At 40.8% G+C, this 72089-nt stretch overlaps 1 protein-coding gene across 1 annotated transcript; it reads right to left on the bottom strand.

Annotated features, from left to right (window-relative positions):
- Nucleotides 1-33672: 33672 nt before the first annotated feature.
- On the bottom strand, nt 33673-60145 carry LOC127104422 (uncharacterized). The gene is made up of 6 exons (XM_051041605.1): nt 59566-60145; nt 59108-59304; nt 35117-35313; nt 34822-35026; nt 34296-34468; nt 33673-33727 (listed from the first exon to the last, which is right to left on the bottom strand). The coding sequence occupies exons 1-6, from the start codon at nt 60143-60145 to the stop codon at nt 33673-33675; spliced, it is 1407 nt and encodes a 468-aa protein (XP_050897562.1).
- Nucleotides 60146-72089: the final 11944 nt, after the last annotated feature.

The raw sequence follows: 72089 nt of genomic DNA, 5'->3' as shown, positions 1-72089 counted from the left end.
TCACAGCTCATCCCGTTTGTCTGATAAGCTGTTCGCTTTCATCCTACTCGGGTTAGCTGATGATTGAATAGGGGCAGCTGTAACACCCCAAAATTTGCCCTCCTCATTCATGCATTCATTTAGCATTTCATATTGCATTTCATCATGTCAATCAGAATTAGATCCGAAAAAAAAAAAACGAAAAAAAAAAAATTTACAAAAAAAATAAAAAAAATAATAATAATAATATTTTTTTACAAAAAAAATAAATAAATAAAAATAATAATAAAAAATAAATAAAATATAATAAAATTTTTTGGACTTGGACCTTTCTCAAAAGCCCACTAAGCTACCAATATTAGCCTATAAATACTAGAGTTTCATTGAAACAAAAGGCCACACAGAAGAGGAGAAGAAGGAAGAGAAGCAAAATACTCTGAGGTTTCCTTGGAACAAAACCATGAGGAAAAAGATAGTGAGAGAAGACCTAACGGAGTTCAGAGCAGCCTCCAAACCCCGAAGGGAACTCAACTACACAGAATCACCTCTGCCTCACATAAACCCTGAAGATTGTTTTGTAAACCTCACGGGTGCAACTCAATTTCAATCAAGCTCTCCAATCAGGTTTGCCTTTATTCCCATTACCTTTTGCTTTGAAGTTGAATACTCTGAATGTATGAGGTATGATGGATGAATTTCATTAGGTTTTTCGCCCATGGGTTTAATATGTATATGAATGTATAAACAATGCCTTGAATGTTTAACCGTTTAATTTTTGAGTGTATGCCACAGGGTTTGAGGTTTCTGAAACCATGTTGTTATTCATGAAAAAAATGCTTATGGTGTTTCACTAACCCTTTTGTTGAGTTTTTGTGAGGGCTCACATGACTTTTGCAGGGATAACTTGCGTGGTTTCCCACTTTATTTGTAGGATAACCCCTGGAGGTTCATTCCGATTACCTATACTGACTCACCTTTCTTTGATGGCATTAGCTTGGGAGATCCCTGGGTTTCTTACTCCTTTAATTGTTGTTACTTCGGATCTTTATCCGTGTGGTACTTTTTACCTTTTCCCGCATTTTACTGCTTTCCTAGCTGGAAGACCTCAATAGGAGGCAATATTTTGTGTTTACCTCAAGATACATGTTTTGTGTTTTGTGTTCGTATCCCTGCAGGTAGCGCGGTTCCTTCATCAAGGACTGCCTTTTTGCCATCGAGCATCCCAAACCCTAAAACCCAAAGCAACACGTTAACTCCTTCTACTACAGGCGAGTAAGTCTCCAAAGGTCGAGCATCTGGTAGATTGCGTAGTGACGTCGTTCGCCCAAAACCCAATCCATAACCCCGTAGTTAGCCGAACTACGTTTTGCTCTGATTCTCAGGCCAGATGAGATACGTAGGCATAAGACGCGATGTCTTAGCGAGCACACATCCCCCAACCCATAGGTCAGCCGAGCTACGAAGACTCTGATTCTCATATTCAGATGAGATACGTATGCAGTGGATGCGACATCCGCGCGAGTCATTTTCATTTAACCCTTTTTTTTTGTAAACAGCACAAGATAAACCCACACCCTTTAGACAAGAACTACAAAAGTGGATCCCGTAGAGTACTACGGATGCGTAGGGGTGCTAATACCTTCCCTTCGCATAACCGAATCCCGAACCCAAGATTTGGTTGCGAGACCCCGTCTTGTCCTTTCCTTTTTCAGGTTTACTTCGAGCGTTTCCTTTCCCTCCTTTGGGATGAATAACGCACGGTGGCGACTCTTCTGTCTTTTTCTTTCGCCGGTTGTTTTTTTTTGCACTGTATTTTTCAGGTTGCGACAGTACCATTGTGTGTTGTTTGCCTCTGCTATACAAGTGGTTTATTTCGCACTAGCCGCAGACTGTCGCCTTCAAGGAGAACAAAGGATGTCTACGGTGGTCCACGAGACTTATGTCTCTCACTAATGATGATATCTTTTGGTACAACCGTGTATATGATGGTGTGCAGATTATCGACTCTTGTGGTGAATTCTCCAGTGTACCTCTTCTTGGTACATGTGGTAGGATTAACTACAACCCTATTTTGGCACGTCGTCAGCTTGGGTTCCCCCTAAAGGATAAACCTAATAACATTCTGTTAGAGGGTGTATTCTTTCAGGAGGGTAAAGATCCCCAAGACTTGAAGGGCAGGATGGTCCGTGCTTGGCGCAAGATCCATAGGAAGCGAAGGAGAGAGCTTGGTCTGAAGAACTGTATTGCTTTGGAACCCTACACCGTGTGGGTAAGGAGGAGAGCTTTCGAGTACCTTATGCATTATGAGTATCCGAGACCTACACCTTTGGTTGTGGCTGGGCCTTTAACCCTCCCTGACCAAGGAATAGAGGAGTTGAGAGACGAAGACCATTCGTGTGCTTGGATCCATGAACGAGAAGAGCTACTTCAGTAGCTTAGAGATAAGGATGCATTGATAGAGTTTCTTGAGCATCAGGTTATCGACGAGCCTGATGATGTGGTGACTTCTCTTCTTCCTGAGTCTTCCAAGTTTTGGAAGAGGAATTATGATCGACTCGCCAAAGAGAAGGCAGATATGGAGGCAGCCTATGAGAGGGAGGTGAAGAGGCTTCGTGCAACTTATCTTCCAGTCTCCAGAGCTTTAGATGATTGCTTCTAGGGTTCCATAGAATGTTCATTTTCCTTCTCTCTTGTATTGTATTTGGTTACCAAGAGTGTACTTCTTTGGTGTAAAAAAATATTTTCCAAATATTATTGATGCGATATTTCCATATATGTGTAAATGATTAATATTTTCAGATATTTGCAAACAGGACTCTAAAGTTCCTCTGATTAAAAATAAATCATATGCACAAGCATTGCATGCATCATGTGCATAAGCAGGTTTTGCTCCAGGCTTCTTGTTCAATGGTCTAACTTTGTGTTCTTCATTTATTTTGAAGACAAGCTGACTCACCGGTACTACACTCGAGCCAACACTTCAAGACTAATGGATCACTTAGAGCAAGAGAGCCGAGAACTCAAGGAGGAAGTGGCCAGATTGACTGCCCTGATGGAGTCTTTCATGACTTAGTTCCAAATGTTAAAATCCCTGTAAAGTTCAAAGTACCTGACTTTGAAAAGTACAAGGGAAATACTTGCCCCTCTTAGCCACCTGGTTATGTATGCAAGGAAGATCTCGACTCAGACCGACAACGATCAGCTCCTCATTTATTATTTCCAGGATAGTCTGTCCCGTGCTGCCTTGGGATGGTATATGGGCTTGGACAGCGCGAACATCCGATCCTTCAATGACCTTGGCGAAGCTTTCGTCAAGCAATACAAATATAATGTGGATATGGCTCCCGATAGGGATCAATTGAGAGCCATGTCCCAGAAGGACAAGGAAACTTTCAAAGAGTACGCCCAGAGGTGGCGAGAACTAGCAGCACAGATTGTGCCTCCGCTAGAAGAGAAAGAAATGACCAAGATCTTCTTGAAGACCTTGAGCTCATTCTATTATGAGCGGATGATTGCCAGCGCTCCTTCTGATTTCACCGAGATGGTGAATATGGAATTGCGTTTGGAGGAAGGAGTCAGGGAAGGGCGCCTGACTAGAGAAGAAGGCTCTTCTGCCAAACGATATGGGGAGTTTGGAAAGAAGAAAGATGGTGAGGCACATTCTGTGACCTCCCATGTTAAACCCAGAAGACCCTCGGTAAGGAGGAAGACCGTGCGTTCTGCCGGTAATCAGCATCAGGTGGCTCACATAGCACCTGTTTTCTGAGAAAATCAGCATTATCAGCACAATAATAACCAGCAACAGCAACATCAACAATATCAATAACAACAGCACCGTCCTCAACAGCAGGCCTACCCGCCTCGAAACAACAATCAGACTAGTACCAGCTATGAGAGGAAGAGGGTCACCTTTGATCATATTTCAATGACCTATGCAGAGCTATATCCCTCTTTGATAGAGAATAAACTGATTACTCCACGCGACCCACAGGTTATACCTACCAACCCTCAGTGATGGTATAAGCCTGAGCTACATTGTGTTTATCATTCCGGTGCTCCCGGACATGACGTGGAAAACTGTTACCCGCTGAAGACCAAGGTTCAAGACCTTGTGAGAAGTGGTATCTTGAGGTAGATATAATACTCACATATATCCTTGAGTCAGATTTCTTGAGTCGGAGTATACCTTTTTAGGTCTTCCTCAGATGTTTTTGGATGTTTGATATCTCTCACCCTTATACCGGTCTTAGATATTCATTCTCCCCGAGCGTGTTATTCTCTCACACTCATACCGGTGTTTCGATCACATGTCCCCTTGAGCTTATTACCCAGTAACCGATAATACCTCATTCTGTTGTTTCCTCATATAAGTCCTCCTTGGACATTCCCCAATGAAGTCCCTTAGTGGATTTTCCCCATCTGAGTCCGGATTTTCATCCGAAGTATCCTTTATGGATAGTTTTTGTTGTATTGGCATATTCCCCAATACATGCACCTTTGCGTCAGCTCGAGTCTTTCCATTGATTTATTTTCATGGAATTCCCCTCGTGTCTCTCAGCAAGTTTTAAGTCGTGACCTGCTCACGCATTTTATTCCCTTTATTCCCCATTAGAGTCCCCAGGGTCTCTGCCCCATTTATGAGTGTATTACTCATATGGATTTTCAGTTTCGTTTGATTTCTTTTCTTCTTTGTGGACACATATCTCCACAGAGTATTACCTTTTGCATACATACATTTGCATCATGAGGTCTCTTAGGGACCAAAATTCGTCTCTTTGTTATTATTTAAGCCCATTCTACCTCGTCGAGACGGAGATTTTAAACTTCACTTCTCTGGCTAGAATGACCTTAAATAGGGGCATCTGTAAGACCCTAATTTTGACCCTAAGATCCCTCATGGTATCATACCATTGCATTTGCATATTGCCTCAAGGATCATAGCATCTTAGCTCCTTAACCCTAGGGTGGGAACTTTTGTGAGTTGGTTTGAGATCACCAAGCATGCTTGATTTGTATATTATTGATTTTCTTATTTTGTTTACTAACCAAAAGCACAAAAATATGTCACTAACCTCATTTGTTTTGTAGCTTGAGCAGTCACAAGATCCAAAGCTTCTAGGACATTCTATGCTCATTGATATGGCTAGGTGAAGATGAAAGAAAGCATGACAATGGTTCCCAAAGCTCTCATTCATCATATAGGCCTCCCAAGTATCTCAATTCATCATTTTGATCAAAGCAAACCAAAGGGCTTGAGGCTTGATTCCCAAGGAAACCCTAATTCATCTGTTCCTCAACTATGCCTTGCTCATGAAGCAACCTCAACCCATGGTCAAATACAATCAAGGTAAGTTCTTTAATTCATCATTTCATGCATACTTGAGCTTATTTGAGTGTCCTCAATCATCAATCTATCAAGATTTAAGGCATGGACTTGAGAAGTTGATCAGTCAATTCATCTAACTATTTTGAAGTACACTGAGACCTAACTTTTGATGTGTTTGTCAAATGAAGATGACCCCAAGATCAAAAATGTTCTTAAGAACCATATGAACAACTTTCATGTTCATACAAAATTTATTTGAAGCTTGGAAGGTCATCATCCATTTCAAAACATTATAGGTCATTTTGACTGAAACCCTATTTTTGGGTCAACTTCCCAAGAACATAACTCATTATTTTTTCATGATTTTGAGGTGGGATCAAATGAATTGGAAATTTTAAGATGTCTACTTCATTTGTTGTGTTGGACAAATTTTCATAATTCTAAAATAAATACATGTGATAATGCAAAACATTATAGGTCACTTTGGACCAAAGGCATTGAAATGTGAAAAAAGTCCAACTTCAAGTGCCCATAAATTATTCATAAAAAGTCCAAATGAGGCAAAATTTAAGTCGAAAACCATTGTCTTGAAAATATCTACAACTTTGATGTTTAAGGTTTTGTCATTTGGAGCTTTCATCATTGAAACAGAAGGGATTGAAGTTTTGCCATTTTTGAAATTTTCACATGTACATGTTTTGCACCTCGCACTTCATGATCAATTTTCACCAATTTCCCATTTCCAAATGAAGTTTTGGTCAATATAACAATTGATCCTCATGCCAAAATCTTTCCAACCATTACCCATAAGGCTATGTTTCACTTTTGGAAATACCATTTTCGAAGGGATGAACAATTTGGTGCTTTTTTGGAAACCAAGTGAAATTGCATTGCATGAGCTCAGTACACATAATATGGACGTCCATTTTGATTCTATTTGGTATCAGCTTGCAAATCCAAGTGGAATTGGACCCTCCATGCGCCTGTACAGGCCCATGCATGGAGGCCCTTTCCATCCATGCACATGTTTTGATCATGCATACCAGCCACCATTTGCTATAAATAAGTGCTCAATACTTCACATTTACACAACCTAAGGGCATCTGTTATGCTGCACGAATCATTCCATCACCACACTCAAAGGAACTCACACTTTCTTTCAAAATTTTCAGATCTGAATTTCAATTTCCTTGATTGATTTCTAGATCTATAATTCCTAAGCCTTGCTCATCTTGTGATCCACAGGATGTGCCAGCTCAATTAATCAGCTCAATCCAACGCTTCTCGTTTTTTTGCATTTTTTAATTTCTGATTCCATTTTATTTTATTTCTTTTATTCTATTTCATTTCAAAAAATCATATCTCCTTCATTGTTGGTCCAAAAAATGTGAGACCAATTGCATTTTTCTTCTTTTAATTTCTAGTTTCTAAAAATGATTTTTAATATTTTTTATTTTATCATTTGATATATTTTGTGAATTTTCTCTTTTCTGGTTATTTTTAATTCATTTTAAATAGTTTTTGATATTCAAAAAATACAAAAATATTTTTCCAACCTCTTTGAATAATGATGGATATATGAAAAATATTCTCATTAATTTATTAAATGATTTGAGATTTATTTGAGATTTTAATTCAATTAGGTTATTTTTATGCATTTTTAATTGATTAAAAATAGTTTCTGACTTCTAAAAATGCTGAAATTTTTTGTCAAACTTTGTTTGACCTTGTTGAACTTAGGATAATTCACTTGGACTTTTCAAGGTTGATTTGAAGTGAATTTGAAGTTTGACCTTTCTTTATTATTTTAATTCAAGTATTATTTTAATTTTGAAAAATACCAAAAATATTTTATTTGTTTCTTGACTCCTAATCTTCATTTGGCTTCTGTTTACTATTGTTTGACCTTGATCATTAACCATTAACCATTAACCATTAACCATTAACCATTAACCATTAACCATTAACATTTAATACTAACCATTAACCATTAACTATTAACCATTAACATTTAATTCTTACACTTTACATTTATGCAATTTACTATTCTTGTACATATTATTCATTTGCTTTTGCCCTTTGCTCATTTGAGCACATGTTTATGTTAATGCAATTTGCCTTTTGCTCACTTGAGCACATAATTGTGTATATACTATTGTGCTTGTGCTTTGTTTTGATTGTTGTGAACCAAATGCAAAAAATGGACAAAAAGGACTTAGATTCTAGGATATTCCCTATGCAAAATGGAGTAAAAATGCCTTAATGTTGAAGATGGATTAGAAGGATCAAATCTCTAAACTCACTCTTGTCCATTCTTGATTTGCTTCATGGAACTATTTGATGTGTGTACTTTTGTGCTAGGGATTCCTATTTGAGCCAAGTTGAAGAACCATTATCATCTAAAGTGAGAGATACAAGAGCCATTGGAAGATTCCTAAGAGCTTTGCTTGCTTGATTGATTGCTTGAGTATACACTTATTTGCTTGCTTATTCCAAAGGATGAGAGCTACTTTGATCATCAATATGATCTCAAGAAAGGAACTCCATTTGTGGTCTTATTTCTTCTCCTTCATCTCTTGTATGTTTAGGACTTATCCATTCTTCTTATTCCCTCCACTCTAACCCAAGCCAAAACATTTATGCAAACATTAACACTTGTTTTCAGACATTAGAAACCTAAGCATTATGCTTTTGATTTTCAAACTTTCTTTTCATAACACTTATTTTGAATTGAATCTTTAAGTCAACTTTGATCATATTTTGTAAATACTTTTCATTGGTAAATATAACTCATTCAAATGTTTTTGTGGTTTCAATGGCCACTTCTTATCAAAAACTTTTCATAACCTTTAGCTATTAGGTTTGAGTTATCCTTGAGGTAGATATAATACTCACATATATCCTTGAGGTAGATATAACCCTCACTAGCATGTTGAAGCTATCCTCACATGGTGGATTTGTTGTTTTAGGTTGAGTTTTCTCCCTTGGATAACAAAAGACCTTAAGGCTTTTGGACCAATCAATTCACCAACTTGTTTTGAGATTTTTACCCCGAACTACGAGGTTTTGATCCTAATCTTTTTTAAGATGGTACGTAGGCAATGGGTTTATCCATCCAAACAAAATTGTAAATAACTTGTACATTCTTCTCTCATCTCCCCAATCATGTTTGCACAAACAAATTTTCACAAAATACCAACCTTACAACAATTGTGAAAAGGGCTCCCTAGGAGTACCTAGGATGTTTTGGGTGCTTAAAACCTTCACATTGCATAACCAACCCCCTTACCCTGATCTCTAACATTTTTATTAGTTTTTGATTCGATAAAACTTCTCGGTTTTTGTTCGCTTTCTAACCTTTCCTTTGGACAAATAAAAGTGTAGTGGCGACTCGACTTTCATGGTTTTCTTTTGATTTAGTCAATAAATCTAAAGGTAACGAATACCCCGCTACAGGATGGTCCGCGCCTGGCGCAAAGTTCATAGGAAGGGAAGGAAGGAGCTTGGCCCGAAGAATTGTATTGCCTTGGAACCATACACCGCTTGGGTGAGGAAGAGAGCTCTTGAATACCGCATGCCATATGATTATCCGAGACCTACCCCTATGGTTATGGTTGGGCCTTCAACCCTCCCTAATCAAGGAGTAGAGGAGTTGAGAGATAAAGACCGGTCACATGCTTGGGTTCGTGAGCGAGAGGAACTACTTCAGCAGCTCAAAGATAAGGATGCAGTGATAGAGTTTCTATATCATCAGATTATTGATGAGCCTGATGATGTGGCTACTTCTCTTCTTCCTCACTCATCTAGCTTTTGGAAGAGGAAATACGATCGACTCGCCAAGGAGAAGGCCGACATGGAAGCAGCTTATGAGAGAGAGGTGAAGAGGCTTCGTGCAGCTTATCTTCCGATCTCGAGAGCTTTGGACGATTGTTTCTAGGGCTCCATAGGATGTTTATTCTCCTTTTCTCTTGTATTGTATTTGGTTACCGAAACTGTACTACTTCATTGGTGTAAAAAAATTCCAAATATTATTGCTATGAATATTCCATATATTTTTTAAAAGATTAATATTTTCAAGTATTTGCAAATAGATATCTAAAAAGTTCCTCAAATAAAAAACAAATCATATGCACAAACATTGCATGCATCATATGCATAAGCAGGTTTTGTTCTGAGCTCTTGATCAGTGGTCTAACTCTTTGTTCTTCATTTATTTTGAAGACAAGCTGACACACCGGTATAACACCATAGCTAATCATCCAAGGATAATGGAGCACTTAGAGCAAGAGAACCGGGAGTTGAAGGAAGAGATTGTTAGGCTGACTGCCATGATGGAGTTAGTTCTGGCCATCCAGAGCCAAGCTTCGCCAACTCCTGCAACTCCTCCCGCGAGGACTGTCATCTCAGAGATAGCAACTTCTACAGTGCCTGCTGCAACTGCCCACTTTGCTCCGTCTATGCCAGTCGGGTTCCCTTGTGGAATGCCTGCTAATTTTGTGCCCGAGGGTTTTGCTCCTACTCTCGCTTCTCTGTCGGCATCTAGCCCGGTCCTATCTATGCCACCTCCCATTGTGCACACCTTACCCCGTGTTGAAGACACCATCTATCATTCCGAGCCATCTGAGGGCCCGAACGTTTATGAGAAGATGGACGAAATGAAACACCAGTTCCTTGAACTGCGCAAGGAATTGAAGACTTTGAGGGGTAAGGACCTCTTTGGTAAAAGTGCTGCTGAGTTGTGCCTGGTGCCCAACGTGAAGATCCCTATTAAATTCAAAGTGCCTGACTTTGAGAAATATAAGGGAAACATATGCCCGCTCAGCCATCTTGTGATGTATGCTCGCAAGATGTCAACACAAACAGATAACGACCAACTGCTTATCCACTACTTTCAGGACAGCTTGTCAAGTGCTATGCTCCGGTGGTATATGGGGCTGGAGAGTGCGAACATCCGTTCTTTCAACGATCTTGGCGAGGCCTTCGTCAAGCAATACAAATATAATATGGATATGGCTCCGGATAGGGACCAGTTGAGGGCGATGTCGCAGAAGGACAAAGAGACCTTCAAGGAGTACGCCCAGAGATGGCGAGAGTTGGCAGCTCAGATAGTGCCACCCCTAGAAGAGAATGAGATGACAAAGATCTTTTTGAAGACTTTGAGCTCTTTCTATTATGAAAGTATGATTGCCAGTGCTCCCTCAGACTTCACCAAAATGGTGAATATGGGGATGAGATTGGAGGAAGGGGCCCGTGAAGGACGACTATCCAGAGAAGACAGTTCTTCAGCAAAGAGGTATGGGGGCTTTGCTAAGAAGAAGGAGGGAGAGACACATGTTGTGTCCTCTCATATTAAAAGAAGGCCCTCTGTGAGGAGGAAGGATGTGCGTCCTGCCATCAATCAACACCAGGTGGCTCATATAGCACATGCCTTTAGGGAAGTCCATCATCATCAACAACAACAACAACAACATCGTCCATAACAACAGGCCTACCAGCCTCGAAACAATAACAACACCAGCACCAGCAACTACGAGAGGAAGAGGGTAACTTTTGACCCGATTCCAATGACTTATGCTGAGCTCTATCCTTCTTTGATTGATAGAAAGTTGATAACTCAGTGTGATCCTCCTGCTGTACCAACCAATCCTCAATGGTGGTATAAGCCTAAGCTTCACTATGTATATCATTCTAGTGCTCCCGGACATGACGTGGAGAATTGTTACCCGTTGAAGACCAAGGTGCAAGACCTTGTGAGAAGTGGTATATTGTTTTTCGAGGACGTAGGTCCTAATGTGAAGAAGAACCCATTGCCCAAGCATGGGAAAGCAGTTGTTAATATGGTCCAGGGATGCCCTGGCAAATATAAATTCTTGTATGTTAATGACATAAGGCAATCTTTGGTCGAGATGCATAAGTTGTTGTGTGAACATAGTCATTACGAGCATGACCATGATAGGTGCCAGGTGTGCACTATCAACGAGAGAGGATGCCGACAAGTTAGAAAGGACATCCAAGAGATGATTGATCAATGGATGATTGAAATACTTCAGAATCGTAATGAGGACGAAGTCGATGTTATCTCCCCTGTATTCAAAATTCCTGAGCTTGTTGTCGTCAAATATGATGGCAGCAAGAAGAAGGTATCTCCAACTATTGTAATCAAGTCAGTGGGCCCTGTCCCGTATGTATCAGACAAACCTGTTCCTTACATGTATAATGATGTTATGCTAGAAGATGGGAAGGAGGTGTCGTTGCCCTCAACCTCTGTTATAAGCATTTCAGACTTCAGTGGTGTGACCCGTAGTGGTCGTGTTTTCTCGGCTCAGCCGAAATCCCATGAGGACGTTGTGAAGAGAACTGTGGTTAATCCTGGTGGTCCCGTGGGGACTTCTTCTTCTAATAATCCTGCTCCTCCTGTGAAGGGTGTTGACCCTAATGTTGTTAATAACACTCCTATCCTGGTTGGCCAGTCTGGCATTTTGAAAGAGGATAGTGATGAGATGCTGAGGCTCATCAAAAGGAGTGAATACAACGTTGTTGATCATCTGCTACAAACTCCATCAAAGATATCTGTCTTATCTTTGTTGATGAATTCTAAGCCACACCGCGAAGCTTTGCAGAGGGTGTTGGACGTGGCATACGTGGACCACGATGTCAAATTGAACAGTTTGATAGCATTGTTGCAAATATAACTGCTTGCAACAACTTGAGCTTCTGTGATGTTGATCTTCCCGAGGAGGGAAAAGACCACAATTTGGCTCTACACATATCAATGAACTGTAAGGATGATGCCTTGTCCAATGTGTTGGTGGACACAGGATCATCGCTTAATGTGTTGCCAAAATCCACTCTGGCCAAACTTTCTTACCAGGGGCCTCCCATGAGGCAGAGTGAAGTGGTTGTGAAGGCGTTTGATGGATTTCGCAAAACCGTGACCGGCGAATTGGAACTCCCGGTCAAGATTAGACCTAGTTATTTTCATATCACTTTCTAGGTCATGGACATCCACCGTCTTACAGCTGTTTGCTTGGCAGACCATGGATTCACGAGGCAGGCGCCGTGACATCCACCCTACACCAAAAGTTGAAGTTCGTGAAGAACAAAAAGTTGGTGGTGATAGGGGGAGAGAAGGCTATCTTGGTCAGTCATTTATCTATATTCTCCTACCTTGATGATGAGGATGAGGTTGGGACTCCGTTCCAAGCCTTGTCTATTGCTGAGCCTTCTAGGAAAGGACTTTCTTCATTTCTCTCCTACAACGATGCGAAGTTGGCCATTAAGCATGGTGCAACTACTGGTTTGGGGAAATGATCAAGTTGGAAGATAACAAATCCCGAGCTGGCATAGGGTACTCTTTCGGTGTTTCCAATGAGCGTGGGTTGTTCCAGAGGGGAGGTTTCATCCACACTGTTGAAGATCAGGAAGCTGCTGCCATTGTGGAAGATGATGAAGAGGAAGATCTTGGCAACTTTGTCATACCGGGCGGAATCTGCAATAATTGGGTCGTTGTTGATGTTCCAACACTTATCCATAAGTCAACGTAATGTGTTCATTTTGTTTGAAAACCCTTCTCCCATGCCAAAAGGAGAAGTGATGACATTGTTGGCATAATTTGATTAATACAATGATATTCATTCAATAATCACATGTTAAATGTTTGTTTTTCCAAATTATTTTTCCTTTTTTGCTTTTTGCATGAAATTGGTGATCACCATAAAACCCTAAAAAGAGAATAAAATCAATCTTTTCATCTACATAATGATTTGCCTTGTTTGAAATCTGAAATCTCTTATACTCAAAATCATTATGCAGGTTGATAAAACCCATTGAACATAATGATCCAACACCATCTCCCAACTCTGAGTCCCCTATATTTGAGGCAGAAGAAGAGGATGTTGAAGAGATTCCTTATGAGATTACTCGTCTGCTTAAGCACGAGGAGAAGATCATTAAGCCGCATCTTGAGAATCTGGAAACAATCAACTTGGGGTCTGAAGACTCCGTCCGTGAAGTGAAGATTGGGGCACTCTTTGAAGAATTTGTTAAGGGGTTGATTGAGTTGCTACGAGAATATATCGACGTCTTTGTCTGGTCGTATGAAGACATGCCTGGTCTAGATACTGATATTGTGCAACATTTCTTGTCGTTGAAGCCTGAGTGTGTGCCTGTAAAGCAGAAGCTCAGAAGAACTTATCCTGATATGGCAGTGAAGATTAAAGAAGAAGTTCAGAAGAAAATTGATGTGGGGTTTTTAGTGACTTCTACATATCCTCAATGGGTGGCAAATATTGTGCCTGTGCCTAAGAAAGATGGAAAAGTCCGAATGTTTTGGACTATCGAGACTTAAAATAAGCTAGTCTGAAAGATGATTTTCCTCTACCACACATTGATATGTTGGTAGATAATACAGCTAAATTCAATGTCTTCTCATTTATGGACAGATTTTCTGGTTATAATCAGATTAAAATGGCACCCGAGGATATGGAGAAGACGACATTCATCACACCTTGGGGAACATTCTGTTATCGGGTGATGCCCTTCGGTTTGAAGAACGCTGGAGCCACGTATCAACGTGCTATAACTACCCTGTTTCATGACTTGATGAACAAGGAGATCGAGGTATATGTCGATGATATGATTGCAAAGTCGAAAATGGAAATTGAACATGTAGAACACTTGTTGAAGCTTTTCCAGTGTTTGAGGAAGTACAAACTCCGCTTGAATCCAAACAAGTGTACATTTGGAGTACATTCCGGCAAGTTATTGGGCTTTATTATCAACGAGAGAGGTATTGAAGTTGATCCTGCCAAAGTCAAAGCAATACAAGAGATGCATGCGCACAAAACTGAGAAGCAAGTCTGAGGTTTTCTTGGCCGCTTGAATTACATTTCGAGATTTATATCCCACATGACTGCCATCTGTGCGCCTATATTCAAGCTCCTCCGGAAAGATCAGCGTCATGATTGGACCAAGGATTGACAAAGGGCCTTTGATAGTATAAAAGAGTATTTGTCTGAGCCTCTGATTCTGCCTCCGCCTGTTGAAGGGAGATCCTTGATTATGTACTTGATCGTGCTTGATGATTCCATGGGTTGTGTATTAGGTCAGCAATATGAATCAGGGAAGAAAGAGTATGCAATATACTACTTGAGTAAGAAGTTCACCGATTGCGAGTCTCGATACTCAACGCTTGAGAAGACATATTGTGCTTTGGCTTGGGCCGCTAAGCGCTTACGCAAGTATATGTTAAATCATACAACTTGGTTGATATCCAAAATGGATCCAATCAAGTATATCTTTGAGAAGCCAACTTTAACTGGGAGAATTGCCCATTGGCAGATGTTGTTATCTGAGTATGATATTGAGTATCGAGCTCAAAAAGCTATTAAAGGTACTATCTTGGCTAACCATTTGGCACATCAACCAATTGAAGATTATCAATCTGTGCAGTACGACTTCCCTGGTGAGGAGATTTTGTATTTGAAGATGAAAGATTGTGATGAGCCTATGCTCGATGAAGGGCCATAGCCTGGTTCCCGATGGGGTATGGTGTTCGATGGCGCTGTTAATCAGTATGGAAATGGTATTGGGGCAGTGATTATTACTCCTCAAGGCACACATTTTCCTTTTACAGCAAGGCTAACTTTCAAATGCACGAATAATATGGCGGAGTATGAGGCTTGTATTATGGGTTTGGAAGAATGTATTGATCTTAGGATCAAATATTTGGATGTTTATGGTGATTTGGCCCTTGTTGTTAATCAGATTAAGGGTGAATGGGAGACGAATCAGCCTGGCCTCATCCCATATAGAGATTATGCGAGGAGGATTTCAACTTTCTTTACTAAGGTTGATTTCCATCATATTCCTCGAGATGAGAATCGGATGGCGGATGCTCTTGCTATGCTTGCTTCAACGATTATGGTGAAGTACTGGAATGAAGTCCCCAATATCACCATAATGCGCTTGGATAGACAAGCTCATGTATTTGCAGTTGAAGAAGTGAGAGATGATAAGCCATGGTACTATGATATCAAGTGTTTTCTCCAAAGTCAGATTTACCCGCCTGGGGCATCTGTTAAAGATAAGAAGACTTTGAGGAGATTGTCCGGCAGTTTCTATCTTAATGATGATGTGCTTTATAAGAGGAGTTTTGACATGGTCTTGCTTAGATGCATGGATAGACACGAAGCAGACCTGTTGATGACTGAAGTCCATGAGGGTTCATTTGGTACTCATTCCAATGGACATGCTATGGCTAAGAAAATGTTGAGAGCAGGCTATTATTGGCTGACAATGGAGTCTGACTGCTGCAAATATGTGAAGAAATACCACAAGTGTCAGATTTATGCGGACAAGATTCATATTCCCCCGACACTTCTGAATGTTATTTCCTCACCATGGCCTTTCTCCATGTGGGGAATTGACATGATTGGCATGATAGAACCAAAGGCATTGAACGGTCACCGTTTTATTCTCGTAGCTATTGATTACTTCACCAAGTGGGTTGAAGCGGAATCATATGTAAATGTGACCAGACGGGTGGTTGTGAAGTTTATCAAGAACCAACTCATATGCCGATATGGTGTGCTAGACAAGATCATTACTTATAATGGATCTAACTCAAACAACAAGATGATGAAAGAGTTGTGTAGCGAGTTCAAGATTGCACATCATAATTCTTCTCCCTATAGACCCAAGATGGATGGGGCTGTTGAAGCTGCTAACAAGAACATCAAGAAGATTATTCATAAGATGGTTGTTACATACAAAGATTGGCATGAGATGCTGCCATTTGCTTTGCATGGCTATCGTACATCTGTCTGCACTTCAACAAGGGCAACCCCTTTCTCCCTTGTATATGGAAGGGAGGTTGTACTCCCCGTGGAGGTTGAGATCCCATCAATGAGAGACTTGATGGAAGCCAAGTTGACTGAGGCTGAATGGGTTCAGAGTCGTTATGACCAACTGAATTTGATTGAAGAGAAAAGATTAACTGCCATGTGCCATGGTCAGTTATATCAGTAAAGGATGAAGAAAGCCTTTGATAAGAAGGTCAAGCCTCGTGTGTTCAGAGAAGGTGATCTCGTGCTCAAGAAAGTCTTGTCTTTCGCGCCCGATTCCAGGGGCAAGTGGACTCCGAACTATGAAGGTCCATATGTTGTCAAGAGAGCCTTTTTAGGCGGTGCTTTGTTGCTTACAAATATGGATGGGGAGGATTTCACTCGTCCTGTGTATTCAGATGCAGTCAAGAAATACTTCGCCTAAAATAAAAACAGAATAGCTCGCTAAGTTGAAAACCCGAAAGGGCGACTTAGGCAAAAATGAGCGTCTCGATGGATTGAAAACCCGAAAGGGAGGTCCAGGCAAAAGTTAGAGACATAAAAAAATGAATATATATATATATATATATATCCCGCTAGATTGAGTACCTCACCCTGGGGAAATCTAGGAAAAAATTAGGGATTTGGCAAGTAACTGCATCTTGACAAGACTTTGTTCTACAACTGTCGTCTGTCAAAGATTCTCGCTCAGTCATCGTCAACTGAAGCTTCAAATACATCAGATTCAGAGTTGGTGTAGAAATGGTCATTATGTTCAATGTAGCCCTTTTTCCAATATATATCACCAATTTCAAATTTGTAAAGATCCATGGAGTCTCGCCATTTGCGGACTACCATTCTATCAAATAAATTTGAGCCTTTATCCAATTCTTGGCACTCTTATTTGTTTTTTTATAACAAATGTGTGCATGTTTAATTGATAAATATCATTGTTTTAAACGAATAAAGTTTTTATAAACTGTTTTAAACAAAGTAAACGTTCACAATAACTAAAAGGATAGTTGGAACGATTTCAGTGCTCTCCCAAGGATAGTACGATTTCCAAAAGGTAAGACGTTTGTTCATTATTCTGGCATGTTTATATCCTCTTCATCAGCTTTCAAGTTGTCTCCCCAGCGAGCACAGAAGAGTGATACATCATCAGCTTCCCAAAGAGTCTGACACCAGCATTTGTGTTTCATCAATTATATGGTTGTCATCCCTGGTGTGGACTGACCTAAAATCCCTTATAGATTGATAAAAGTTGATATGCTATCTATTCACGAGGAAGTTTATCTTTCCCCAGTATGAGTAGATGTCCTCAGCGGAGTAAGCATGTGTTCCCTACATAGCTGCCTTTCTAGATAAATTGTCTCTTCAAGCAGGAAGTTGTCTAGAGCAGTTGGTGAAGGGTTTGAGTCCCTTTTCATCCCCAGTATTGGCACACGTTGATGAAGGAGTCGTTTCTGTTTCCCTTAGCTAGGATATTTCCTCCAAGAGTGCTAGCAATTTATCCCCAGTAGGGTTGCTTACAGTCCATCCCCAGTAGAGTTGCCTAATCCGAGCTTGGTAATTGGTACCTCCTCCGAGTCTGAAGATCTCTTCCAGTATTGGACAGTACTGAGGAAGATGTGTTGTTTCCATCCCCGGCAGAGCAAATTGTTCTTTCTCCCTCTAGCAGAGATGTTTCTCCAGCAGGGAATGTTTTGATTGATGGGTACCTGTTTGGGGGTTATTCCCCACAGAGTTTCACATCATCCCTTGATAAGATCCCCAGTAGAGTTTCTTCTACGACAGATCTTATCGATTTTCAGCCGCCTCTTCCCGAGAACTGATGGAAGATCCCCGACAGTTGGTAGCTGTGACCTTTGCCTATCCCCGGAGGTGGTCTATGTCTCCTGATATTAGATCCTCCCCACCAGAACTGACTTCCCCTGTGGGCCTAGCCTTTCTCTTTTGAGATGTTATACCGGATGTCCGTTCATGGTTCTTGAGCTTGTTTGTGTTAGATATGTTTGTCTGTCAGCATTAATCATACATAAACCATGCATATACATGCATAATCGTAGCATTCAGATATTCATGTTGCATACTTTGCCATATATCTTTGCTTGTTATCTCCTGCTATTGGTGAAATTTTCTTCCCCAAGCAGATGTTTGTGTCTGATCTCTCCTTATAGAGTCAGCCCCATAGGAAGAAAGTGTCTATCTTTCCTTCTATATTCCCCACTGAGTTATGTTCTCGTGGATGATTTTTGTTTTTGTTTCCTCCCCAGTTGTGTATCGGGATGGGATCACTCCCCTGAGTTATATCCTCATTGGGTTGAGTCTTGTTTAAATGTGTCTTTCTAGTTTGTTCCTGGATTGACTTTCTTTCTTGTTTTCCCCTACAGTTCCCTGTGGTTTAGTTGTTCAATTGCTCAGTAACCAGTAATTGCTCATCTTTTCCCCAGTGGACTTTGTGGCCTTCTACCCAGTAACCGGTAGTTGTAAGTCCTATTTCTGTGGTTTTCTACCCAGTAACCGGTAGATATAATACCCTTTTTGTTGGTTATCTTTATCCAATATACTGGTATTGGTACTCCTTCGTTTTGAGTATACCACCCAGTAACCAATGATATATCTCTTGGATAATTTCTCTTATCAAGCAGTTCATCCCCGCCGAGTCATCTTTCATTTACCCTAGTTTGGTAATGATGGTTTCTCCTTCTGATTGGTCATTATTTTATACTCAATATCCGGTATCCCGATGTCCTTTCTTTTCGGTCGATTTAGCCTTCATTAACCCAGTAACCGGTTGTGGATAATCTTCCATGCAAGTATGTTATCTACGTTCTGACGGTAATAAATGACATATCTCATGCACTTTTCAGTCGAAGTCTTTTTCTTCCCCAGTCGAGTAAGATTCGTATTTCCTTATGGAATCGAATATACATCCTGTAAGTCGAGTTTTCTTTTTCAGCCCTCCTTTCGGATGATGAGTGTCTTGGATTTGTCCCCAATTCACACCTGGTTGGTCACCTATTATATGCCCAGTAACTGGTATCTCTGGTGTTCCTTCCTTCTGCTCCCTATTATGACTTTTTTGTCCCCTATGGAGTCAGATCTCCTGAGTTGAGATGTGCCTTTTAGGTCCTCCTCAGATGTTTTGGATGATTGATATCTCTCACCCTTATACCGGTCTTAGATATTCTTTCTCCCTAAGCATGTCATTTTCTCACCCAGTAACCGGTGTTTCGATAACATGTCTCTCTTTGAGTTTATTACCCAGTAACCGGTAATATCTCGTTGCTTCTTCCTCCGTTGAGTCCGTTGTGGACATCCCCGTCTGAGTCCGGATTTTTATCCGATGTATCCTTTGTGGATAGTTTCGCTGCATTGGCATATTCCCCAATACATGCATCTTTGCGTCAGCTCGAGTCTTTCCATCGATTTATTTTCATGGAATCCCTTCGTGTCTCCCAACAAGTTTTCCAGTCGTGACCTGCTCACGCATTTTTACCCTATTTTCCCCAGAGTCTCCGTCTCCCTAGTGAGTGCGTTACTCCTATGAATTTTTTCAGTTTCTCCCGATTTCTTTTCCTTCGTGGCAATTATTCACCACGAAGATTTTATTTTTGCATACATACATTTGCATCGTGAGGTCTCTTAGGGACCAAAATTCGTCTCTTTGTTATTATTTAAGCCAATTCTACCTCGTCGAGACGAAGATTTTAACCTTCATATCTCCGGCTAGAATGACCTTAAATAGGGATATCTGTAACACCCTAATTTTGACCCTAAGATCCCTCATGGCATCATATCATTTCTCAATGCATTGCCTCAAGGATCATAGCATGTTTGGCTCCTTAACCCTAGGGTTGGGACTTGTGTGAGTGTTTTGAGACCACCAAGCATGCTTGAATTGTATATTATTGCTTTTATTATTTTGTTTACTAACCAAAAGCATAAAAATATGTCACTAACTCTTTTTGTTTTGAAGCTCAAGTGATCATGTGCTCACAATGCTCCTAGGAGGCTCCTAAGCTCAATGAAGTGGCTATATGAAGATGAAAGCAAGCATGACAATGGTACACAAAGTTCCTAATCATCATATATGTCTCCCAAGTATCTCAATTTTCCAATTTGAGCAAGATAACCCAAGGGGCTTGAGGATTGTTTCCCAAGGAAACCCTAATTCAATTGTGCTTTGACTGTGCCTTTCCCATGAAGCAACCTCAACCTATGATCAAATTTAATCAAGGGAAGTTATTTCATTCATTATTTTATGAATATATTAGCCTATTTGAGGTTCCTCAATCATTCATTCATCAAGATTTGAAGTTTGGCCTTGAGAAGTTGACCAGTCAAGTCATTTGACTAAATTGAAGATCACTGAGACACAACTTGTGATGTGTTTGTCAAATCAAGATGACCCAAAGATAAATAATGTTCTTAAGAACCATATTAACAACTTTCATGTTCATCAAAAATCCATTTGAAACTTGGAAGATCATCATTCATTTCAAAACATTATAGGTCATTTTGACTGAAACCCTAATTTTAGGTCAACTTCCCATGGACCTAACTTCTTTATTTTTTATTATTTTGATGTGAGACCAATTGAATTGTAAAGCTTAAGATGTATACTTCAAATGTTATGTTGGACAAAATTTCATAATCTTAAAAGAAACACATGTGATAATACAAAACATTATAGGTCACTTTGGACCTAAGTCATTGAATTTGAAAAATGTCAAACTTCAAGTGCCCATAACTGTCTCATGAAAAATCCAAACGATGCAAAATTTAAGTCTAAATTGATCATCTTGAAAATATCTACAACTTTTTTGTTGTAGGGTTTTCTATTTGAGGCTTACATCATTGAAACAAAAGGGCTTGAAGTTTGCTTACTTTTGGCAAAAAACTTCAAAGGGAACCTAAACATGTTTTGTACCCAAAACTTCACATCCAGTTTTCATAAATTTCAAAACTCCAAATGAATTTTTTCCCAACATGACTTTTGTTCCTTATTTCAAGGGCTTTCCAACCATTACTCACATTAATTTTTTTGACTTTCCATAAGTGAGTTTCGAAGAGCTTAATGTTTATGTTCAATTTTGCATTCCACATTATAACTTCATGTGCAAGCAAATGCAGCTCCAATTACACGTCCAATTCACTTCCATATGAGTTCAGCATGGATTTCCCTTCACTTTTGAGCCTCGCATGCGCCTGTGCAGGCCCATGCATGGAGGATCCAAAATTCATGCACACGAGGGAAAGAATTGCTTTGCATCCATTCCAGCTATAAATAGAAGCTCATACTCATTCAAATGATAACCCATAAGGAGATCTGAAACGCTGTTGGATTGAAAACCAAACTCTCACCTAAAGGAATTTCAGTTTTTCTATTTTATTTTCAAGCTTGAATTTCAACATCATTAGTTGAATTTCAAAGCATAATTCCTTAACCTTGCATCACCATCACACTTCCAGATCAAAATTGGATAAAGAGCTTGGATAATTCGTGTTGTTTGAAGCTCCATTTCAGAGGTATATCACCAAACTTTTTTGATTCAGATCTTGAAATATAATGTGAATTCCTTTGGTTTGTGCTGTTTTCTGAAGTCCTCATGCATGAGGCAGGCCAGTGGAGGTCTCAATTTTGCAAATCGTTCCATTTCAGATCAAGCACCATGATCTTCAAGCTCATGTTTCTCTTTAAATAGGAACCTTGAGAATGATACATGGTTACGGGGGTGATGTACATCACCTCAGCTTCATTTTGATACCATGCTTTTTCATTTTTAGAAAAAGTCTAATTCCCTACGCGTGGTGGCCGGAATTGGTTGTCTGGCCGGAGAAGATGGTGGTTTCCACCACCATCCCCATGTGGGAGCCTCAGAACCCTTGGATCTATTTGAAACGTTTTAATCGTGGCCTTGCATTTTGTTGACTTATTTTAATTCCATGTGTTGCGCGCTTGACCAAAGAGTATCATGTGACCGCGCCTCTGAGCCTTAGGATCATTGCCACGTCAATTAATGAAATGATCCAGTGGCTACGCATTTTTGATATTTTCTGATTTTTGTTTTAATTTCGTTTAATTCCTTTTATTTTCAAAAATTCATAAATATTTTATTTGAAGTCACAAAAATATGAGACCAATGCCAAAAAAAATCTTGAAAAATCTAGTTTCATATTTTGATTTTTTATTATTTTTGTGACTTCATTTAATATTTTTTTGTGAATTATTTGGTTTTTAATATTTTTTATTCATTTTAAAATACTTTTTGATATTTGAAAAATCCAAAAATATTTTCCTAACACATATGGATCATGATAAGTCAATGAAAATAGTCTCATCAATTTCTTAATTGATTTGAGATTTTAATTCATATTGTGTTATTTTTATTGTTTTTAATTGTTTTAAAATAGTTTTTGATTCCAAAATTATTGAGAAAATTTGTCAAAGCTTGTTTGGCCATGTTAGACCTATGATAATTTAATTGGACTTGTTGAAGTTGATTTGAATTGAATTTGAGATTTGACCATATTTTGTCCATTTTATTTTTGCATTTATTTTTAATTCAAAAATACCAAAAAAATATGTTTGACTTGTTGACTTGTAACCTTCAATTCTCTTCTGTTCAGCATTGATTGATGATGATTTGGTTCACTTTTGACCAATTGTGTTTGACACTTGAATTCTTTCTCCATTCATTTCATCTTCATGTCATTTCTTTTTATTTTGGCCAATGAGTTAATGTCTTATGGTTGGTCTTGACATATGAGAGGTTTTGAGCTTCTTTGATCCAAATCAAACTCAACTTGATCCAAGATCAAGTGAGTTGCTTTGAGTCCAAGATAGGTTGCTTCTTGGTCAAGCAAAAAACCTAAAGTCCATACAAGGCCTTTCTTTTTTTCTTTTGGCATGGCAAGTTTTTGGAGCTTGGCTTACTAGTCGTGATCTCTAACTTGTGTTTATTTGCCTATAGTTTTATTGACCGGCCTCAGATAGGTGTGACTACTACATTAGTCCACTTACGATTGCTTAACATAGCGCTAAATTGTCTTATGACAAACTAACATAACCATACTAACTACTAACTTTAATTTGAGCATTTAATTTCTGGCAATTTACTTTAATGCAATTCACTTTCTTGCTCATTTATTCATATTGCTTTTCCCTTTGCTCACTTGAGCATATATTTTATGTATATGTCATTTTCCTTTTGCTCATTTGAGCTCATTATTGTATATAAATATATTGTTGCTTTGTGGTTGTTTTGTCTTTGTCTGTGTGAACCCAATGCATAAAGGAGAAAGGACTTAGAATTAGGATTTACCTATGCTTAAAAGGAGTTCAAGAGAAACTAGGCCTCATGCCTTTAGAATGCTAAATCTGTTGAAGAGCAACTAGGCCTCATGCCTTTAGAATGCTAAATCCTAAAGTTGACTTCAAAGGACTTCCTTTCCAAAACTACTTCTTTGTCCATTCCCCTTATTGTGTTGTGAACTTTTTGATGTTTGCTCTTGTGTGATAGGGATTCCATCTTGAGATAGTAAGGAGGATCATTGTCATGAGTAGCCAAGTTAAGAGAGACAAGCCAAATGGAGATCCTAGGAGCTTGAATATATTTGTTTGATTGCTTGAGTGCTTGCTAAGTCCAAAGGAAAGGAGCATCTTTAATCATCTCTATGATTTCAAGAAAAGGAACTCCAAGGGTTTTATCTTCTCTCATATCTTTGATTGCTTTAGGACTAGCCTTTCTCTTCTTCTCCCCACTCTAACCCAAGCCAAATTCTTTTTGTGCAAACTTTGACTTTGTTTCAAATTAGAAACCTAGGCCTTATGCCTTTGACTTTTCAAAATCTTTTCATCAATACTCATTGTGAATGAATCTTAATCCAACTTTGACTTCATTTTGTAAATAAGTCTAATTTGTAAATACAACTCACTTCAAGTTGATTTTGTGGTTCCAATGGCCACCTTTGTTAAAACTTTTCATAAACATTAGTCATAGGTTTGAGTTATCATAGTGGTTGATGTAAATCTCACCTCATCCTTAGTGATTGGATTATAATCCTTCCATACTTATTATAGGGTTAACCCCTCACTAGTATGTTCAAGCCTTCCTCACATGGTGGATTGTTGGTTTAGGTTGAGTTTTCTCCCTTTGATAACAAAAGACCTTAAGGCTTTTGATCAAATCAAGTCACCAATATTTTGAGATTTTTTACCCCGAACTACGAGGTTTTGATCCTACCTTTATGATGGTACGTAGGCAATGGGTTCATCCATTCAAACAACAAATTGTAAATATAATCTATTCTCTTATCATCCCTCCAATCTTTTGCACATATTTTCACAAATACCAACCTACAACACACATTTGCAAAAAGAGGTTCCCTTAGAGTACTAAGGATGTTTTGGGTGCGTAAAACCTTCCCATTTCATAACCAACCCCTTACCTAGATCTTTGACATTTTTATTAATTTTTTATTTGATAAAACTTCTTACTTGGCTTTTGTTCGCTTTTTAGCCTTTCCTTTGGACAAATAAAAGTGCGGTGGCGACTCGAATTGTATGTTTACTTTTGGTTTAGTCAATAAACCTAAAGGTAACGAATACCCCGCTACACACATGTGCGCCTATATTCAAGCTTCTTCAAAAAGATCAGTCTTGTGATTGGATCGAAGACTGCCAGAAAGCTTTTGACAGAATCAAAGAATATTTGCTTGAACCTCCGAATTTGTCTCCACTTGTTGAAGGAAGATCGTTGATCATGTATTTAACTGTGCTAGAAGATAGTATGGGTTGTGTTCTTGGTCAGCAAGATGAGACTGGGAAGAAAGAATTTGCAATCTACTACCTCAGTAAGAAGTTCACCGACTGTGAGTCTCGGTATTCTATGCTTGAGAAAACTTGTTGCGCATTGGCTTGGGCTACTAAGCGTCTGCGTCAGTATATGTTGAATCATACAACTTTGTTGATATCCAAAATGGATCCAATCAAGTATATATTTGAGAAGCCTGCTTTAACTGGGAGAATTGACCCTTGGCAGATGTTGTTATCAGAGTATGATATCGAATACCGATCTCAGAAAGCAATCAAAGGTAGTATCTTGGCTAACCATTTGGCTCACCAACCAATTGAAGATTAACAGTCAATGCAGTATGACTTCCCTGATGAAGAGATTTTGTACTTGAAAATGAAAGATTGTGATGAAACATTGCTTGAAGAAGGGCCAGAACCTGGTTCCCGTTGGGGCATGGTATTTGATGGAGCTGTTAATCAATATGGAAATGGCATTGGGGCAGTGATTATTACTCCTCAAGGCACACATCTACCATTTACATCTAGATTGACTTTCAAGTGTACAAACAACATGGAAAAATATGAAGCTTGCATTATGGGGCTTGAAAAGGCCATGAATCTCAGAATCAAGTATTTGGATGTCTTTGGTGATTCGGCTTTGGTGGTGAATCAGATCAAAGGTGAATGGGAGACAAATCAACCCGGTTTAGTACCATATAGATATTATGCAAGGAGGATTTCAACCTTCTTTACAAAGGTTGAGTTTCATCATATTCCTCGAGATGAGAACCGGATGGTAGATGCTCTTGCAACATTGGCATCAATGATTGTAGTGAAATATTGGAATGAAGTTCCCAATCTATTTGTGATGCGTCTTGATAGGCCAGCTCATGTGTTTGTTGTTGAAGAGATTGAAGACGAGAAGTCGTGGTATTAAACCATCAAAAGTTTCCTCCAAAGTTAGATTTACCCGTCTGGGGCATCTTTGAAAGATAAGAAGACTTTGAGAAGATTAGCCGGTAACTTCTACTTGAATGGTGATATACTATACAAGAGAAACTTCGACATGGTTTTGCTCAGATGCGTGGATAGACACGAAGCAAACTTGTTGATGACCGAAGTGCACGAAGGTACCTTTGGTACTCATTCCAATGGACATGCAATGGCGAAGAAAATGTTGCGAGCAGGTTACTATTGGATGACAATGGAGTCTGACTGTTGTAAGTTTGTGAAGAAATGCCACAAGTGTCAAATTTATGCCGATAAGATTCATGTTCCTCCGACACTATTGAATATTATTTCTTCCCCATGGCCCTTCTCCATGTGCGGAATTGATATGATTGGGATGATTGAGCCCAAAGCTTCGAATGGACGTCGTTTCATTTTAGTGGCAATTGGCTACTTCATAAAATGGGTTGAAGCGGCATCATATGCAAATGTAACCAAGCAAGTTATTGTAAGGTTTACCAAAAATCAGATCATATGTCGTTATGGTGTGCCAAGTAAGATTATTACTGACAATGGATCGAACTTGAACAATAATATGGTGGAAGCTCTTTGCAAAGACTTCAAGATTGCACATCATAATTCTTCTCCCTACAGACCCAAGTTGAGTGGGGCTGTTGAAGCTGCGAATAAGAACATCAAGAAGATTATCTATAAGATGGTTGTCACATATAAGGATTGGCATGAGATGCTCTCATTTGCTTTGCATGGGTATCGTACATTCGTCCGCACTTCAACAGAGGCAACCCCTTTCTCTCTTGTATATGGTATGGAAGCAGTGCTCCCCGTAGAGGTTGAGATTCCTTCATTACGTGTGCTCATGGAAGCCAAGTTGATTGAAGCTAATTGGTGTCAGACTAGGTTTGACCAGTTGAATTTAATTGAAGAGAAGAGATTAATTGCTATGTGTCATGGTCAGTTATATCAGCAGAGAATGAAGAAAGCTTTTGATAAGAAGGTCAAACCTAGAGCGTTCAGAGAAGGTGACCTAGTGCTCAAGAAGATTTTATCGTTCAAGCCAGATTCCAGAGGAAAATGGACTCCTAATTATGAAGGCCCATATGTTGTTAAGAGAGACTTTTCAGGTGGTGCATTGATTCTTACAACTATGGATGGTGAAGAGTTCACTCGTCCTGTGAATGCAGATGCAGTCAAGAAATACTTTGCCTAAAAATAATAAAAGAACAGCTCGCTAAGTTGAAAACCCGAAAGAGAGGCTTAGGCAAAAAATGAGCGTCTCGGTGGATTGAAAACCCGAAAGGGCGATCCAGGACAAAATTAGAGACATAAAATAGAAAGAAATTTCCCGATAAGTTGAGTACCCCACCTTGGGGCAAATTATGCAAAAATTAGGGATTATGGCAAGTAACTCCATTCTGGTAATCTTCAGTGAATTTGAAGACTTGTTTGAGCACAAGGGTTGACATCAGTTCATCATCCCAGCAGTGGTCCAGAGTACAGTGGATATCAAGATTTGGTAGAGGGATTAAGGATCATTTGTATTAAATGTAACCCTTTTCCATGTAAATTACCATTTTCAACTTTGTAAAATCTATGGAGTCTTGTCATTTACAGACCACCATTCTATTAAATAAAGTTGAACTTTTATCCAATTGATTCTACTCTTATTTACTTCAGCCAATAGTTTTAAATTTTATTATGATCATTTTGAAATTAAATTTTTAAATCAAAATCAAGTTTTCTTTAAAATATAAAAGCAAGAATTTTTCCAAAGCAAGTAAAAAGGAATATCAACAACATTTTAGTAAATAGCAAGTCCTTGAGTGTGAAGCATTAGAGGTTCCCCAAACAGTTAACCCTTTTGATATCCCTAGACGTCAATCTTGATTCAGTTCCTCAATGGAGTGTTTGATTCTCAGTGGAATTCCTTTCCTCGTCCCCGGCTGAGGTGGTTGATTCAGATACCATGTGGTGTGTCCTTGTCCCCAACAGGGTTTCGGCCTTCCCCAGCGGAGTTCGTATTTCCTCAGCAGGTGGATCTTCATCAGAGTTGGTCGATCTTCCCCAGTAGATTGTTTTGGGTGTCCCCACCAATCGCCATTTATCTTTGCTCCCCAGTCAGAGTTTCCTCCTGGTTCCTGAGCAGCTTTTGTTGATTATTTCTCTGTAGGGTTGTCTCCCATTTTTATGGTGTTGACCTAAAATTCCCCACAAATTTGGATGTTATGTCCTCAGCAGATCTCCTCCGTCCTCAGCTAGGATTGAGCCTTTGGGATGTTGATCTCTCTGTTCTCTGGCAGTTGTATCCATATTTTGTGGATTGACCGAGGATTGTACCGGTGGTTCAATTTCTTTGTGACACCTCTGTATCCTTTATGATCGTTTTGTCAGCATAATCATCATATACACATATACATATACATTCATAAAATTTCATAATTTGCATATCTCGCATCTTCATATTTGATTTATTTGAGATTCTCATTCTCTTCTATGGCGGTACTTTATCCCCATACCAAATTTGATGTTTGTCCTCCTTCAATTGTAGAGTGTCAGCCCCTTAAGCAGAAAGATTTTAACCTTTCTCCGTTTCCCCATTGAGTTTGTTTTCTCGTGGATGACTATTATTTCAGTTTTCTCTCCAGCAAATTTTCTGGATGGAATTACTCCCCTTGAGTTATGTCCTCATTGGGTTGAGTGTTGATTGATTGTTTCTTTCTAGCTTTTACCTAGATAGATATGTTGGTCCCGTAAGAGTCTATTACCCAATAACTGGTAATATTCTTCTTAGTTTGCAGTTTGTTACTTCTTGCCCAATACCCGGCAAAAGTACCCTTTTTCTCCTAAGTGGAGTCCCCGAGAAATATATCCTTGATATGTTCATCCTAATCGATGACGGATATCTTTCTTTCCCCCGCAGGAGTCTATCCTTGATATGTTCATTTTAACCAGTGACAGATATTCTCACTTTTTGTATTCTGCCCAGTAAAAAGGTAGTTGTAATCCCTATTTTGTTCCTCGGAGAGTTAATCCTTGATATGTTCATCTTAGCCGATGATGGGTTTCCTTCTCTTGGTGGTCTTCTACCCAGTAACCGGTAGTTGTAAACCCTGTTTTGTCCCCTCGTAGAGATAATCCTTGATATGTTCATTGATCGGTAAAATAGCAAGTGTACTATTTGCACCAATGTAGTAATAAAATGGGAGTTATCCCGAGTATCGATCTCAAGGACTGCGTAGTAAGAACGAATATTTATAATAATTCAATTGAACAAAAGATCATATGGGGTTTGATGAGTGTTTTCAAAAATAATAACAACGGGAAATAAAAATATTGAGCGTATAAAAACTGTTGAACCGGTAGGAGAAAGCATGCTAGGGCCAGATGTATGAATTACTTTGTAATACACTTCTTCCATATCATATAACATCTATGTTGTAATGATTCAAAACCGTTTCTCAAGAGTTGTTTTCTCTAATTCCTTAGCCGAAAACCATTAACAGTCAATTTCAATCCTAATTCCTTAGTTATTCAAATTGTTGTTATGAAATAATGTAATTGATCAAGAATTAACGGTGACTACGGTTTGATTCTCATTCCTAAGTGATTAAACCTGGGTTTTATTATACAACAAGCGATAAGGTGGTTTGTCAGATCTAAACCTTAACCATAGATCAGAATTTCATTTGTCCGATAAAATAAAGCATTAAGAACGTTGTATAATACTTTGAATTAAGAAAACATCAATGATTATAAAAACATAGAGAAAGTGTTCATACAGTAGCAGTTCAGGGACACCCCCCTAGCATTGGGGGGTTTAGCTTCTCATAATATTCAAAGACATTAAATTACAAATTAGAGACATTACAATTTGTTGTTGATGAAGGTTGATCTTCAATCTCTTCCGATCTTGAAGATCTCTTTTCCTCTAAACACTTTGCAAGCTCGCTTCTTCTTTCTGTCTCTTTTCTTCCACGATCCAAAAGTCCTTTTCTCTCTGCCAAAATTCAGACTAAATAGCTTCCAAACAACTTAAAACATTGCGAAATACCCAAACTCACCTGACACGGCCCGTGTTGACCTTACTACAAGTCCAACTTTCAACCCTTGCTAACACGGGCCGTGTCAGCTGACACGGGCACCCGTGTCAGCCCCCCGTTTTCTGGGTTCTCTCAACTTGGTTCAGCACATGCTGACACGGGCCGTGTTAGTTGACACGGGCACCCGTGTCAGCCCCCTATTTTCGTCTATTTTTCGCTTTGCATTATGTCTTTGACCTTCATTCTTCCGGTACGCATCTTTCGTACTTGTTATTTGATATGGAAACCAAATAGTACTACACAGAAACGCATAAAATGCGACAAAAAGCGAAGAGCTACTAATGCAACATAAAACAAGCGGAAATTCATAAAATGCAATAAACAAAAGAAATCACTAAAATAAAGAGCAAAATGTTACCGATTCTTGAAGATTGATGAATGATGAAAACTAAGTGTAAATGGTGACCGATCACAACCCCAAACTTATCTCATTGCTTGTCCTCAAGTGATGTAAGAGACAACGCAGAGGTCAACCATGGATTCTATTCACTCCACAACACAATTGATGTTATTCGCAACTTATCTTTTTCCTTCCCGATAAAGCTTCTGGTTTACCCATTCGAACTTCTCCACTACCTTATCATTTCAGAGTGTTCTTTTACCTGCAAACTTCTTCACACTACTCACCAAATCTCTTGGGGTTAAGGTGTTTAGCACTCAAGATATCAAAGCATGCAATATCAACTCTTACTTTTTGAATAGATTCTACGTCAACTACACAAACACAATTCACACACTTTAAGAGGTCTTCTGGGTTGTAATGGGGCTTAGGTACGGTGGGAGAGTAGACAAGAAAATGGATGACAAAAGGTTTTAGAACTCGGCATTCAGTTGTTGTTTTCTTTGTGCAAGAATTATTTTATGGTGTGTCGTCCAATCCTGACTCTTTTTTCACTCAAATTTTTCTTTAGAGTATCACATTAATGCATGAGTCTATTGCCTAGGCAAGTGTTTATACTTCATTTCTCTATTTTTTTTCATTTCTTTTTCTCTTTTTTTTCGGTAGAAGCGGATGTTTCTACACAGTTTTGCTTTTTCTTTTTCTTGCACTTGCCCTTTTTCCAACATTTCTTCTAAGGATTACCACCCCAAACTTATCTTTTTGCACAACTTTTACACTACAACAGTCATGTCGAGCGAGGGTAGGAAGTGTTTGGCTTATGGTTAACATGACGGTTCACACAAACAAGGGGGTACAGGCTCAACGGGGTTAGCAACGGATGAATACAACATTATGGATGACTAGAAAGGCTAAAAGGGTGAAAACAAACAACGTGCCTCATTGTGCGTTTTTGTATTGTGCTGTATCAGTAGAACTTACGCAAAATTAGAGAGATAAAGTCATACCTGAATGCGCTCTTTTGTGTTTGGTTAAGCTGAAATCTCACCATGTTGGATAAGCTTGCAGGCTCCAAACCACTCTTTATGACAGACAGCTTCTTTTTTAGCTTGGGCTTACCTTCTCCTCTTTCGGTCTAGAGTTTCCAAGTTGCATCCAACATTTTGTTTCTCAACTGTATCACCTTCTAGGTTGCCTCGGGAGCAAATTCGGGGTTGCGTCTTTCCCTCACTGTTCACTAGTCTATCATTTCTCCAGCATAATCCACTTTCATTTGTAACTTAAAAAGATAAAACAACCAAACAACGACAAACAAAGTAACACAACAGACACAACTAAAAATAAAATATAAAGCAATTAAAACCCCCCCACACTTGAACCAAACATTCTCCGTAATGTTTAATGTCAAGATAAGAGGGGTACTTACAGTGTTTACTGTGGAGGTGGTGGAGGGTACAGATAATGCAACATCATGCGTTCAATCATCGCTTTCATCTCATCCAAAAACGTCCCTTGACGGTGTTGTTCGACTCCAAACCTGGTGAGCTCCTCACCTTGCCTAGATTGATTTGTGCGAAGGTGACCGATCTCATCCTGAATCCAACCCCATTGGTCTTACGGCATGGAATAGGACCCTGAAGCTTGAGTCGGTTCCTGCAATTGCTGGTAAAAAGGCTCCTCGGTGCTCGGTGCACCTTCCATAGGTTCATCTGCAGGAAAAGAGTCAAAAAAATCTTCGTCCTCCTCATCCAGGTCGGGACAGTCATAGAGCCAGTTGGCTCTGTTAGTAATATTGATGAAATCGTAAGCAGGTAAAGCAAGGACATGAACTTTTTGGCAAATAAGAGAATAATAATCTTGTTTTACCGCAATCATGCCTTGTTGGATCAAGGCGACCATGTCCAGCTTGTTTTTACTTGGCACCTATGGAGAGTCAGCCAGTGCAGCACCAGATCCAAAATGATCGGCAATCTGTGTAATCGTGCCGCCAACAGAAATGTCGCCTGAAGTAGCGTGACCAACTCTTCCTAAGTAGTCAGCTGCAAATGCTGCTACATTGATTGGAGTCTGGGATGCCATACTGTACAGAAAGAACAGCTCCCTTTGGGTGGCTACACCGGTGCTATCTCTGCGACCAAACATGGTGTATGCCAATGCCTTCTGTGCGTACCTGAAACACGGGTTATGGATACCCGATGCCTTTTCCCCTTTGGAAAAGTATTTAGTGTTACCTGTTATGGCGGTCCAAAATTCCGCCAGGACAAACGTATCGGGCACCGCTCCAAGGCCTACGATTGGGAGTTTTAAGATACTCCCTAACTCGTCCATAGACAATTCCATATCAGTATTAAATAATCGAAATTGCAACGTACCGTAGTATTCTTTTTCCGTTCCGTTCCACCTATTTTTCAGCTTAAATTCAACGTGTGCGAAAGTAGGCGCTTCCAGCTGCATGGATTCTAGCATCCCTAAGGTGTGGAACATACGTTGGACCTCAGTTTGCAATCCCAATTCCTGCAGAGTGCCATTACACATATACCTCGTGGGGGTTAATTTTATTTTAAGATGAACCGCATACCTCTTCTAATGTTCCAAGTTCTCGAACACAATGTCGTGCTCATTCGGGGTTCTTCTCGCCCTTTATCGTGGACGGGATGATTCCGCCACATTTTTGCTTTTTTCTACTCAGTGAGACATATTCGTACCTGCACACAACAAAAAGAAACAAGAAATTGAAAAGAGAGATTAGGCGAAAATATTATCGTAGGAAGGTCGAGGATGGAGAATGGTAGAACTTTTGTGAAGATGGATGGAGAATTGATGGAGATATGACGTGAAAGTAGAAAGCTTTAAGTGAGAAAAATGGAGGTTTTAGGTATTTTTGAGAGAAAGAAAGATGGAGGTGAAAGAATATGAAGGAGATGAGGTTAATGAGGAGAGAATGGGTGATAAAGTGAATTTATTTGGTGAAATTCGGAGGTGGGCCCATGCTCCAACGGTCAGAATTTAAATAAAAAAATTCACCACTACGCTAGCTGACACGGTCGTGTCAGCTGACACAGGCGACCGTGTCAGCGCACACACCACAAGGACATGGGTTGTGTCCGTTCAATAAGCGCTTTTTTCAACTTATTCCACCCAGGGGCTGACACGGGCCGTGTCACCTGACACGGGCACCCGTGTCAGGCCCCTGGCAACCCAATTCTGTGACTCCTCCTTGGCACATCCTGGCACGGGCCGTGTCAGCTGACACGGGCGCCCGTGTCAGGCCCCTGATTTTTCATTTTCCTTCTTTTCCTTTCTTGAGTTGTGTCTGGCTTCTGCTTCCGAATTTTTCAGAGACTTTTTGCAACCGCTATCTTTAACTCCTCTAGCAAACACTGTTCACACCTGCAAGTAAATAACACACAACCAAACAAAGAGAATAATTAGATACAAAAGCGTGGGTTGCCTCCCACGTAGCGCTTCGTTTAACGTTGCTTGGCTCGACGATTGCGCATCTTATCAGACAAGATAAACAACACCAATTTGGCCCACTTCTTGCTCCACATTGTAAGGCTTCAATCTTTGGCCATTCACTTTAAAAATGTCCCCATTGGATGGATTTTTTATTTCGAATGCTCCATGGGGATATACCTTGTGTACCATAAACGGACCCGACCATTTCGATCTCAGTTTTCCAGAGAACAACTTCATCCTTGAATTAAACAATAGTACCATTTGTCCTTCCCAGAATTCCTTCCTTTGGATTCTTCTATCATGCCATTTCTTAGTTTGATCTTTTTAGATTTTTGCATTTTCATATGCTTGGTTCCTAAATTCTTCTAACTCATGGAGTTGAAGGATTCGGGATTCTCCCGCTTTCACAAGATCCAAGTTAAGGAATTTTGAATCCCACAAAGCTTTGTGTTCAAGTTCCAAGGGTAGGTGACATGCCTTACCATATACCAATTGATACGGGGACATACCAATCAGTGTTTTGAAATCCGTTCGATATGCCCAAAGCGCATCATCAAGCTTACTCGCCCAATCCTTGCGAGAAGCATTAACCGTCTTCTCTAGGATTTGTTTCGGCTGCCTATTTGACACTTCAACTTGATCACTTGTTTGCGGGTGGTACTGAGTGGCTATCTGATGTTTTACATTATACTTCAAGAGTAGCTTCTCCATTAGGTGATTTAAGAAATGAGTTCCTTCATCACTTATTAGAGCTCTTGGCACTCCGAACCTGAAAAATATGTTTTCTTTCTGAAACTTGACCACCACTTTTGCATCATTTGTTGGTAGAGAAACTGCTTCTACCCACTTGGATACATAATCCACGGCTACCAGAATATAATTCTTTCCAAATGAAGGTGGAAACGGTCCCATAAAGTTAATACCCCAAACATCAAAGAGTTCAACTTCCAGCATGGGTTTTGCGGCATCTGATTTCTTTTCGAGATGTTTCCCATCCTTTGGCACTTATCGCACTCTTTGATTACTTGTTGAGCATCTTTGAAAAGTGTCGGCCAGTATAAGCCTGACTGGAGGACTTTGGCAGCGGTTCTATCACCACTAAAGTGTCCACCATAGTCAGAATCATGACAAGCTTTCAGAACATCCCTCTGTTCTTCTTCGGGAACACATCTTCTGACCAACCCGTCTACTCCTTTCTTGTACAAGAATGGGTCATCCCATAAGTAAAACCTGCAATCATGCACAAACTTTTTATTACGGTTAGAGTCAAATTCGCTAGGGATCACCCCGCCTACTAGATAGTTTGCGTAGTCTGCGAACCAAGGCATTCCAATAACAACAAGGATGTGTTCGTCAGCAAACTCATCCTTTATTGGACGCTTTTCCTCATTCTCCTCTATGGGGGACATCCGGGAGAGGTGATCTGCCACAGTATTTTCGCATCCTCTTTTGTCACGAATTTCCAAATCAAACTCTTTGAGGAGTAGGATCCATCGCAACAGTCTTGGCTTAGAGTCCTGCTTAGCAAACAAATATTTCAAAGCAGCATGGTCAGTATAAACAATGACTCTCGAACCCAACAGATATTGCCTGAATTTATCAAAGGCATAGACCACAACTAGCAACTCCTTTTCGGTAGTCGCGTAGTTCATCTGTGCAGGGTTCAAAACATGACTAGCATGATATATAACATGCAACAGTTTATCTCTATGTTGCCTAAGAACTGCTCATACTGCAATGTCACTCGTATCACACATGATCTCAAAAGGTAGAGACCAATCTGGGGCAATGACAATAGGTGTCGTCACCAATTTACTTTTTATAGTTTCAAAAGCAACGGCACACTCTTTATCAAAAATGAAAGCCTTGTCTTTAACCAACAGGGTAGTTAAGGGTTTAGCTATTTTGGAAAAATCTCTTATGAACCTGCGGTAGAAACCCGCATGTCCTAAGAAACTTCTTATACCTTTTTCGTTCATAGGAGGGGGTAGCTTATCTATTACCTCAATCTTGGCTTGGTCCACTTCTACCCCTTTGTGAGAGATTTTGTGACCCAAGACTATTCCTTCTCGCACCATGAAGTGACACTTCTCCCAGTTGAGAATCAGATTGGTCTATTAGCATCTTTCTAACACAAGGGAAAGGTTAGTTAAACAATTATCAAAAGAAAAACCAAATACCGAGAAGTCATCCATGAAGACCTTCATATGCTTTTCGAGCATGTCCATAAGAATGGAGGTCATGCATCTTTGAAATGTGGTCAGTGCATTACATAACCCGAATGGCATTCTTCTGTAGGCAAAAATACCATAAGGGCACGTAAAAGATGTCCTCTCTTGATCTTTCGGTGCAACCGCTATCTGATTGTATCCATAGTATCCATCAAGGAAACAATAGTACTCATGACCTTCCAACCTTTCCAACATCTGATCAATGAATGGTAACGGAAAATGATCCTTCCTGGTCGCCAAATTCAACCTCCTGTAGTCGATGCACACATGCCACCCCGTGACCGTCCTTGTAGGGAGTAACTCATTTTTCTCATTCCTTATAATTGTAGTCCCTCCTTTCTTCGGGACCACATGAACAGGACTCACCCAAGAGCTATCGGATATGGGATAAATTAACCTGGCATCTAATAGTTTAACAACCTCTTTCCTAACCACTTCCTTCATTACGGGATTTAGTCTTCTTTGTGGTTGCACCACTGGTTTGTGACCATCCTCCATGAGAATTTTATGCATACACACCGTAGGGCTAACTCCCTTCAAGTCATCTATCGCCCATCCCATTGCACTTTTGTGCTTCTTCAAAACCTTGACAAGCTTGTCTTTTTGAGAAACCTCTAGATTAGAGCTTATAATAGTCGGGAATTTCTTTTTGGGATCTAGAAAAACATACTTGAGATTTTCAGGCAATTGTTTCAGCTCAGCCACTTTCTTGGTCTCATCTTTCTTTTCCTCAACTTGGGGTTCCCTTAAGTTTTCCCATCGGAGTGATCGGGATCCCTTAAAGGGCGGTTGTGTTGTCATCATAGTTAACACTTCCATCTCCTTTTCATCAACTTCTTAGGTGTCTTCAGAGATTGATGTCGCGTCACGCGAAAAACCGGCGGGAAAAGAAGAAACAACAGAGCCGCCACCGTGCGTTATTTATCCCAAAAGAGGGAAAGGAAACGCTCAGAGTAAACCTGGAAAAGACGTGGTCTCGCGACCAAAGAGAATGGGATCGGGAGTCGGTTATGCGAAGGGAAGGTATTAGCACCCCTACGCATCCGTCGTACTCGACGGGATCCACGCACAAAAGGAAGGAAAATGGTTGCTAAAACACTGCTCACAAACATCTATACAGGCTGAAAGAGACACAAGAAAACAGACAAGACTAAAACTGACTCGGCAGGATACCGCCTCCTGGGCCTACTTAGTCTATCAGGCATAGACATCAGAGTCGAAGTAGTTCGGACTGGGGAAACGACACATGCTCGCTAGGATATTGCATCCTATGCATACGTATCTTCTTGGACGAAGAAGAATCAGAGCATTCGTAGCTCGGCTGACACGCACACAAACAAACACACAAAGGCAAACGTGGAGCCTGAATGCCAATCACTGGACTTACATCAGCATCCGAACCAAACACACACAAAGAGGCAAACGTGGAGCCTGAACGCCAATCACTGGACTTACATCAGCATCCGAACCAAACAAAACCACACTGGAACCCAAATGCCACTCGATGGACTTACATCAGCTTCCAAGCACACAACAAGACAAAACAAAGACACAGGCGCCCGGAGAGATCAGCTCATCTCCTGCCTACGTACCTCATCTGGTATGAGGATCAGGGCGACGTAGTTCCCCTACAGAGGGAAAAAGGACTAGCCTAACCAGATAACAGAGGGAGACACAACACTAGGGAGACTACGACTCGAGCCTAGATGTTATCATGCAAATCATCCCTAAGTTAAGGTTTCTAGCTAACTTGCACAGGAAGCAAGCCTATCCTAATCATGACTTGCACAGGAAGCAAGCCACACACACACTTAACTTGCACAGGAAGCAAGTCAAGCACAACCTATCTTGCATAGGAAGCAAGTCTAAACTATCCCTAACTTGCACAGGAAGCAAGTCAAACAAACATACAAGCACAGGTAGCACACACTATACACAAGCAAGGGGCTCAAACAAGGGTTAGGTTTTAGTCGAGGGGTCATATCAACCTCAACAAACAAACCTCTGGAACTGGGTAGTGTTAGCTCTTAACCTTGCCATTGAGGGGCTAAGGTGAAGCAGATGATAGGTGAGTGAAGATAAGACTTCACAGCTCTTATCCCTGGCCTGGGAGAGCTTAAGACAAGAATGTGTGGGTTCAGAAAGTGGGAACCCTTCTACACATTTGATACTGACTCAACTGTACAATTGTACAAGATCTTGGGTTTGTATATGCAATGCATCAACACAGTGGTGTGAGCAAAGCAGATGACACACAGAATAGCAGGGGATAGGTTGCTTATCCCTTGGGTTCTGCCAATTGCCTCTTCACTTAGGAGGACTTTGGATATGTACAGGGACAAGATTTAAACATACACAAACATTGCCTCTTAAGGAGGACTTCAGACAGTTGCCTGGCCAAGTAACAGGCCAGGTCTTCCAGACTACATGAAGATTAGAAATATACCTCAATGCAAATTGCTTATATAAGCAAAGCAAAGCAAAAGTCACAAGGAACTGAGCAACTAAAAGCACCTGGAATAGTCAAGCAGACATTAGTATACAACTTCAAACAAAGCAAAAAAAGAAACAGACATCAAAAGTTAATTAGAGGCAAATGGATGTGCAAGGCACAAGGCTTAGGGCATGTGAGCCAAGCCACCTACAAAACAAACAAGTTAAACAATGATATTCAAGCAAGCTCAATCAAAAAGAATTGGTCTCATTGGTCATTTGTTGGTCAACCTGAAAACATGAGCTCAAAGGTGAGTAACAGGACCACTAGGACAAGCCTAGGGTCAAAAGAGAATGAGAAAGTCAAAACAGCAAATGACAAGTGTCCAAAATTATGTTCAAACAATCAAGAAACAAACCCAATTGGTTTCACATTCATATCAATCATCATCATCATTTCATGAACAAAAGAAGTCAAAGCATGGCAAATGAGAGCTCATAGAAGTCAACAGAAAGACTTGCATCAAAAGTCAACTCAAACACTTCCAAAAATCACCAAATAAATCATGATCAATCCTGACACATAGCATGGTAAGCATGTCAAATTTCATCTCATTTGGACAAGTGGAAGGCAATCAATGAAAATCAGAAAGTCAAAGCAATTTTGGACATGCTCAAAGAAGTCAACCAAACATGCATCAACTTGAAAAATTCATAAATCAGAGATGGTGTATGATAAATGAATGGGACTAAAACCATGGCAAAGCTTAGGATGTCTAGTTATCTCATGTAAAATTTCATGTCCATCTAATAAAGTATGAGGATTTCACAAATGAAATGGCAACATGCATCACATAAGGTCAACATTTTGGTCAAACAGGGGAGAAAATCTCAAACAAATGGAAAATGGCACAAATAATTCCAAGAAAAATCATGTGCAAACTAGACATACAAGAGTAGGTTCATGCAAAAAATCAATCCATTTGGAGGTCAATAGGCATGGTATCAAAAATCAGCAATTTGCACATCCATGGTGTGACACAAGTTGTCACACCCTACTTCAAAAATTCACAACTCTCAAACCACATAAGATAAATTCATGATCTTTACATCAAAGTAAACATGAGTGAGTCTAGTTTATGCTCAAAGAAATTCAAGTCCATTGGATAAGTCATGACCATTTCACAAATGTTTTGGCAAAGTGTACAAAATATGCATACATGTCATAAACCCTAGCATCATTTAAAATTCGATCATCCAAAAAAATCAACAAAAATCATGATAAAAAAGTAGAGATTCAGATGAACACAATGCAAAAATTCCCATGAAATTTGGATTTAAAATGATGATGTTATGAATTTTGCAAGTTTGATGATCAAATGAAATAAAAATAAGAAAAATAAATGGATTAAATTGATTTTAAATGGACCGGATGGCAAAGCTATAATTATGGACTTCATTTAGCAAAACGCAGCGTTTTGCTCACGGCCAGGGAAATGTTCTCATTGGTCATGGGGCGATGATACAGTAACATCATGCACAGAAACAAAACAGCAACAGCCAAACGCGAAAATTCTGGGCAAAGCTAGGGTTCGTTCATGCTACAGTGATGCATTCATCCATTGAAGAACAATTTTCCCAGAATTGGGAAGTGAGCATGGCAATCGATTCGTTTAACTACACACAAACCAAAACCAACCCTAATTTCTATTGAATCGAGCTAACCAACAAGAAATGACCAAGAACATATTTGAACATGAAACTTAAGAATCAAATTTCTCACTCAATACAAGGCCATTTCACACGATTCAAAGATCAACAGAATCAGCATACAAGGATCTATAATAAGCATGGCATGGTTTTGGAAAATGAGAGATTCGAAAGTTTACCAAGGTTGAAGAACAGTTGTGATGCAATGGTTGTTTGGTCGTTTTGAAGTGAAACAGATGCTCTATCAGCTTCCTAAAGTTGAATAGTGAAAGAAGCTTGGCTCAAGGATGTTCGAGATGGCTTAAATCAAGGACTGCCATGGATGAGTGCTTGGAGAAAACAGTAGTGAAATGGTTGTTACAGCTGCGCCTCCATGCTTGCAATGGCTTCCAACATGATTGTGAATGATGGCACAAGCAAGTGTGGCTCGAGCTCTTTGAGGTTTTCTCAAGAAAAATGCCAAAATGCAAAAAAATGGATTTTAGAGAATATGAGTTTTTTCTGTTTAGACCAAGTGGCTGCTAGGGTTTCCAAGTGACAGAAAATGATGAATATATCTGCTGTTTAAGGGTACAAATCAAAGTTCATGAAAAGGTGGGATGGAGTTGGTGAAAAGTGTACTTTTGGCCAATTTTTAAGCAAGTTAGGAATGGCTATATGTACTGCACGAAAATGGGCTTGGTTCATGTCACAAATGCATTTTCAGAACATGTTTGATTGGTAGAATTGGTTAGAAATGATTATCTCACAAATTCACTTTTGTACCACACTTGAAATTAATTCATGCAAGTCCAAAAATGCCATTTTGATCCATAAAGTTTTGGTACATGAAAATTACATTTTTGGAAAGAGGAGGTTAAATGTGACTTGTTGGAAAAAACCTCACCAAATTTGGCCAAATGGTTTGAGAGATATGGCCTTTTGAAGTTCAAGAATTTTTGAAAATGAATTGATCATAACTTGCCAACCATACATGGGAATTGAGTGTTCTTGGACTTTTTGGAAATGGGAGAACAAGATCTTCAACTTTCATGTTGGGCAAAAATTCATTTGAAGCTTGTATCATGATGTAAGTTTGAGGATCAAGACTTTCCATTTTTGGTAAATTTCAGTTACAGGTCAAGTTTCCCTTTTTGGAAATTTCTGATCTGGCTTCAAATTCTTCAATGATGTTGTTTGACATGATACATGAGGCCTATTTGGACATGAATAAGCTCTCTCAAACCAAATCCATCCATCAAAACCATAAAATCAAACACAGTTGACCAAGTTTGACTTTTTAGGGTTTCTGACTGATTGTGCATTGACTGATGACTTCTGAACATCCAATCCTTGACCTAAACACTTCAAATGGATCCCCAAGTCATGTGAACATGTTGGACCAACCTTAAGGCCTTGTCTCCTTGGAAAACACATTTGCTTGCTTGACTGACTGATCTCCTGACCAGTTTGACCTAATTCTTCTGATGACTTGCACTTGGGGCAAAGGGACAATGCAATGCTATGCAATGGACCATATTATGTTATGACCTAATATGAGAATGTATGTACAATGATAGGTGCAAATTTGAGGTGCTACAGCTGCCCCTATTCAATCAGCTGGGAACCCGAATGGATGAGAGCAACGGCTGTCAGACTTTCAGGGTAAACAGGGATTGAATACCAAGAACCGTAGAAATTTGCACTCTGCCGGATATGATACAAGAAGAACCACGTCATTTACTGATGACGCCTGCAATTGACAACTTCAGAAAGGCGAAACCGTTTACCGATGGTTAGAAACTGGTAACTTGATATTTACCGATATCAACTTCGGCAAGACCATTTACCGATGGCTGCTGGGAAACAACTTCTGATGTAAAAGGAAGCAAAACCATTTACCAATGGTGGCTTCAAAGAAACTTGACATTTACCGATATCAACTTCAACTCGACCATTTACCGATGGCTACTGCAACTGGAGATCCGATATTTACCGATATCGAAGAAAGCGGGGCCATTTACCGATGGCGGATAAAACTGGGCATTCAATATTTACCGATATCGAAGCATACGGGGCCATTTACCGATGGCGTCTCCACTTGGGGAAGAACAAAATCTTTGTGGTGTAATCAGACAAAACATTTACTGACGACTTCTGGGATCTTGATTTTATCAACAAGGAAACAAAGCATGACCAGACATTTACCGATGACTGGGATGAGACTCGACGTTTACCGACATCGAAAGATGATGTTTACCGACATCCAGAAACGACCAGGCATTTACCGATGACTGGGGATGAGAAATTTATTGGGAAGAGAAAAACAAATATTCGCAGCCGGAAACCAGACAGGACATTTACCGATGACTCTACTAGGGATCTAGCTGGGGAATTATCAGACATCTTATCGATGTCTGCAGAAAAGACTCGATGTTTACCGACATCGAAAGATGATGTTTACCGACATCAAAAAATGACCAGACATTTACTGATGACTGGGGAGAAAACCCGATGTTTACAGACACCGAAACAATGGTGTTTACCGACACCAAAAATAATGACCAGACATTTACCGATGACTGGGGAGAATACCCGATGTTTACAGACACCGAAACAATGGTGTTTACCGACACCAAACAAAGAAACACACGTGGGTGCTGGCATGACACTTACCGGTATCACAAGAACGTCATCTTAGATATGTCAAGGCAAGGTTGACCACTTGCTGGGGGGTCTCATTGGGGAGAAACAAACTTTCTGTCACCAACGGGTGAGGTAATAAACTTCTGTGGGGATATCAATCCTGAATGCTGTCAAGAGCAACTGTAGCAGACTTGCTGTGCTGATGTTGAATGAAATGATCCGCCTCTGCCGGGGATACGGTCTGGTGAGGTTAACACATGAATGCATATGTTTGAATTTTTCTATGGCGTAATGCTCCATATTGAATGGGAATGCTACGCAGTTTGAGGATGCAATGATCACTAAAAATGCAAAAAATGCAAAAATGATGAAAAACTCCGGCTGGGGAGCCAAAACTGATTGGGTACTCCAACTCCGCGGGGAGACTCTGCAGGGAGAGCAACGACTTCTCACTCATGTTGGAGAATAGCACTGCTGCTGGGGGAAGGTAAACTCCGCTGGGGATATCCTTCAGTCCACAGATAGGATAAATGCTGGAGATAAATTTCAATGAATCTGCCTCACTCGGGAGGAAATCGGCAAATACAGGCCTGCTGGGGATAGGCAATCCTTGGATCTGTTGGGGAATAGAAGGCACTATCCACAGACGTCTCCGCAGGGGAACATAGCTCTGATAGCTTCCATACTTGCTTGGGGAAAATATCTGTTGAGGAAACGTCCTCACAGATGCCAACCTGAAAAACAGCACAACAAAATGCCCCCAGGGGATACATGGACAAGATACGCTCAAGTGTCCTCAACATTCAAAATGATTTTCAAATGTTTCATCATCCTGCAAACTATTGTTTAGCCTTCATGTTCTTATATGCAATGCTTATCAAAAATTCGGACATTTTTGCAAACAAAACAGTAAAAATAAAAACCAAAGAGCTATTTATCTGAATAACGACTTTTATTGATTGAAAATGTGCCTGAAGAGGCAAATACATTGGGGAGCAATTCCTAGAAAGAGGTAATTGCGCACAAAAGGAAAAATCTATCCTAATGGCAACGTGAACACGACATCCACTATTTCCCAATTCTGTTATAACTCACAGATCATCAGTTTTCCTCCCAACTCCTTGCTTTCTGAGAAGAATGACTGGACGGATCACATCTTTCGAGATGGCAGACGACAAAGCTTGATGAAGTACAGACAACTCAGACTGTAATCTTCGCTTTAATCCCTCTTTTGGCTGGATCGCCCTTTCGGGTTTTCAATCCACCGGGATACCCATTTTTGCCTAAGTCGCCCTTGCGGGTTTTCGACTTACCGGGTGTACAAATTCTTTTCATTTTATCCCTAATTTTTGCCCGAACCTTTTCTTTCTGTTTTTTGGTTCGCCGGAATGCCCTTTTTTTGCCTGGACTCTTTTTCTTTTTGTCCAGCGGGTCAATTTACGCGAAGTATTTTTTGACTACATCTGAGTTAACAGGAGACGGAAAGTCTTCACCATCCATAGTTGTAAGCATCAAGGCTCCACCGGAGAATACCTTTTTCACAACATACGGACCTTCATAATTAGGAGTCCACTTGCCCCTGTTATCTGTACCGGGAGGGAGGATCCTCTTCAAAACTAGATCACCGATCTGATAGCTTCGAGGACGCACTTTCTGATCAAAGGCTCGCTTCATCCTTCGCTGATACAACTGTCCATGGCATACAGCTGCTAGCCGTCTCTCCTCGATAAGGCTCAACTCGTTAAACCTCGTTCGAATCCACTCGGCTTCGTCCAGCTTGACATCCAATAAAACTCTCAGAGAAGGAATCTCCACTTCAACAGGTAGGACAGCTTCCATACCATACACAAGGGAGTAAGGGGTTGCCCCGGTCGACGTACGTACTGAGGTACGGTACCCATGCAAAGCGAAAGGCAGCATCTCATGCCAATCCTTGTACGTAACGACCATCTTCTGCACAATCTTCTTGATATTCTTGTTCGCCGCTTCTACAGCACCATTCATCTTCGGTCTGTAAGGAGAAGAATTGTGATGTTCAATCTTGAAATCTTTACAAAGCTCTTTCATCATCTTGTTATTGAGATTCGAACCATTGTCAGTGATGATTCTCTCCGGAACTCCATAACGACAGATGATTTCCTTCTTGATGAATCGGGTAACCACTTGTTTGGTAACGTTAGCATAGGAAGCTGCTTCCACCCACTTGGTGAAATAGTCAATCGCTACTAAAATGAAGCGATGTCCATTCGAAGCAGTAGGCTCAATCTTCCCAATCATATCAATGCCCCACATGGCAAACGGCCAAGGCGAATTCATGACATTCAGAGGGCTTGGTGGTACATGCACCTTATCAGCATAAATTTGACACTTATGGCACTTCCGAGCATACTTGAAACAATCGGATTCCATAGTCATCCAGTAATAACCCGCTCTCAACAATTTCTTAGCCATTGCATGTCCGCCGGCATGAGTACCGAAGGAACCTTCATGAACTTCTTGCATTAACATGTCTGCCTCGGGTCTGTCCACGCATCTGAGCAAGACCATGTCAAAGTTTCTCTTATACAACATATCATCCTGATTCAAATAGAAGCTTCCAGCTAGCCTTCTCAGGGTTTTCTTGTCATTCTTCGACGCACCTTCAGGATACTCCTGAGTCTTGAGGAAGTTCTTGATGTCATAATACCACGGCTTCTCATCAATCACAACAGACTCGGCTGCAAACACATACGCAGGCCTCTCAAGTCGATTCACCGCAACATGTGGCACATGATTCCACCAATGAACTTTGATCATTGACGACAAAGTAGCCAAGGCATCAGCCATTTGATTCTCATCCCGGGGGACATGATACAACTTCACCTTCTTGAAGAACGTCAGTATTCTTCTGGTGTAATCTCTATACGGAATCAAATGCGGCTGATTCGTATTCCAATCTCCATTGACTTGATTGACCACTAGAGCGGAATCTCCATAAATGTCAAGAGTTTTGATCCTCAGATCAATGGCTTCTTCTATCCCCATGATACAAGCCTCATACTCAGCTTCGTTGTTGGTGACGTCAAACGTCAATCTGGCAGAAAAAGGTATATGAGCACCTTTAGGATTGATCAATACTGCACCCACACCGTTACCATTCATATTCACAGCCCCATCAAACATCAGTGTCCATTTGTCATCCGGATCCGGTCCTTCCTCGACAAGAGGCTCTTCGCAATCTTTCATCTTAAGATACATGATGTCTTCATCAGGGAATTCAAACATCATAGGCTGATAATCTTCAATCGGTTGCTCGGCGAGGTAGTCTGACAGAATACTACCTTTGATGGCCTTTTGTGACGTGTACTGAATATCATATTCTGTTAGAATCATCTGCCAACGAGCAACGCGTCCGGTGAGAGCCGGTTTCTCAAAGATGTACTTCACTGGATCCATCTTAGAAATCAATAAGGTAGTATGGTTCAACATATACTGCCTCAGTCGGCGAGCAGCCCAGGCCAAAGCACAACAAGTTTTCTCGAGCAGTGAATATCTTGTTTCACAGTCGGTAAACTTTTTGCTAAGGTAGTATATGGCATGCTCTTTTCGACCAGACTCGTCATGCTGTCCCAATACACACCCCATCGAGTTCTCAGTCACTGACAGGTACATTATCAGAGGTCTCCCTGGAACTGGAGGTATAAGGATTGGAGGTTTCTGTAAATACTCCTTAATCTTGTCAAAAGCCTTCTGACAATCATCATTCCACTTGATCGCCTGATTCTTTCTGAGCAGTTTGAAAATTGGTTCACATGTGGCAGTTAGGTGAGATATGAACCTTGCAATGTAGTTCAACCTCCCTAAAAACCCACGGACTTGCTTCTCCGTTTTCGGTTCAGGCATCTCTTGAATAGCTTTGACTTTCGCTGGATCAACCTCAATCCCTTTCTCACTGACAATGAAGCCTAAAAGCTTCCCTGATCTCACCCCAAACGTACACTTGTTCGGATTCAACCTCAGCTTGAACTTTCTCAACCGATCAAACAGCTTCTGCAAATTAACCAAGTGCTCCTCTTCTGTCTGCGACTTCGCGATCATATCATCTACGTACACTTCAATTTCTTTGTGCATCATGTCATGAAAAAGAGTCGTCATTGCCCTCTGATAGGTAGCACCAGCATTCTTTAGCCCAAATGGCATCACCTTATAGCAGAACGTGCCCCAAGGTGTAATGAATGTCGTCTTTTCCATGTCCTCTGGCGCCATCTTGATCTGATTATATCCAGAGAAACCATCCATGAAAGAGAATACCGAGGATTGAGCCGTATTATCAACCAATACATCAATGTGAGGTAATGGGAAATCATCTTTCGGACTCGCTCTATTCAAATCCCGGTAATCGACACACATTCTGACTTTACCATCCTTCTTCGGCACAGGAACGATGTTGGCCACCCATGGGGGATAACTCGTAACAGCCAAAAAACCCGCATCCCACTGCTTCTGAACCTCTTCCTTGATCTTAGTTTCCATGTCAGGACTCGTTCTACGAAGCTTCTGCTTGACCGAAGGACATCCTTCTCTAAGAGGTAATCGATGCACCACAATGTCTGTATCCAAACCAGGCATATCTTGATATGACCAGGCGAATATCTCCACATATTCTCTCAGCATCTCAATCAGCCTCCTCTTGACAGAGTCCTCTAAAGCAGCCCCAATCTTGATTTCTCTTTTGGCGTCCTCAGTACCCAAATTAACAACCTCCAACTCCTCCTGATGAGGTTGGATGACCCTTTCCTCCTGCTTCAGCAATCTGACCAATTCTGCAGGAAGTTCACAGTCTTCCTCACTCTCCTCTTCAGCTTGGTAGATGGGATTGTCGAAATCATACTGAGCCATAACAGAACTGTTCATAGTGAATGCCATAAGATCGCTTCTGCATGTTTAATGCTTTGTTTTAGAAAAAGAGTTCAATAAAGTCACAAAAAACAAAAACATTGCCATTTTTATTGTTTTTGAAAAAAGATGAAAACAAAAAATAGAAAGACAGGGATCACAAAGTTTGATTGCAAAAAATGTCCTTCATTAATGATAATCATTAAAACATGATGAGGCCCTACAATGAATCACTACGCCTTGGGCAGATCGTAGGATTTTCATGCAAAATGAAAAAACAACAGAAAATTACTCTGTCAGAAGAGTAACTTGAACCACTTCTTCAGCCGTCCAGTTGTTGATAGACCCCCCTGGTGCACACGGGCGAACCCAGTTGTCCAAATCACAATCACTGTCACAGTCTTCACTACCGGTTGCAGAGACGTCGCCATGATTCATCAGCCCAGCGCTGGTAAAGGTACTCGGACCCGCTTGACCATTCTGCTCTGCTTGGAGAGGCTCATAACCAACGCCAAATTTGTCTTCTTTGACAGGCAAATCCACCATCTTGCCCCAGCCTTCAGCTTTGCCAGAATCAACAACCTCCTTAGCCTGCTTGTAAGAAGTAATTGAAGCACCTGGCTTCCTCTGCTCAGCGTACGCCACTTTCTCAAGAGCCACAGTCTCAAACGCCTGGCATAAGGTTTCGTGGATCTCGCCATCCACCTCAACATATTTGAACGAGGATAGATGACTCACCAGAATCTCTTCTTCACCGCACACAGTCACAATCTGACCGTTCCAGACATACTTGAGTTTTTGATGGAGAGTCGACGAGACTGCCCCTGCTGCATGAATCCATGGACGCCCCAATAAACAACTATAGGCGGGCTGGATGTCCATAACATAGAAGATGATATCGAATACCTCAGGACCTATCTTCACAGGCAAGGTAACTTCCCCACACACAGAACGTTTGGATCCGTCGAAAGCACGAACGATCAGGTCACTGGGAGTAAGCACAAACCCTTCCACATCAATCTTCTTCAGAATCTGCTTAGGCAGCACATTCAGCGACGACCCGGTGTCTACCAATACGTGAGACAACACTGCCCCCTTGCACTCCATGGTGATGTGCAAGGCTTTGTTATGGTTTCGCCCTTCAGGCGGTAAGTCCAGGTTGGTGAATCCTACACCATGCCTGGTGCTCACATTGGCCATCACGCCCTCCAGTTGATTGACAGAAATCTCCTGAGGCACGTAAGCCAGATTCAACATCTTCAGCAAGGCATTACGGTGTGCCTCAGAGCACAACAACAGTGAAAGTATAGAAATCTTGGACGGAGTTTGATTCAACTGATCTACAATCTTGTAGTCACTCTTCTTGATTATCTTCATAAACTCCTCCACGTCCTTCTCAAATGTCCCCTCGGGCGCTTCCTTCTGGACAGGTTCTTCCTCAACCACAGCTTGCTTACCCTTTGCTTTGGCGAGAGCCTCAGCATTATTGTCCCTCAAAGGCTGCGGTGCGAACAGACGACCGCTTCTGGTAAAACCTCCTGGACCCCCTACATTATCCACAGCCGGACCAACAGTTGCAGGAACTCTATTCGGTAAACCAATTGTCACTGGAGTTTGATTCACTGGTCTCGTCTGACTTTCAGCCCTTCTGTTACTGCGGTGAGCATTATCATACTTCCACGGCACGGCTCTACTATTCTCAACAGCCCTTCTTCCAGACGCGGCGATAGTAGTTGGAGCACTGATGGTTACAGGCACGGAAATGGTAACTGGGGTACCATTTGTTGCAGGTGCACTAACGACCCTTTGTCCACGTCCTTCAGACGGTTTAAAGTAAATGGTGATAGTTGACACTGTTCCACGATCTTTTACAGCCCTACTGAATTGCAAACAACCCTCATCCATCATACCCTGGATACCGGCCCTTAACTGGTCGCAACCATTCTCAGATTCTGCACAGCCCAAACAATCCTCATCACAGCCCGAGTAGACACCCCCATTCAGCAGACGGCCCTTCACAACTAGCAGAGAAGTCTGAACATCATCAACATTAACAACCAGATCTTCAGCTTCTTTCCCCTCAATATTGTTCACTCTATGCCCACCATGCTGAGGCATAGGGTTGTTTACGACGTTAGGCACTGGAGCGAAGTTGATCGCCTTGGCATCGATCAAATCTTGGACCTTGTGCTGGAGAGCCCGACACTTCTCAGTATGATGCCCTGGTGCCCCAGAGTGAAAGTCACAACGGACGTTGGCGTCGTACCCAGGAGGCAATACTGTAGGCGGAGCCATTGTACGCAACTCAACCATCCCCAACCTGAGTAGTTCGGGCAGCAGTTCGGCGTACGACATGGGTAGCGAATCAAAACGTCGATCAGGCATCCTTTGTCTGGGCTGATACGGACGTTGTTGTTGTTGTTGTTGCGGTTGTTGAACTCTTTGTTGTTGTTGTTGACGAGGTTGAGGTGCCGGAATGGTCACTGCAGCAACCTGACAGCGTTGACTTCTGTTCTGATCTCTGCGGTATTGAACAGCATTAGTTTCACCCTCTCTTCGACGAGGTGCCCCAGCAAACGGCTTCTTAGAAGAAGAGGAACCAGCATCTTGGATCTTCCCAGTTTTAATCAAGCTCTCAGTCCTCTCTCCACAAATGACAACATCAGAAAAACTACCGAATGGGCAGCTCCCCATCCGGTCCATAAACACACCCTGAAGAGTGCCGATAAACATATCTGTCAACTCCCTCTCCAGCATAGGGGGTTGAACTCTAGCAGCCAGTTCACGCCACCTCTGGGCGTACTCCTTGAAGCTCTCTCCGGATTTCTGACATAGACTCTGCAGCTGAGTCCGGCTAGGCGCCATGTCCATGTTATGTTTATATTGCCTCAAGAAGGCCTCACCCAGATCCCTCCAGCATCGGATCGAATCTCTCTTTAATTCCATGTACCAGTCCAAAGAAGCCCCAGATAGACTATCTTGGAAAAAATACATCCACATCTTTTCATCATCGGTATACGCAGAGATTTTTCGATAATAAGCCTGCACATGGGTGCGAGGGCAAGAAGTACCGTTGTATTTATCGAAGGACGGTGCTTTGAACTTGTAAGGGATTCTCAAACCTTCCACCAACCCCATATTGGTAACATCAAAACCGAGAGAATTCTGACATTCCATAGCTCTAATTTTCTCAGCAAGGGCATCAACTTTACGATCCCTCTCATCAACCCTTCCCAGAACGTCTTCGTCTTCACTGAGCAGAGTGAACATATCCTCTTGTCTGTCAACAATCGGAACAGGATTACGGGCCGGGGCACGGACTGCTCTGGCATTAGCGGCATCTGGAGCAATAGGTTGACCGTTGATTCGAATACCCCCCAACTCATCACCTACAGCATAGTTGTTGATGGGTACAGCAGCAGCAACATTGTTATCATTGACCGGGCCTCCCTCTGGCGGAGCATGGTTGACCGGTGGAATTGCAGCCTCTTGTCTCTGAACCATGGCTCGAAGTTCTTCTTGACCTTGTGCAACCCCTTGCATCATATTCATAAACTGGGCCATGTTAGCCTTCATCTCAGCCAACTCAGCTTGAACTTGATCCATACCTCTCTGTTGATTCAGTCTTGTTGAGTAGCGGTGCGGACGTTGATCAGCTATCCTGCCTGAACAGGAACCAAGAGTGAGAAGTCACGACCAAGAACACCTGTTATGCAAAATGATATGAGTATGGTGCTAATGATGCGTATGATGCACATGATATGTTCATTCCTCAGGCATTCAAAGAGCCTGAGTCATCCTCAAAAGATGGCAACCTGCAGCAAGAACAACATAGAAGCACAGAAACAACATACACAAGAGTGATGAGTACAAGGTGAAACCAACAACCTCATCTATATGAGTAACAGGATCATACAACAAAGTCGACAAAGAAAATCCAAACAATCGGAGTACAACAATGAATCCCATCCAACAAGCCTGGAGGTGATTCTCAACATACATATCAAAGATACAAGCTAAGACAAACGGCCTCCCGGAATGAGAGTCTTCAAGTACTGACACTGGTCTATCAACAGGTCACATTCTGAACATTCTGGCAAAAGAGTGATCTTCTCCTTCAGTTGTCGTCTAAGCTCTACCACTTCTCCTCCAAGGTGGTTCTCTGATGCCTGTCTCAAGTCTACTTCCTTCTTCAACTGGATGTCTTTATCTCTGAGTTGCTTCTCCAAGTCTCTGATCTTCTTCTGATAGCTGGCCTCAACCCTCTGCAACCTCAAGCACTCCCGGTGTTCTGCATCTAACATGCTCTCCACCTCCTCGTAGGATCTCTTCTTGCTTCTCAGTCTGCTAGCATCTTCTTCTCGCACTCCTCTGAGTTGATGAGCCAAATTCAACCTATCAGCTTTGGCCTTGTACAGCTCCATCTGGGTATCTTGCTCCTTCTCTCTCAAACGGCGATTCTCCATCAGGGCTTGCTTGTAGTGCTCCGCAGGCACACTCTCAGCAAGGATCAAAGGTGGTTGCTCCTGCAACGGCTCCATCCTATCGTAGGGTAACAACAAAGTTTCTACTCTCTTCTTGACCCAATCAGTGTAATCAGGCATAGCAACGGCAAACTTCTTCCCTAAGACAGACCCATCCTTCATGCCAATAGACTTCCAAGCTCTTCCTATCTGCTCCAATCTGGCCGGGTCATTCTGCTTCTCAAAATACACACTTTCTGCTACCTCAGCCTCAAGTGGTCTTCCCTTCATCACAAACCCCAACTGGCGAAGAGAAAGAACCGGGTTGTAATTGATGCAACCCCTAGTCCCTATGAGTGGCACATTACGGAATCCTCCACAACTCATAATGACGTTACGCACATCCATCTGGTAAGATTGCCATCTGATATCATAGGAAGTAAGAGACATAACCCTCTGAGTCCATTTATGCGTGCTCTGAGCATCCACAAAAGGTCCACTGACTGGCAGGAGAGACAAGAACCATCTGAGCAAAAGCGGGAGACAACACCTGATAGCCCCACCCTTACCATGCCTACTGTGAATAGCATAGTAAGTGTCAGCCAACAGAGTAGGAACTGGATTTCCTCCAATGAAAATACTGACTGCAGCATAGTCAACAAAATTGGGCATACTCGGAAACAAGACGATCCCATAGATCATGACGACCAACTGAGCATGAAAGGCTTCCCAACTTCCCTTCTCTGCTTCTTCTCTAGCTACCCTCAACAGAAACTTCAAAGGCAAACCTACAACATCCCCACTGGACTTCCAACTATCACTGACTTCCTTGATACCCAAATGGAGAGCTCTGGCAACAACTCTGAAATCAACCTCCTTGGGCACATCCAAGAAAGGAACCTGATACCGGACCGGGACACTCAGCAGAATGGAGTACTCCTCAAGAGTAGGTGCCAACTGATAATCTTGAAAGGTGAAACAATGAAGCTCTGGGTCGTAGAACTGTAGAAGAGTCTGCAACGGCACCGGATCGACTACCATCTTCAACAGTGTCAGAATATCTCCATACTGGTCAACAAACCCCTTCTGGTTACCACTGGTCATAAGGTTGCTCAACTCAATCAGAGACGTCAAAGGTTCACGGTGAAAGCTGTAGGAACAAGTCTTCCGCTTCAACTCTGGGACTGTTGCCATCTCTATCAGTGAACAAGCTCTGGAATGTACCTGAGAAATGATATGCATGCAGGGATTAGTTTTTTTTTGTTTTTTTTTTCTTTTCTTTTCTTTTTTTTTTGTATCCTTTTTTATTGCGTTTCTTTTGAAAAATAAATATGCTATGATGCAAATGATGCAGACTGGACTGGTTGGCTGTGTCTCTCGGAACACAGGATCAAAGCTTCGGCTTGAACTCGGAACCACAAATTCATCTGAAACCCAAAGTCATCTGAGACCCCAAAATTCTGAACCAATAGTCACCAACAGGATCACAAGTCACCAACAAGTCACCAACAAGTCACCAACTGTACCTGTAATAATGATCATTCCCTCCCCACTCACGGGTGTCGTCTAGGCCAGGGTAAGGTCGAGAGAAACGCAGCATAAATAACCTTTCGCAGAACATCATCATATACACACCCGAAGTATGTAACGATAATGTCCCACCAGGGTCTGAACTGCTCGTGATATCAATGTTCCGCTAAGTGGCGCAATACCACCCGCTTCCCATGAATCACTCTATTCCTAAGTATCCTAGATTTCACTCATAGCCTGGGTATTGGGCCTTTTACCTCATGTAACTCCCATCCCAACAGAGAGAAACAGACAACCAGCCAGGTGAACAGATGAATAAATGCAAACATTAATGCAAACAATAAATGCAAACGATAAATGCACATATATACAAATGAATGCAATAAATAACAGCAAAAGCAACCAAACCCTATCCTAGAGAGCGCTAGGAGAGACTTGCTTAGGGAAGATGGACCAGCACAGGTCAACTTCTCTATTATCCCCAGCAGAGTCGCCAGCTGTCGCGTCACGCGAAAAACCGGCGGGAAAAGAAGAAACAACAGAGCCGCCACCGTGCGTTATTTATCCCAAAAGAGGGAAAGGAAACGCTCAGAGTAAACCTGGAAAAGACGTGGTCTCGTGACCAAAGAGAATGGGATCGGGAGTCGGTTATGCGAAGGGAAGGTATTAGCACCCCTACGCATCCGTCGTACTCGACGGGATCCACGCACAAAAGGAAGGAAAATGGTTGCTAAAACACTGCTCACAAACATCTATACAGGCTGAAAGAGACACAAGAAAACAGACAAGACTAAAACTGACTCGGCAGGATACCGCCTCCTGGGCCTACTTAGTCTATCAGGCATAGACATCAGAGTCGAAGTAGTTCGGACTGGGGAAACGACACATGCTCGCTAGGATATTGCATCCTATGCATACGTATCTTCTTGGACGAAGAAGAATCAGAGCATTCGTAGCTCGGCTGACACGCACACAAACAAACACACAAAGGCAAACGTGGAGCCTGAATGCCAATCACTGGACTTACATCAGCATCCGAACCAAACACACACAAAGAGGCAAACGTGGAGCCTGAACGCCAATCACTGGACTTACATCAGCATCTGAACCAAACAAAACCACACTGGAACCCAAATGCCACTCGATGGACTTACATCAGCTTCCAAGCACACAACAAGACAAAACAAAGACACAGGCGCCCGGAGAGATCAGCTCATCTCCTGCCTACGTACCTCATCTGGTATGAGGATCAGGGCGACGTAGTTCCCCTACAGAGGGAAAAAGGACTAGCCTAACCAGATAACAGAGGGAGACACAACACTAGGGAGACTACGACTCGAGCCTAGATGTTATCATGCAAATCATCCCTAAGTTAAGGTTTCTAGCTAACTTGCACAGGAAGCAAGCCTATCCTAATCATGACTTGCACAGGAAGCAAGCCACACACACACTTAACTTGCACAGGAAGCAAGTCAAGCACAACCTATCTTGCACAGGAAGCAAGTCTAAACTATCCCTAACTTGCACAGGAAGCAAGTCAAACAAACATACAAGCACAAGTAGCACACACTATACACAAGCAAGGGGCTCAAACAAGGGTTAGGTTTTAGTCGAGGGGTCATATCAAACTCAACAAACAAACCTCTGGAACTGGGTAGTGTTAGCTCTTAACCTTGCCATTGAGGGGCTAAGGTGAAGCAGATGATAGGTGAGTGAAGATAAGACTTCACAGCTCTTATCCCTGGCCTGGGAGAGCTTAAGACAAGAATGTGTGGGTTCAGAAAGTGGGAACCCTTCTACACATTTGATACTGACTCAACTGTACAATTGTACAAGATCTTGGGTTTGTATATGCAATGCATCAACACAGTGGTGTGAGCAAAGCAGATGACACACAGAATAGCAGGGGATAGGTTGCTTATCCCTTGGGTTCTGCCAATTGCCTCTTCACTTAGGAGGACTTTGGATATGTACAGGGACAAGATTTAAACATACACAAACATTGCCTCTTAAGGAGGACTTCAGACAGTTGCCTGGCCAAGTAACAGGCCAGGTCTTCCAGACTACATGAAGATTAGAAATATACCTCAATGCAAATTGCTTATATAAGCAAAGCAAAGCAAAAGTTCACAAGGAACTGAGCAACTAAAAGCACCTGGAATAGTCAAGCAGACATTAGTATACAACTTCAAACAAAGCAAAAAAAGAAACAGACATCAACAGTTAATTAGAGGCAAATGGATGTGCAAGGCACAAGGCTTAGGGCATGTGAGCCAAGCCACCTACAAAACAAACAAGTTAAACAATGATATTCAAGCAAGCTCAATCAAAAAGAATTGGTCTCATTGGTCATTTGTTGGTCAACCTGAAAACATGAGCTCAAAGGTGAGTAACAGGACCACTAGGACAAGCCTAGGGTCAAAAGAGAATGAGAAAGTCAAAACAGCAAATGACAAGTGTCCAAAATCATGTTCAAACAATCAAGAAACAAACCCAATTGGTTTCACATTCATATCAATCATCATCATCATTTCATGAACAAAAGAAGTCAAAGCATGGCAAATGAGAGCTCATAGAAGTCAACAGAAAGACTTGCATCAAAAGTCAACTCAAACACTTCCAAAAATCACCAAATAAATCATGATCAATCCTGACACATATCATGGTAAGCATGTCAAATTTCATCTCATTTGGACAAGTGGAAGGCAATCAATGAAAATCAGAAAGTCAAAGCAATTTTGGACATGCTCAAAGAAGTCAACCAAACATGCATCAACTTGCAAAATTCATAAATCAGAGATGGTGTATGATAAATGAATGGGACTAAAACCATGGCAAAGCTTAGGATGTCTAGTTATCTCATGTAAAATTTCATGTCCATCTAATAAAGTATGAGGATTTCACAAATGAAATGGCAACATGCATCACATAAGGTCAACATTTTGGTCAAACAGGGGAGAAAATCTCAAACAAATGGAAAATGGCACAAATAATTCCAAGAAAAATCATGTGCAAACTAGACATACAAGAGTAGGTTCATGCAAAAAATCAATCCATTTGGAGGTCAATAGGCATGGTATCAAAAATCAGCAATTTGCACATCCATGGTGTGACACAAGTTGTCACACCCTACTTCAAAAATTCACAACTCTCAAACCACATAAGATAAATTCATGATCTTTATATCAAAGTAAACATGAGTGAGTCTAGTTTATGCTCAAAAATATTCAAGTCCATTGGATAAGTCATGACCATTTCACAAATGTTTTGGCAAAGTGTACAAAATATGCATACATGTCATAAACCCTAGCATCATTTAAAATTCGATCATCCAAAAAAATCAACAAAAATCATGATAAAAAAGTAGAGATTCAGATGAACACAATGCAAAAATTCCCATGAAATTTGGATTTAAAATGATGATGTTATGAATTTTGCAAGTTTGATGATCAAATGAAATAAAAATAAGAAAAATAAATGGATTAAATTGATTTTAAATGGACCGGATGGCAAAGCTGTAATTATGGACTTCATTTAGCAAAACGCAGCGTTTTGCTCACGGCCAGGGAAATGTTCTCATTGGTCATGGGGCGATGGTACAGTAACATCATGCACAGAAACAAAACAGCAACAGCCAAACGCGAAAATTCTGGGCAAAGCTAGGGTTCATTCATGCTACAGTGATGCATTCATCCATTGAAGAACAATTTTCCCAGAATTGGGAAGTGAGCATGGCAATCGATTCGTTTAACTACACACAAACCAAAACCAACCCTAATTTCTATTGAATCGAGCTAACCAACAAGAAATGACCAAGAACATATTTGAACATGAAACTTAAGAATCAAATTTCTCACTCAATACAAGGCCATTTCACACGATTCAAAGATCAACAGAATCAGCATACAAGGATCTATAATAAGCATGGCATGGTTTTGGAAAATGAGAGATTCGAAAGTTTACCAAGGTTGAAGAACAGTTGTGATGCAATGGTTGTTTGGTCGTTTTGAAGTGAAACAGATGCTCTATCAGCTTCCTAAAGTTGAATAGTGAAAGAAGCTTGGCTCAAGGATGTTCGAGATGGCTTAAATCAAGGACTGCCATGGATGAGTGCTTGGAGAAAACAGTAGTGAAATGGTTGTTACAGTTGCGCCTCCATGCTTGCAATGGCTTCCAACATGATTGTGAATGATGGCACAAGCAAGTGTGGCTCGAGCTCTTTGAGGTTTTCTCAAGAAAAATGCCAAAATGCAAAAAAATGGATTTTAGAGAATATGAGTTTTTTCTGTTTAGACCAAGTGGCTGCTAGGGTTTCCAAGTGACAGAAAATGATGAATATATCTGCTGTTTAAGGGTACAAATCAAAGTTCATGAAAAGGTGGGATGGAGTTGGTGAAAAGTGTACTTTTGGCCAATTTTTAAGCAAGTTAGGAATGGCTATATGTACTGCACGAAAATGGGCTTGGTTCATGTCACAAATGCATTTTCAGAACATGTTTGATTGGTAGAATTGGTTAGAAATGATTATCTCACAAATTCACTTTTGTACCACACTTGAAATTAATTCATGCAAGTCCAAAAATGCCATTTTGATCCATAAAGTTTTGGTACATGAAAATTACATTTTTGGAAAGAGGAGGTTAAATGTGACTTGTTGGAAAAAACCTCACCAAATTTGGCCAAATGGTTTGAGAGATATGGCCTTTTGAAGTTCAAGAATTTTTGAAAATGAATTGATCATAACTTGCCAACCATACATGGGAATTGAGTGTTCTTGGACTTTTTGGAAATGGGAGAACAAGATCTTCAACTTTCATGTTGGTCAAAAATTCATTTGAAGCTTGTATCATGATGTAAGTTTGAGGATCAAGACTTTCCATTTTTGGTAAATTTCAGTTACAGGTCAAGTTTCCCTTTTTGGAAATTTCTGATCTGGCTTCAAATTCTTCAATGATGTTGTTTGACATGATACATGAGGCCTATTTGGACATGAATAAGCTCTCTCAAACCAAATCCATCCATCAAAACCATAAAATCAAACACAGTTGACCAAGTTTGACTTTTTAGGGTTTCTGACTGATTGTGCATTGACTGATGACTTCTGAACATCCAATCCTTGACCTAAACACTTCAAATGGATCCCCAAGTCATGTGAACATGTTGGACCAACCTTAAGGCCTTGTCTCCTTGGAAAACACATTTGCTTGCTTGACTGACTGATCTCCTGACCAGTTTGACCTAATTCTTCTGATGACTTGCACTTGGGGCAAAGGGACAATGCAATGCTATGCAATGGACCATATTATGTTATGACCTAATATGAGAATGTATGTACAATGATAGGTGCAAATTTGAGGTGCTACAATTGATAGACTTAGAACTCTCTCCAAGGGCAATTTTTGTTCACTTAGAGGATTTTCTTTCAGAACCATTTGATCAATCACCTCTATGTGTTGACTGGTGGCCATATCATCTTTGTATTTCATGGTGTTACGCACATCAATTTTTAACTCTTCGTCATAAACTTTTAGAGTCATGGTGCCCTCTTCTATATCTATCAAACATCTCCCGGTCTCTAAAAAGGGTCTACCAAGAATGAGCGGTATCTCTTCATCTTCTGGCATTTCTAAGATCACAAAGTCTACCAAAAATACAAACTTATCAATCTTCACAAGAACATCTTCCACCACTCCATAAGGTCTCTTCACAGAGTGGTCAGCAAATTGAAGTGTCATTCTGGTATCTTGCACTTTTCCAATCCCCAACCTCTTGTAAATGGATAACGACATGAGACTCACACTTGCCCCCGAGTCTATAAGGGCCTTTTTGAAAGATCTATCCCCGATAGTGCAAGGGATAGTTACTGAGCCTCGATCTTTTTTCTTTACTGGAATCTTCATACCTTGCAAAACAGCACTACAAGTTTCGGTTAGTACAATAGAGTCAGTTTCAGTGCTCCTCCTTTTTGAAATAATATCCTTCATGAATTTAGCATAAGAGGGCATTTGCTCAAGTGCCTCCAAGAACGGAATGTTAGTCTCAAGCTTTTTGAACATCTCCAAGAATTTCTCGAAGTTTTTCTCGTGTTGCTCTTTCTTCTTATTTCTTGTGGGGAAAGGGAGTTTGACAACCAGCTTTGATTTACTAACTTTTTCTTTAACCACTAGTTTAGGTATCGTCACCTCTTCACTAACAACCTCATTTTCTTTTATCTCCAAATCAACTTCAAGCAATTGGTCTTCTTGGTCATCATCTTTTTCAGGGACTTCTTTTGCTTTACCACTCCTTGTGGTTACCGCACTCACATTATTATGCTCTCGTGGATTTGTAACTGTAGCACTCGATAATGCACCTGGTGTTTGCGAACCCGCGAGTTGTTGAGCAATCTGACTCATTTGCACTTCCAGATTTTTTATTGAAGCGCCAGTGTTTCTCAGATTACTTCTAGCCTCCTCTTGAAATTGTGAACTTTGAGCTGCCATTTTTTCAATGGCAATTTCCCAATCTGCTTTTCTTGGAACCTGTTGTTAAAATTGTTGTTGGAATTGGTGAAACTGCTGCTGGTAAGGTTGTTGTTGTTATGGTCGATACTGTTGTTGTGGTTGGCTTTGATATTGGGTGGGAGCTTGCTTCTGAGTATTTCCTTGCTGGTCCTTCCAGGAAAAATTTGGATGATTTTTTCATCCAGGATTATACGTGTTGGAGTAAAGATTATTCTGCTTCAGAAAATTAATCTCTTCTACCTGTTGTGCAGTTGCCACACAATGCATGGCAAAGTGAGGTCCTCCAAATATTTCACAACTAACAGCTTGAATAGGTTGGACCGGTTGCACTTGTGCCACCGTTTGAGTGTCAAGAGTCATTTTCTTGAGTCTTCTCTCTACTTCAGCTGTTATTTGATCTTCCATCTTCACAACTTGATTTGCTAGTTTGAGATCAATGATACTGTAAGACCCCAATGTTGTCCCTAAGATCCCTCATGGCATCATATCATAACATTGCATTGCCTCAAGGATCATTGGACACCTTGATTCCTTCCCTGTGGGTGGGATCTTTCTTGAGAGTGTTTCTTGATCACCAAAGCATTGTTTGCATTTGTATATCATTGATTTTCTTTTAATCATTAATAAAAAATGTACAAAAATATGTCATTAACCTTTGTTACTTGCAGCTTAAGCAGTCAACAGTTAAGGCAATTCAAATAAATCTTTTGAGCAAGAGATGAAGTTTCCATTGAGATATGGATCATGTGATCATTATTTGGAGCTCATGTGAGCTATAGGTTCATTTTGGAGCAAATCCCCAAGTGGTTGAGGCCCCAATTTCATCAGAACATTTTCAGGTCATCTGAAGACCCAGAAAGTCAACTGCAAAGTCAACTGTGGATTTGGAAGTGGGAAGTGATTAGAAATACTTCATTCATGTTCAAACAAGTCTCATTTGACATTTCAAACACTCACATTGAAGAAATTGAGGTCAAGTCAAAAGTTTCCAAAAAATGGAAAGTGACCTATAATTTCAACTTTCCAAAAATGGAAGGGTTTTGGACCAACTTCAACTCAATTTTACATCATCAAAAAGGCTTCAAATGAAATTTTGTTGAACATGAAAGTTGTAGATCTTTCTCTCCCATTTCCAAAATGTCCAAGATTATGAGCATCTGATGAATGGTTGAGGAGATGTGATCCAATCATTGCCAAGGGTGCTTGAAACTTCAAATGAGCATAACTTTTGAACCAAAGCCCCAAAATGAGTGGCTCTTCTTGCAATATTCTTCTCTTGACCTCTAATTTCCAAATCATGCATCACATTACATAAAATCTCATCACATAATCATTTGTTATTTCATGACTTTTTTGGAGGGAAAATGGCTAATTCAAAATGGTGCATCATGAGAACTTTCTACCATTGCCAATGTGTTTAAAAAGTGATTTTGAGTGACTTTGATCAAGCACATGACACTGTTCACGTGGGTTTACTACATGCACCATGCAATTTTCAAGTTTTGGTCATAACACCTTATTTTCATTAATTTCAACTAAACATGATTAACTTTTAATTAAATTGAGATTAGGACATCATATAAATAGAAACCCTAATAGAATTTGAGATTAACTTGATCATTTCACCATTTTCTAGATCTAGAACTTTTTGCCTCCAAAATTTTCTCTCAAGCATAATTCAAATTTCTTCAACATAGCACCTTGTTTTTGTTGAAGATTCATGATCAGTGAGTTGAATAGAGTGTAAATCCAGTGATTGTTTGAAGAATTCGTGCATAATCAAGCAGTTGAAGTTCAAGAAATCAAGAATGGAAGTTGATTGATAAGCTAGATCTACACGTTTTCAAGCTTCAATTCCTTCACCAAACATCATCACAAGTATTCTGAAGTTGATTTGGAGCATTCAAGGCCTTGGATCGTGCGTTTCAAGAATCTGCTCTTCAAGAGGTCACATTTTTTATCCTTTTAATTCTCTGTTTTATGTGCATATTCATGTAGATCATTGTTTGCTGATGATTCTGGTGGAAATTTTGTGTGATTTGATGCATTATTGAGAGAGATATGCTTAAATGAAGTTTTGAATGTTAACTTGATTTTGCTTCGTTTTGCATGAATCATGATGAATTAACATGAAATATTGCTTGATCTATAACCTACATGACATGAGGATTTAAATGATGTAAAAAAATTTGAAATCTGAGAAATTCTGAAAATTCTGGAAAAAATTTGATGAACTTCATACTGTTCATCGTCATCTTCGTGAAGAAGATGAATATCTTCATAGTAGCGTCCGTTTAGTGACGACTTAGCGTCCAACCTGGTTCGCTAGGGTTCTTGATGGAAAACATGCCCAGGCCTGGTTTAATCCGTTGGTTCTCACTTCGATTCCTGCTTCCAGCGTTTTTGGACTTTATTTTCACTTAGCGCTTCCTTTAATATGTGAACACGCTTCGAATCCAGCATGCGCCAGTTTTTTCAAATTCTTCTTCATTTTCCATTTTCCCTCCAATTTAATACATGCTATGATCATTTGAGTTCATTTTTTCCCAAACTTTAAAAATCCATAACTAATTGAAAAATCATTCAATTAATCCCATTCTTTTTGCAAAATTATCCTTGGAATGTATAGAATTTGATGATGTTAATTTCTGAAGTTGTGCATGGCTGGATTTTGAATGGTGTTAGACTCTTTGATCATATGTGCTTGTGTGACCTTGCCTTGCTCTTTCTATTGTGAAATGCTTGATTTTAATCCACTGGACATGAAATTTTACATGATGATTCTTGACATATTGATGGATGTTTTAGGCATGGTTTGGTATTTTTCTCATTTACCATTTCTGTTTTATGCACATGTTTGCATGGTGTGACAATTTGTGTCACACCTTTGATTGTTCAACTTGTGCAATTTAATTTCCATGCCAATTGATCTTTGATGCTTCTGATTTTTTGTATGATGATCATGTTGGATGTGCTGTATGCTCATGAATTTTTCCAGAATTATTTGAATCATTTCTGTTTTGATTTGGATTTTTCATTCTCAATGTTCAAATATGAGCTTTGAAATTGTCTTTGACTTCCTTTGCACATGAAATGCTTTTGATTGATGACTTTGATGTGATCCTTTTTAGGATATGTTAATATGTGTTTGAAGTTGCATTGTGTTGAATTTCAGCTCCTGTTTTGAATTTTTTTCTTCACCTTTGACCCTAGGCTTTGACCTAGTGGTTTATACTTACATGTGAGCTTTGAATTTCAGGTTCAAGCATCCAAATTCCATGGTTAATGTTGCTTCATCATTTGAATGTTGATATTCGCTTTTGATTGCTAACATTTGTTGTTTTGTAGGTTGATGATAAGTCACTTGAGTTTGCCTCATGGCTTATGTGTTGTACATTGGGATTGTCTGTTTGTTATTGACTGTTGTCTGTTTGTCTAAGTATTGTACTGATTCGTTTAGTTGTTTCCACAGGTACCTAAGTTGCTTTAAGTTCATTTGAACTTTGCTTTGCTTTTGCTTGTGGTTGGCATACCACTTAGGTATAATTCCTAATCTTCATGTAGTCTGGAAGACCTGCTATTATTGGCAGGAACCTGTCTGAAGCCCTCCTTAAGAGGCCATGTTCTTGTTTGTTTATCTTTGTGCCAAGCAGGTAAAGTCCTCTTAAGAGGCAATTGGCAGATAAAAGGGATGTGCAATCCATCCCCTGCTCTTCAGTTGTGTCATTCAGCTTGCTCACACCATGTGTTAATGCATTTTGAGTAAAAAACCCAAAATCGTGTCCATAGAGTCAGTCATTTGTGGAGAAGAGTTCCTACATTCTGAAATCCCACACTTTCTATTGTTTAAAGCTCTCCCAGGCCAGGGATAAGAGCTATGAGGCATAACCCTCATCTCCATTTCATCTGCTTCACCCTAACTCTCAATGTTAGGGTTAAGAGCTCAAAACACCCCATTCCAGTTGGCTTGTTTCTAAAGCCTAACCTTGCTTGAGCCTATTGATTGAGTATAGTGTGTGCTAATTGAATGATTGTTTGCTTGTTTGCCCATATGTGCATAATTGTTTGGGTGTGCCTTTGTGCATTGTTTTCATCTTTGAGCATTAATTGTATATCATTTCATGATCATTGTTCATTGCTTTGTAACATTTTGCTTTGTCCATTGAGGAGTCAATTGTAAGTCCATTTATTGGCAGTTGTTTCCTGTGATCTGGTAGGAGTTGGGACTAAGACCATTGATTGGCAGCCCATTTCCTTGGAGTCGAGTGTAAGACCATTTATTGGCAACTTGTTTCCTCTTGCTTATTGCATTTGTTTTCTTTGTTTTCTTTGTTTTGTGAGACTAGTATAAGTCCATTGATTGGCATTTGGTATCCATTTTTGTTTTGTGAGATTGGTGTAAGTCCATTGATTAGCATCCGGTATCCATGTTCTCTTTGTTTTGTGAGATTGGTATAAGTCCATTGATTGGCATCCGGTATCCATCTTTGTTTTGTGAGACTAGTGTAAATCTATTGATTGGCATCTGGTTTCCATTTATGTTGGCTTTGCCTGATACATTGTTCACCTGTTTTGCTTGTTGCCTATTCCAAAGGAATCACTTGGATCATCTACATATGATCTCAAGAGGTGAACATCTAAGAAGTTTTACTCCTCATCCCCACCTTTTGTTTCCTTACAACCTCCACTTGCATGTTAACCCAAACCAAAAAACTTTGTGCAAACATTTTCATCTGTTTTCAAATCAGAAACCTAGGCCTTAGGCCTTTGATTTTCAAATTTCATTTTCACAATACTTCTTCTGAATTGAATCTAATGTCAACTTTGACCATCTTTGTGAATACTCTAATTGATTAATTTCACTCATCACTTGTTTTGTGGCTTTGTCCATTCTTGATAAGTTTTCATAGATTAGCCATAGATCTCAATTATCTTAGTGGTTGATGTGAATCTCACCTTTTGTCCTTAGTGATTGAATTGTAAGACTTCCTTGCTTATTATAGGGCATGGTCCCTCACTAGCAAGTTGAAGCTTTTCTCACATGGTGGACTTGTGGTTGTATAGGTTGAGTTTTCTCCCGTGGATAATGAAAGACCTTAGGGCTTTTGTTTAAAATCAACCCACTCATATTTTTGGAAATCTTTTAGCCGAACTACGAGGTTTTGATCCTGTAAAGGTACGTAGGCAATGGTTATCCATCCAAACACAAAAATAATAAAAATTGTATATTCTTCTCTCATCTCTACAATCAATGTTTGCACAAAAATATTTCATAAACAAATAATGATACAACAAGTTGTGAAAAGAGGTTCCCTAGGAGTACCTAGGATGCATTGGGTGCCTAACACCTTCCCTTTGCATAATTACCCCCTTACCCAGATCTCTGACCTTTCATTAGTTTTCTATGAGTAAAACTTCTTAGGCTTTTGTTCGCTTTTTAGCCATTCCTTTGGATAAATAAAAGTGCGGTGACGACTCTATCTTTGTATGCTTTGCTTTTGATTTAGTCAATAAATCATAAAGTGACGAATACACCGCTACAGAAAAGTGGCGACTCTGCTGGGGAGCGAGATTTCCTAGTGGGTTTGCCTACTTTTCACACTTTGTTGTATTATATTTGTCTATTGTTTATGACATATTTTTGTACAATTCGGGATTACTGTATTGTTTGTAATGATTGATTTGCTTGATATATCAATTGCTTGCTTGCTTGCTTGGTGATCTCTGTGAGATGAGTTCTATACCCGAACTCGAGTGCACCCTATGATAGGAGAATGGCATAGTCTTGTCGACTTGTGTGGAGTTATTCCTTAGCAAGTTGACTTGCGAGTCCATTCACTTGGTGGAGGTCATGTTGGATTAATGATGTCACACAAGTTATTTGTGGTTAGGCATTATTCTTTCAATGTGTGTCGTAGAAGCCAAGGACCTTAGTTTACCAAGCCCGTCTTGGCCTATTTTTAGGACGTAGTGCGGAGGTCGTTCAGATGTAAGATTTGATGCGATTGATACGCGATACTACACTCATAAGAGTCTCTCTTGAGAATATTTTTGGAATACGAGTATTCGTTCCTCCGATAATATTCGAAAGATGGGACGATGACTATGGGAACCTCTTGTAGAACATGTTCGGCAGGTTTAAACCATAGTACACTCCCTTCGGGTGGTTCTCAACCGAGACTCCATGCTCGTGACTCACAACAAACCCGTGATTCATGGTTGAGTCGTTCAGACATCCTTAATATCAATGGAACTTGGGTGTCGATAAGGTGTAAACCATAATCCACTAAAATGGATGATTGATATTAAGGATGATTGAGCCGGTTCATGTATCGTTAATATCAATGGAACTTGGGTGTTGATAAGGTGAAAACCATAATCCACCAAAATGGATGATTGATATTAAGGATGCTATGAGCTTTCCCATGACCTTTGTCTGGTGTGTTTTGCTTGATCCTTGAGTGTGATTGTTGCATTCATGCATTCATGCATTCATCTGCATCCATATCATCAGATAAAAAAAGAAAATTTTCAAGGAACTTAAGGGGTTTATTTTCAAAATTTTCAGATATGGAAAGACTAAAAAGGCATACAAAGAAGTACAGCTTTCGACAACCCGATCTGAAAGAGTTAAGGAATCTGACATCTTATGTATTAGATCCCTTGGGTTTCAAAGCTCGTTATGGGAAGCTTCTGCCTCTGCTGACTACTCAGGTTGATGAAGGGTTGATGAATACTTTGGCGCAGTTCTATGATCCTCTGTATCACTGCTTCACTTTTCCAGACTTTCAGCTATTGCCTACCCTTGAGGAGTATGCTCATCTTGTGGGTATTCCAATTCTGGATCAGGTGCCGTTCAGTGGCTTGGAGAGTATTCCTACTTCTCAAGAGATAGCTGACATGTTGCACATATATGAATCCTTGGTTAAAGCCAATATGACTACCAAAGGTGGAATTCAAGGTCTTCCTTCTGAGTTCCTCATCGCTCAAGCTACCGTTTATGGGAAGGCCATGAGTGAGGATGCCTTTGAAGCCATATTTGTGCTTCTCATCTATGGATTGGTATTGTTTCCCAACATCGACAAATTTGTGGATGTGAACGCCATTAGGATCTTTTCTGTTCTTAATCCCGTTCCGACTCTGTTGGGTGAGGCCTATGTCTCTTTGCACCTGAGGAATACAAAGGGTGGTGGCGTTATTGTGTGTTGTTTGCCTCTGTTGTATAAGTGGTTTATTTCTCACTTACCTCAGACGGTCGCTTTCAAGGAGAACAAGGGATGTCTACGGTGGTCTACGAGACTCATGTATCTCACTAATGACGATATCTCTTGGTATGATCGTGCATATGATGGTGTCCAGATTATTGACTCTTGTGGTGAATTCTCCAATGTGCCTCTTCTTGGTACATGTGGTGGGATTAGCTACAACCCTATATTAGCACGTCGTCAGCTTGGGTTCCCCCTAAAGGATAAACCTAATAACATTCTATTAGAAGGTGTGTTCTTTCAGGAGGGTAAAGATCCCCAAGGCCTGAAAGCCAGGATGGTCCGCGCTTGGCGCAAGATTCACAAGAAGGGTAGAAGTGAATTGAGTCCGAAGAACTGCATAGCTTTGGAGCCATATACTACTTGGGTGAGGAAGAGAGCATCCGAGTATCTCATGCCCTATGACTATCCGAGACCTACACCTTTGGTTGTGGCTGGACCTTCAACCCTCCCTAACCAAGGCGTAGAGGAGTTGAGAGAAGAAGACCTTTCACGTGCTTGGATCTGTGAAAGAGAAGAGTTGCTTCAACAGTTGAAGGAGAAGGATGCTATGATCGAGTTTCTCGAGCATCAGGTCATTGATGATCCTGATGATACTTGGACTTCTTTACTTCCTCAGTCTTCCAAGTTCTAGAAAAGGAGGTATGACAGACTCGCCAAAGATAAGGCGGATATGGAAGCAGCATATGAGAGAGAGATCAAGAGGCTTCGTGCAGCTTATCTTCCAGCATCCCGAGCTTCTAGGGATCCATAGGATGTTTATTTTCCTTCTCTCTTGTAATATAATTGACAATGTTGTACTTCTTTGTTCAAATATATTTGATGAGATATTTTCCATATGCGATTAAAATGCTTAATACTCAAAATTTACAAATAATACCCTAAAGTTCCTTCAAAAAATAAAAACAAATCATATGCACTAGCATTGCATGCATCATTTGCATAAGCAGGTGTTTGTTCCGGTCTTCTTGTCTGTGGCCTAATTCTGTGCTCTTCATTTATTTTAAAGACAAGCTGACTCATCGGTACTACACCAGAGCCAACTCTGCAAGATTGATGGATCACCTTGAGCAAGAGAACCGTAAGCTGAAGGATGAAGTTGCCAGACTCACCGCTTTGATGGAGCAATTCTTAGCTGCTCAGAATCGGGCATCTCCACCACCTGCAACTCCTCCCCAGAGGACTGTTATCTCTGAGATTGTCTCCTCGACAATGCCAGCTGCCAGTGCTCATTTTGTGCTAACAGCCATGCCGCCCGGGTTTTCGTGGGGGATGCCTCCTGGTTATATGCCTGATATTCCAGCTCCGACATTTGCTTCCATGCCGGCATCTAGCCCGGTCCTTGCAATGCCTCCTCCTGTCGTGCATACCATTCCTAGGGTAGACGACACCATATATTATTCTGAGTCGTCTGAGGGCCCAGATGTTAATGAGAAGATGGACGCGATGAATGACCAATTCCTTGAACTCCGCAAGGAATTGAAGACCCTTCGAGGAAAGGATTTGTTCGGCAAGTCTGCAGCCGAGCTCTGTTTGGTTCCCGGTGTGAAAATACCTGTCAAATTCAAAGTCCCAGACTTTGAGAAGTACAAGGGGAACACCTGCCCACTCAGCCACCTGGTTATGTGTGCCAGGAAAATGTCTACTCAAACGGATAATGATCAACTGCTGATTCATTATTTCCAGGACAGCCTGTCCGGTGCTGCATTAAGATGGTACATGAGTCTGGATAGTGCAAACATCCGTTCCTTCAATGATCTTGGCGAAGCCTTCGTCAAGCAATACAAATACAACGTGGATATGGCCCCCGATCGTGTCAGCTCAGAGCCATGTCCCAGAAGGATAAAGAGACATTTAAAGAGTACGCCCAGAGGTGGCGAGAGCTGGAAGCTCAGATTACTCCTCCGCTGGAAGAGAAGGAAATGACCAAAATCTTTCTGAAGACTTTGAGTTCATTCTACTATGAGCGGATGATCGCTAGTGCTCCCTCTGACTTCACCGAGATGGTGAACATGGGGATGCGATTGGAGGAAGGAGTCCGTGAAGGACGGTTATCCAAAGATGAAGGCTCTTCAAGCAAGCGATATGGGGCGTTTGCTAAGAAGAAAGATGGGGAGGCACATGTTGTGCAATCCCATGTCAAATCCAGAAGACCCTCTGTCAAGAGGAAGCCTGTGCGTTCAGCCAGGCGTCAGCATCAGGTGGCTCATATAACACCTGTCTTCCGTGATAATTAGCAATATCAGCATCAGCAGCACAATAATCAGCAACCATCCCAACAGTATCAGCAACAACATCGCCCTCAGCAGTAGGCCTACCAGCCTCACAATAGTAATCCAGCTGGTCCGAGTTATGAAAGGAAGAAGATCACCTTCGATCCGATTCCAGTATCATATGCAGAGCTGTATCCCTCTTTGATAGAGCGGAAATTGATTACTCCAAGGGATCCACCGGCTGTACCTGCTAACCCGCAGTGGTGGTATAAGCCTGATCAACATTGTGTTTACCACTCCGGTGCTCCGGGTCATAATGTGGAAAACTGATTTCCTTTGAAGACTAAGGTTCAAGACCTTACGAGATGCGGCATTCTGAGCTTTGAGGACTCAGGCCCCAATGTTACGAAGAACCCATTGCCCGAGCATGGGAAGTCGGTTAACATGGTCCAGGGTTGCCCTGGCAAGTATAAGGTCAAATATGTAAGCCATATTCGACAGTCATTGGTTGAGTTGCATCGTCTACTGTGTGATTACATTCATATGGAGCACGACCATGACAAATGCCGCATCTGTTCTGTCAATAGATTGGGTTGTCGCCAAGTGCGCAGAGAGCTTCAAGAATTGCTGGATGATGGGACTATTGAGATTCTTCAGAACAGAAATGTTGATGAAGATGAACCAGAGCTGAATGTGATTTCTCCGGTGTTCAAAATTCCTAAGCCTGTTGTCATTCGTTATGATGGTAGCAAGCAAAAGGTTTCTCCTTCGCTGATTATCAAGCCTGCAGGCCCTGTGCCTTATTTTTCTGATAAAGCAGTTCCATTCCGCTATAATCCAGTTACTGTTGAAGATGGGAAGGAGGTGCCTTTGCCTTCATCCTCTGTTGTAAACATAGCTGATGTCAGTGGGTTGACCCGTAATGGTCGTGTGTTTTCACCCCCGAAGCCTCAGGCTAGGGCTGATTCTGTTGAGCGTCCGGTTGGGAATGCTGTTAATCCTCCGAACCTGGCACCTGTTGCTAAACCCTCCTCTGTACAAAAGACTCTTGCTTCTTCTGTTGGCCCTAGTGGCACTGTAAATGAAGATTGTGATGAGATGCTGAAGCTCATCAAGAAGAGTGAGTACAACGTTGTAGACCAGCTTCTACAAACGCCGTCCAAGATCTCCGTGTTATCGTTGCTTCTGAATTCATAACCCCATAGGGAGGCTCTGCAGAAAGTTTTGGACTTGGCTTATGTTGATCATGATGTCACTATTGAACAGTTTGACAGCATTGTTGCAAACATCACTGCTTGCAACACTTTGAGTTTCTATGACGCTGATCTCCCTGAGGAGGGAAGAGACCACAACATGGCTTTACATATTTCCATGAATTGCAAGAACGAAGCCATGACCAACGTGCTGGTGGACACCGGGTCATCTTTGAATGTATTGCCGAAGACCACTCTTTCTAGACTGTCATATCAAGGGCCTCCCATGAGGCAGAGTGGTGTTGTTGTGAAAGCTTTTGATGGATCGCATAAGACCGTGATTGGGGAAGTTGATCTCCCAATCAAGATTGGACCAAGTGATTTCCAAGTTACCTTTCAGGTTATGGATATCCACCCATATTATAGCTGTATCCTTGGTAGACCATGGATTCATGGGGTTGGCGCCGTGACATCCACCCTACACCAGAAGCTGAAATTCGTTAAGAACAAGAAACTGGTTGTGGTAGTGGGAGAAAAGGCTCTCCTGGTTAGCCACTTGTCTTCTTTCTCATACATTTATGCTAAGGACGAAGTTGGAACGCCTTTCCAAGCTTTGTCTATAGCCGAGCCGATTGAGAAGAAGTCTCCTTCATTTGCTTCCTATCGTGATGCGAAACTGGCCATTGAATATGGTGCAGTTGCTGGTTTAGGGAAGATGATCGAGCTTAAAGATAATAAGTCTGGGCTGGCATTGGCTATTCTTCTGGGGTCTTCAACGACAAAGGGTTGTTCAAGAGTGGAGGTTTCATCCACGCCGATCAAGCTGAGGAAGCTGCTGCTATTCTGGAAGAGGATGCAGAGGATATCGACAATTTTGTCATCCCTGGTGGGATCTGCCACAATTGGGTCGCTGTAGATGTTCCTACGGTCATTCATAAGTCAGCGTAATATGTTCACTTTGTTTGAAAACCCTTCTCCCATGCCAAAAGGAGAAGTGATGACATTGTTGGCAGCATTTATACAATGATATTTCATTCAATAAATTCATGTTAAACATTTGTTTTTCCATTTTGTTTTCACTTTTTGCTTTTTGCATGAAATCGGTGATCACAAAAAACCCTAAAAACAAGAATAAAAGCAATCTTTTCATCTGCATAATGATTTGCTTGTTTAAATTCTAAAGTTTTTATTATCCAAAATCATTATGCAGGTTGATTCTAAAACCCATTGAACATAATGATCCAACGCCATC

Source organism: Lathyrus oleraceus, chromosome 7 (assembly GCF_024323335.1).
Source record: "Lathyrus oleraceus cultivar Zhongwan6 chromosome 7, CAAS_Psat_ZW6_1.0, whole genome shotgun sequence".
Classification (NCBI taxonomy): domain Eukaryota; kingdom Viridiplantae; phylum Streptophyta; class Magnoliopsida; order Fabales; family Fabaceae; genus Lathyrus; species Lathyrus oleraceus.
This window is presented reverse-complemented; position numbering and strand designations above follow the sequence as displayed.

Coding starts and splice junctions, on each gene's coding strand:
- LOC127104422 (XM_051041605.1), bottom strand. CDS start 60,145: ATGGCAGCTCAAAGTTCACAATTTCAAGAGGAGGCTAGAAGTAATCTG. Junction 34,469..34,821: donor TTTTCAAAGATGCTCAACAA/GTAATCAAAGAG, acceptor GTAAAACATCAG/ATAGCCACTCAGTACCACCC. Junction 33,728..34,295: donor ACACTGATTGGTATGTCCCC/GTATCAATTGGT, acceptor ATTTACTTGCAG/GTGTGAACAGTGTTTGCTAG.